Source organism: Vombatus ursinus, unplaced genomic scaffold (genome assembly GCF_900497805.2).
Source record: "Vombatus ursinus unplaced genomic scaffold, bare-nosed wombat genome assembly UNPS02010304.1, whole genome shotgun sequence".
NCBI lineage: Eukaryota > Metazoa > Chordata > Mammalia > Diprotodontia > Vombatidae > Vombatus > Vombatus ursinus.
The window spans coordinates 5,721,007-5,793,095 of record NW_020950082.1 but is presented as its reverse complement, the minus strand read 5'-3'; the positions used below and the strand labels follow the sequence as shown (position 1 = coordinate 5,793,095).

General features: G+C 37.6%; 1 protein-coding gene and 1 pseudogene across 3 annotated transcripts; both read left to right on the top strand.

The window, feature by feature from the left end:
- The first annotated feature begins 19,451 nt into the window (after positions 1–19,451).
- On the top strand, positions 19,452–20,269 carry LOC114037277 (annotated as a pseudogene).
- Positions 20,270–28,427: 8,158 nt separating this feature from the next.
- On the top strand, positions 28,428–55,016 carry LOC114037295 (single-stranded DNA cytosine deaminase-like). 3 transcript variants are annotated; one of them, XM_027854122.1, is made up of 5 exons: positions 28,428–28,513; positions 38,298–38,968; positions 40,852–40,903; positions 51,586–51,774; positions 54,978–55,016. In XM_027854122.1, exons 2-4 carry the CDS (start codon positions 38,306–38,308, stop codon positions 51,765–51,767), a joined length of 897 nt encoding a protein of 298 aa, XP_027709923.1. In that variant the 5' UTR covers positions 28,428–28,513; positions 38,298–38,305; the 3' UTR covers positions 51,768–51,774; positions 54,978–55,016. The 3 variants fall into 3 exon arrangements, with proteins under 3 accessions (XP_027709923.1, XP_027709924.1, XP_027709922.1); XM_027854123.1 differs by lacking the exon at positions 54,978–55,016 and having other exon boundaries at positions 38,298–38,854; positions 51,586–52,667; XM_027854121.1 differs by lacking the exon at positions 54,978–55,016 and having other exon boundaries at positions 51,586–52,667.
- Positions 55,017–72,089: the final 17,073 nt, after the last annotated feature.

Sequence of the window (72,089 nt, the reverse complement as noted above, 5' to 3'; positions counted from 1 at the left end):
CAAAGTATGTGCTGCTAGATATCTGTGATTCTATCATACCATACTAAATGACAGTATGTTCCAGTGGCACTCAATTGTAAGAGGCAAATGATGAGGATCTGGGAAAAGCTTTCAGGGTTAGATGTGACAACATAAGAAGTAAATTGGAAAAAAATAAGAAAAGGGGAAAAGGCAAATAGTTATCAAATATTAGAGTATCTTTCTTGACCTTGCAACTAACCATATGAGGTCAACTCCTATTATTTTTTTGGCTGCTGCAGCTATTGTTGCTGCTTCCCAGTCTTCTGATAATAACAAATTATTAGGGTCAGTATTTGCCTTTATTCTCACATTCCCTACTCAAACCAAGGACACCCACATAACCTACAGGTAGAAACTTGTAGACTGTAACATGTCAAAGGCATGGTATGGTTCCTGCCTCCAGAAAAAGATAGCAGTATGTACAAAGTACCGATGGTATATGTAATACAACAATTATTTATATGTAGTTTAGTAATTTATGAAGTGTTTTCCTCATAACAATTCTGTGAGGTAGGTAGTCAAAGTAATATTGTTTCCATTTTGCAAAATAGAAACTGGAACAAAGATAAGTTGCATGAATGAATGAATGAATGAATGAATGAATGAATGAAAAAGGATTTATTAAACCCTTACTATGTTCAAAGTACTATTACATGATACACCACCTATTACATGATTTGTCTATGGTCGCATGGTAAGTAAGGGGCAGAGCCAGGACATGAAGACATGTCTTGTGCTGAGTCTGCTGCTATTCTCTGCACCAATCTCTATTCTCCTTACCTTGCTATAAAGAAAGAATGTTGAACATTTTGGAGACTACTATAACAATTTTGGGTTTTTTTTGTTTTTGCCAGCTCAGTGACTCAATGGATAGAGTGTGGAGACTCATCTTCTTGAGTTCAAAAGTAACCTCAGATACTGTGTGACCCTAGACAAGCCTGCTTGCTTCAGTTTCCTCATTTGTAAAATGAGCTGGAGAAGGAAATGGCAAATCACTCTAGTATCTTTGCCAAGAAAATCCCAAAATGGAGTCATGAAGAGTTAGACATGACTGAACAATAATAAAATAATAATTTTGATATAAAACAAAAAGGGTCTGAACTAAGAGGGAATAAGATGTATATTATGAAATAAGAATCAACTGATAGAATTTGGAAAAATATCGGATTAGAACAAAAAATGAGTCAAGAGTTTTTAAGTCTCTGTGAGTAGGAGAATCAGTTCCATTTTTAGTCTGTCTGCAAGGAGAACTGATTTTGGGGGGAAAAATAATAAATCTGATTTTTAATATGGTTAGTTTGAATCATCAGCAAAACATCCAAACAGAAGTGACCAGCTAGCACTCAGATATGGAATTGGGGTTCAAGATGAAAATTCAGTCTGCAGATGTAGATTTAAGAATACTCTGTACCAAGAGACCAGATAAAGATGTAGAATAGGACGTCTAAAAGCGAGGCTCAACCTTGAAGTGTGCCCACTTTTAGCTAAATATACCCACCGTTAGCCAAGGGCATCCACTTACCAACTTACTTACTACTGCCTATAAATTCTAGGCTGATTAAGCCTGAAATTAGTTCTTGTCTCAACAGCTACCTGGCTGAAAAAGAAGGCTCTCTCAAAATCAAGGTCTGCTCTACCTGTTGATTAGGCTCTGTCAGAACTCTTGATCTCAGGCTGCCGGACCTCTTCCTGATTTTTGACCACTTGCCCAGTTTAAGTTTGACAGCATGGCTCAGATGTGTATGAATCTTGACTCCGGGAAGCTCGCCCCCAACTCCATCTTACCTGCCTGCCTATTTACTGAAGTACAAACTATTCTCATTCCTCACTTTCTTCCTTACTCTCCAGAGACTGCTATCCAGGGGTAGGGAATCTATAGCCTTGAGGCCACATGTGGTCTTCTAGGCCCTTGGGTCCTTTTAACTGAGTCCAAGTTTTACAGAACAAATCATTTTATTAAGCTGATTTGTTCTGTGAAGTTTGGATTCAATCAAAGGGATGCACTTGAGGACCTAGAGGGCCACATGTGGTCTTGAGGCTGCAGGTTCCCCACCCTTGCACACTCTGCCCCACTTAGGCCTAGAGATAACTAGTTTATACTAGGACGGGAATGGATCAAGAGATGGCAGCATAGTTCATACGTTCAAAGCTACAAGGGACCTTAGAAGTCATCCAGTTCAATTTCCTTATTTTCCAGATAAGGAAATTGAGGCTCCAAGAATTTACATGATTTCTCCAAGTTCACATAGATAGTAAGTGACAGCACCAAAGCTTGAAACCTCATCTTCTGGCTACAGATCCAATACTTTTTTTTTTTTCCAAGAAACCATGCTGTCTTTCCAACCAAAGTCCCACTTTTCTTCTATTGCAGAGTTAGATACTGCTGAAAAAAAAGAAATCATTCCCTAAAGTATGGTTGTTGTGTGGTTTGTCTTGCCTTCTCAAAGAGGACCATGACATCAGGAATATGATGTCACAACTTGCAATTGAATTGGATTTGAGTAAGGGAAGGCTGTGGAAAGTTACTAGCCTTACTTTGTCCTCCAGAGCCATCTGGGTCCAGTGGCCAGATACAGATCAGGATGGTGATGGATCTGGAGGAGCACCTTCCAAAGCTTTCCCACTTTTCTCCCTTCCCCCATGGCACCCCTTGCAAAGGGTTTACCCCAGTAATCGTAGGATTACAGACTGAAAGCTGGAAAAGGCCTTCAAAGTAGCTGTCATGACCACTTAATACAGACATGTGAGTTTGACATTTATAGCTGAAATCTTCCTGAGTGTGAAGTTTTTTTGTGTGTGGTTTTTTTTTTTTTTACCTGCCTCATTTGAATCAATTTTATAAGTGCTGCTCAGTTGGCTAGGAAAAGGCAATGCTTTTAGGGACTATTATGGAGAAACCTGAACAGCTTTCTTCTTCTCTGAAAGCTCATTCTTCTTCATCTAACTCATCACTGGAGACAATTTCCTTTATTGGCTTATTGAATCAATATATATTAAGGTTAGAAGTCAATCATCTTGATAATGTCAAAACCCCATGGAGTTCACAGATTTATTACATGCATTTCTTTTCCTAAGGTGTTTTTAGAAATTATCTGTATTAATGAAAGACATTTTTCTCACACATTTACTATGACACACTATAAGGATCACTTTACCTCAGTAATTCATATCATCAAAAACAATACTGTCCTTTCATGGAGAGAACTCTGTATCTTCTAATCTGTGGCATGTCTGATCCTGGGCACGCAAGCAAAAATCTGAGAAACGGTCCTAGTCTCTTTCCATTGCAAACTAAACCTACTCTCCCTCCCACATGCATGCCACTGTCGAGTCACTAACCTCTCTGTGCCTCAGTTTCCTTTTCTGTAATAAGGAGGTTGGACTAAATGACTTCTGAGGTCTCTTCCAGCTCTGGACTCCTGACCCCACGATTCTTCCACAAGATACCTTGAATTATCCATGAGATCGTAAACTTAAAGCTGAAAGAAACCTTAAAGGTGATCTAACCCAATCATGATACTTTACTGATGAAGAAACTGAGGCCCAGAAAAGTAAGATATTTTTCTCAGTGTCACAGAGTTAGTAAGTATCAGAGCTCAGATTTAAACCCAGGTTTATGATTCTAAGTCTGGTACTCTTTCCGCTACACCAGGTGGCAACTTAGTGGTGCAGCTGGACCTGAAGTCCAGAGGACCTAAGTTCAAATCCGACCTCAGATACTTACTAGCTGTGTAACCCTGGTTAAATCACTTAATATCTGTCTCAGTTTCCTTAACTACAAAATGGATCTAATTGTAGCAACTACCTCCCAGGGTTCTTGTGAGGATCAAATGAGAACATACGTAAAATGCCTCACACAGTGCTCAAGACATAGTAGACAATAAATATTTATTTCCTTCTCTCCTTCCTTCCTTTCCTCCCCATGCTGCCTCCTGTTACTGAAGCCACTGAAGCAGAATGTATCCTTTACCTCAAATCCCTAATCATAGAGTAAAGTCAATATTATTGACAATTACAAGACATGAAAGAAAAAAGAATCTGTTCCTGTATAAAGAATTTGCAACTTAGGTTAAGTCAAAAAGATAATTTTACTTTTAGTAGACCAATTGCAAGTGACCCTTAGTTGTAGGGTTGTTGATTTTTTTTTAAACTTTCTTTGCTTGGAGTTTAAATGTTTTGATTTTATTCGTTGAAAGTCTCCATGGAAAATACATTGTGCCAGCCAAGATCCTCTGCCAGGACTGCCTTAGTCATTCTAGTTTCACTATCCAGAAGAACAGCCCTGTATCAAGTGACTGAATGTCATGTGGAAGGGCACAAAAAATTAGGTGCTGTCAACTCTCAGATAGCAACAAGAGCGGCAATCATTGAAAGATGAAATTCTGGCTAAACAAGTTGTGGTATATGATTGTGATGGGATACTACAGTGCTGTAAGAAATGACGAGCAGCTTGGTTTTAGGAAAACATGGAAAGACTTGCATGAAATAATGAAGAGTGAAATGAGCAGAACCAAGAGAATGTTGTACACAGTAACAGCAATATTGTTCAGAGAATAACTGTGAATAATTAAGTTATTCTGAATATTATAAATTCTCAACTACAAAGGACCTGTGCTGGAAGCTGCTATCCACCTCCAGAGCAAGAACTAATAAATAAAAGTATGCAAAGTATGGTTTTACATGTGTTTGTGTGAAATGGTGGCCTTCTTTACCATGGAGTGGGGTGGGGAGGGAGGAAGACAGTTCAGAACTTAAAATGTAAATTTTTTTTAAGGCAACTGGGGTTAAGTGACTTGCCCAGGGTCACACAGCTAGTAAGTATCAAGTGTTTGGTCTGAGGCCAAATTTGAATTCGGGTCCTCCTGACTTCAGGGCCGGTGCTCTAGCCACTGTGCCACCTACCTGCCCCAGAACTTAAAATGAAACAAAATTTAATTTAAAAAATTAAAAATACAGCAAAAAAATAAAAATAAAAACTTGCACCAAAAAATGGAAAGATGAAATTCTTATTCAACTAACATAGGTTCCAATCAGGAGATGGAGTTATGTGATATATACCACAGAATTATTAGATGGATTTGGAGTTAGTTGAGTGACTAGACCCAAAGAGTTGTCATTAATGGTTAGAGGTCAGTTTGGAAGTATAATATGGAGATCCCTAGAGATCTCTGCTTGGCCCTGTGCTGTTTACCATTTTATCAATGATGCTCATCAAATTTGCTCATGACACAAAGCTGAAGAAGATGGATTAATGCCCTGGATGGCAGTCAGGATCCAAAAAGATCTTGACAATCTCGAACAACAAAATGAAATTTAATAATGATAAAAGTCTTACACTTGAGTTCAAAAATGAATTCAATAAGTACAAAATGCGGAAGGCATTGCTAGTGAGTAGTTTACATGAAAAAAAAACTGGATGTTTTCATGAACCATACGCTCAATATGAATCAACATTATGATAGAGCATCTAGGAAAGCTGACACAATCTTAGAGGGTCATAGCTTCCAAGAATAAGGAGATGGTAGTCTCTCTCTCCTCTTCCCTGGTCAGACTATATCTAGAAGAATGGGGTTAGTTCTGGGTGTCACATTTTAGGAAGGACAGCTTTGGGCTAGAGAAAGCCTAGAGAAGGGCAACAAGGTGGGTGAAGAGCCTTCAATTTATGCCATATAAGTTCTGGTCAAAGGAACTGGAAATGTTTTGCTGGAGAAGAGAAGATATGGGAATGAGAGCTATTTTCCGGAATTTGAAGGGCTTTTTTACGGAAGAAATAAAGAAACTTCCTTAATAAAGAAGTAAAATTAAGAAATAAAATAATAATATAAGATATTATATGAATAATACAAATATAATATTAAATTATGCAAAATCAAATAATAAAGAAATAAAGAAAACACTTCTCTTGCTTGGCCACTGGAAGGTATAAACAGGAGCAATGAGGTGGCAGCTTGGTATAGCAGAACAAGTACTAGATTTGGAGTCAAAAAATCTGCATTTGAATCCTGACTTCTACTTACTGTTTGTGTTCTCTAAGTAATAGCTCTGGAAAATGATTTGGTAATAGAGGAAGGTTACAACCATTAGATGAATAATGATTTCACTTTTCACATTCTTTACTATCACCCCATGCATATACTTCCCATGGGAATTGATTGCGCCTAACTTTTTGCGCATTTCCATATGACCTTCAGTCACCTGACAGCAAGTGTTTAGTTCTCTGGATAGCAAAGCAATCTAAGGCAAAAGTAGCCCTGGTGGAGGATCTTGGCTGGTACCATGTATTTTCTGTGGCGATTTAAGATGAGTAAAATCAAAATCCCACATATCTACACAAGAATTGTAGCCTTTCCCATTTGCCAAAATGTTTCAAATAAAACTGTATTGTGGCAATGTTTTTACTGGTTATTAATAATGGATAGCTTCATGTTTTGTATTTACTTAAAAAGGACACTTAACTTCATTGGTGTGGGTATTCCTTTGACCAGTATAATCTTTCATTTCTCCACTGGGTTAAAATACCACCTCTGTCAATGTGTATGGCCTTAGGAAATAATGGCATTTGAACTAGATGACCCCTGAGGTCGCATATAGCTCTACAAATTTTATCCTATGATCCTAAAAAAGATATTATCAAATGTTTTGCTAAAATCTAGATAAATTTTATCTATAGCCTCCCCTGACCTACCAGTCTACTAATCCTGTCAAAGAAGGGAAATAAGGTGAGTCTTTATGAAGGTCTGCTCTCTCCTTTTGATCACCATTCCCTTATCTAAATGTCTACTAATTGTTGTGGTTCATTTCTGGGACTAAGGAGCCCTTCACATCAGAATTAAGCACTCTAAGCCAAAAGCAGTAAGTTCTCTTTATTTATTTATTTATTTGTTTGTTTGTTTATTTGGGGCGGGTGGAGATGTATAAGGGAAGACCACAGGTCTTACGTGAAGATGTCCAAGAAAGCACCAAGGGTGAGGCAGGGGCAAAAATGTGTTATTTTGTCACCATTCAACTCTCAAACTGGGGCCATACCTGATACCTCTAAACTACAGTAGGGCAGCCTACTAACCAGAGGTGTGTAGGTAAATGTTTAACAACCAGCTCTTTGCATTATTAACATTTTCTCCATCACTTTGTTAAGTCTAGACAGTCAACAAAACAATAAATCAAGTCTGGATTTTTAACATCTGTCAATTTTCAAGGTAATGATAATTACACTGGAAATTTAGCAGTGGTTCTCAGGAGTCACAGCACATTCCTGCCACTAACCTCCCAAGAGGGCCAGTACTGATACTACCAGAGTAGTATAGGGAAAGTTGGGGAAGGAACACAACCAGAGATGTTGCCAAAGAACTTCAAGCAAAATGGTCTTAAGGCCACTACAGGATCTTGCAAAAGGATTTGGTACATGGCTACACCATGTTCTTACTGGACCCCCTGGGGCCAACCTCACCAATGCATCAGGGCTGTTCATGGTCTTCAGGGAAGAGTAAGAAGTCCAGGTATCTTACAGGGAGGGGCAGTTCCAATTACACATTCTAAGACATGTCATTGTTTTGCTGCCTCTGTTATCTGAGGCAGGGTGATGCCAGTTAGTTGGGTAACTAAATGTTTCTAGCCTAGAAGTTTCCAAGAATAGAAGATTCCAGATATGGAAGGTTCCAGAAAAGGTACAGAGAATTTCCAGTAAAAATGTCAGGGTGGATGTCACAGCCAAGCCTACCTCCCTTTAGAAAATGCCAGCATTAATTTTAAAAGGACTCTAGATCAATAAAACTAAGAAGAAACAAAGTAAGCTCCTCTATCCAGTTCAGTACTATAGAAGAAAATGGATAGAAGCCATTGAGTAAGCTAGTTGGGGTCTGCCAAGGAAGCCTTTAGGCAGCACAGTATCTGCTAAATAGGACCTGAAGCCAGCAGGATTTCAGCTCTGATTTGTCTGAGCAAGAGCAAGGGACAAAAACAGCTTCTGAAAAAGGGAGAGGCCCTCTATTAGGACTGAAGTCATCACAATCACCTATATCCAGTCAAGCTCTTCAATGTCTACAGCTGAGGACAAAATTGACTCCCATTAAGTGACTGCACAAGGAAAACTAGAGAGGGATCAGTACCCACATTTGGTCATCAGAATACTGAGGCAAATGTTATGGTGTAAGGCAGAGAATAGAACCTCTAAGTCCAACCCCCTTCTCTAGATCATAGATGCAAAATGGGGGGGTGGAGGGAAGCCTAGCTACCCCATCCAAAACTGCAGCAGTAGCATCCATACCAAGCAAGAGTTGCCCACTCTTTTCAAGAGTGTGGTAGGGGTGTAGGCTGCACTTAAAAGAAAGTTCAATCTAAAAACTGAGATTGGAAGTATGAGTAAACAGAAGAAATATCTGAATATAATAAAGAAACAGTATGAATAATGGAAAGCCCAACAGATTTTACCCAGAAGAAGAGAGTAAATTCAACAATAAGTATAAGTGGACCCTCAGATAAAAAAGAATGGCTTAGCCACAGAACTCTAGGAGTAAATGAAAGAAATGAAGCAAGAAATTTAAAAAAAAAAAAGAGTTCTGAACAAAAAAAGAAGAAACAATTTACAACAGAAGATAGAAAACACAAACCAAGTAGTGGACTCTCTGGAAAGAAAAATACAGCAAAGAGAACTCAATACTTCCATGAAATGCAAAACATCAGAACAAAGTCAAAAGATTGAAAATTTTGAACATCAGTCAGTAAGTATTTATTAAGCATCTATCATGTGCTAGTCACTATGCTAGGAGCTGGGAACACACATACAAAAAAAAAATCAAATACTCCCTATTCTTAAGGAATGTATATTCTTTTGGGGGTGAGGGTAGGGGTAGAACAATATGTACATTTATAAGTACATACTGAATAAATACAAGGTCATTAGGAAGGGAGGGAACTAACAGTTGGGGAGATGCTGAAAGACTTCACATGGAATGCAGTGCTTGAGTTGGATAGGGAAAAAAGAAAAGAATATTGAGGGAGAGGAAAGTAGGGAGTATAATCCAGGCATGTGGGAAGATCAGTGCAGAACCATGGAGATGGAAAGAGAAGTAATGTATTTAGTAGATAGTCTTCAACAGCTGCTGTAGAACTGTAGTATGTGAATATAATATTACTGTGAGGTAAGGATGGCCTAATATAAAGAATTGAAAGAAACATAGGAAAATATGTATGAAGTATTACAAAGCAAAGAAAGTAGAGCCCCCCCTCCCCGAATCCAATACACAGAATTACTACAAGAATTTAAGTAAAAACTGTATGGAAAGATAACAAAACTTAGGTGAAATACACTAGATCAAATTAAAATACCCATCTGTCCTGTATATTAACAATCAGTAATCTACAAAAGTGGAAAATGATATATCACAAGTCTTAAGGTCTATCCAGTTTTGTTTAACAGTTCTGGTAAAATCTTTGGTAAAAATTGTTGGGAAAACTGGAAAGCAGTGGGGCAGAAACTGGGCATGGACCAATATCTCACACCATTTACCAAGATGAGGTCAAAATGGATACATAACCTCCATGTAAAGAAAGATATTTTGAGACAATTAGAAGAACATGGAACATTTTACTTATCATACTTCAGAATAGGTGAACGATTTATGAATAAGTAAGAAATAGAAAGCAAAATTAGGTTTAAAATGGATAGTTTCAATTACATTAAATTAAAAAGGTTTTGCACAAATGAAACAAATATAGACAAGATTAGAAGGAAAGCAGAAAATTGGAAGAAAAAATTTATAGACAGTTTATCAGAAAAAGGTCTCATATCTAAATATATATAAAGAACTTTGTCCAATCTATAAGAATATGAGTCATTCCCCAATTGATAAATGGTCAAAGGATATGAATAGATAGTTTTCCAGTGAGGAAATCAAAACAATTTATAGTCATATAAAGATGCTCTAAATCATTATTGATTAGAGAAATGCAGATTAAAACAAACTTGAGATTATTTTATAACTACAAGATTGGCTAAAATGATAGAAGGGGAAAGTGACAAATGTTGGAGAGGCTGTGGAAAAACTGGGACATTAATTTACTGTTGATGGAATTGTAAAATGATTCAAGGATTTTGGGAGAGCAAGCTGGAAGTATGCCCAAAGAGTTATTAAACTATTTATACCCTTTGACCCAACAATAACACTACTTGGTCTATTTCCAAAGATGATTAGGGGAAAAGAACCTATATGTTCTAAAATGTTTGTAGCAGCTCTCTTTGTGGTGGTAAAGAACAGGAAATTGCAGGTATGCCCACCAATTGAGGAATAGCTGAACAAGTTGTAATATATGATTGTGATGGAATATTATTGTGCTATAAGAAATGATGACCTCAATGATCTTAGAAAAACACGGAAAGACTTGCACAAAATGAGCAAATGAGCAGAATGAGCAAAACGAGCAGAACCAAGAGAACACTGTACACAATAACAGCAATATTGTTTTAAAAACAATTTTGAGCAAGTAAGTCATTTTAACTATTATAAATACCCAAATTAACTATACAGGACATATGAAGAAAGACACTATCTGCATCCAGAGAAAAAACTGATAAATAGAAGTATGTACAGAATAATTTTACATTTATTACCTATTTGTATCTAATGGTAGCCTTCTTTAGAGTGGGGGAAAGGGAGAGAGAAAAAAAATTTACAGGATAATTTTGTTGTATATTTGAAAGGAATAGCAAGTTGTGCATAGCAGATATGCAATTTCATGTACAATCATCTTTTTTTATTGTACTATGTTATGGAAATGCTTGCTTTATTCCATAAATTATAAGTAAAATTTAAAAAAAACAGTTCTGGTGAAATATACTTTGTGAGGGACATGGGTGGTTGGGGATGTTTGTTGTGAAACAAAATCTGTTGTGTCAAAACAAAATTCAAGAAACAATACAACAAAATGTAGCCATTATTCTGCTCCTAATGCCTTATTCTATCTTAAATATCCATGTAAAAAATTGTTCAGGTCAAACATTTAATCACCCAGTAGCCAGCCTAGAAGTGAATCTCCATGAAACTAAGTAGGCTGATCCTTACAGTTCTTCACTGAGCCCATACTGAAATCTTTGTAAGTTGGTAGGCCCTACCAGAACGTACACTCTGTTGATGGTGATATAATCACAGAACTAATCACTACTACCTCTGAGTAGTAGTGATCAGCCAGTATAGCTCCCTTATTTTGCAGATACAAAAAACAAAAGCCAGAAGAATCCAAAAATCTGACCAAACAAGCATGTAAACACCTTCTATGTGCAACACACTGTGTTAAATGCTAGGAACACAAAAATAAAAGTTTTAAATAGTTCCTGTCCTCAATGAGCTTACATTCTACTGTGGAGATAAAATACGTAAACAATAAGATAACTATATAAACGTGTCACTTGATAAGGAGGAAATGCACGCTAACAACCAAGAATCAAGAGAGTTTTCCTATAGGAGATGTCATGGGAACTGAGCCTTGAACCTAGAGATTTTAGGAGATAGAAGTAAAGAAAAAGTGCATTCTAGACATGGGGTGGAGGGCAGGATATGGAGCACTGAGTTTAGGGAGAAGTAAGCAGGCCAGTGCAGCCGACAGATGTAGACTGGATACAGGTGCCTCAGATAGAGTCAGTCCTCCTAGAAGGCTTCTCCCTTTTGTATCCCAATTTTCTCCTCCTAATTTATTCTGCCTTTAATTCTGAACCCAATTCTTTGGCATTTATATTGTCTCAGAAAGACACACTGATGGACAAGCTCTTTATCTCCCAAATGAATGTTCTTATGTGGGAAATGGATATTTTTCATCTATGTAATCCTGGATTGATGATCAAACTAAACTCTTTACGGAACTTACTTATCTCTTCCAGAAGGCTCTGCAATATTCTGAGGCTTGATACAACCAATAAAAGGCCATCTACAAACAGGAGAACTTGGAAGACCTTACTATCCAGAGAGAATATCCCTCTTCAGCTTGGACTCTGGGCTGGATCCCCTCTACCACATTGGTAAACACCTTTAGGGAGAGCACATCTTCCTCTTTTATGCCATACCTAATGTTTATGATCAAAGGGTCACTGAACACAGTTATTTCTGTCCTTATTTTTCAAGGAATTCTGAAAAAAATCTTGATAATTGTATAGGAGTCACCTGGCTGAAAGACAGCCTTGAAAGTAGAGTTTTGCTATACTGAATCAAGTACTTTTTTCAAAATAAACAAACAATAAGCACAGTAGGATCTCATATCCTGTACATCTTTCAATCAATGGAGTGATTCAATTATAGAATATCAAATGTGAAAGTCTGCCTGTTCTTGTATTAATATATTCGGTTGAACTAATCTCAATGCTTCTAGAGATGAGTCTCAAAGATCTTTTACACAGGGGAAAGTAGGCATATAGGTCAATGGTTGCAGCTGGACTTTTAATTTTTTTTTTTAAGGATTCATTCTTCAAGCTGGTTGCAACTTCTTTCTTCTAATTTCCCTTATAACAAAAATTTCAAGATTGGTATGACTCAATAGCATGGTCCATTTTTTGGCCATTGAACCAAGCTCTCACATTTAGAGCAACATCTTATGAAATATTTAGAGTAACTTTGAGAGAAACATGAAATATTTCATAGAAAGTCTAAAAACTATGTGATTCTTAACACCCTCTGCCCCTCTTCTGATACTCTCCTAATATCTCCTAATACTCTCCTATAGATATGGAAGGGAGCCTGCAGTCCCAAGAGCCACTTTGTTTAATGGATTTACATATGCTTATATGTGTACATGTCTCCTCCAACAGAATGTTAGCTCCTTGCATTTCCAGTACCTATCACAATGACTAGCATATAGTGGCACTTAAATCCCTGCTGATTGATTCTTGAAAAATACAAATGCAAATTTGACTGAGTCCAGAAGGATTCTAAGACACTATAGCATTCCCCTTATATGTTAGAAATCACTAAGGTGTTATAGATAAAATTCCTTTAGACTGTTGTATTAATGATCTCTTTTTGCAATATAAAAAGTGAAATAAGGTCATTACATTAGTATTAGTCATTAAGCCAAGATTTATTATAAAAACTTGAACTACAAAAATGTCTTCCAGTTGAACAAAGGAACATTTTGCTTTGTCCAAAATAAAATGAAATTTCTTCATACATTTCCATTTTCCAATTAGGTTAATTAATGCTTTCTGTTTTAATACAGTGACTCATCACAAGAACTTAAATAACTCCCCCAGTATCCCTCAAAGTAGGGAAGAGATTGTTATGAGTTGCAGGGTTGTATAGTAGAAAGAATGGTGCTGTGGAATCAAGAGATCTAGGTTCAAATCCTGTCTCTACTACTTAGTAATCAGTGTGGTGTTGGGTAAATCATTTAACCTCTCTAGGCCTCTTGGGTTCAGAAGGGACCTTAAAGGTCATGTAGTCAAAACCAATCACTTTTCAGTTAAGGTAAACGAGGTTCCAAGAGGCTGAATGTCTTAAGTGCACAGAATAATATAGTCAATAAGTTTCAGGAATAAGATTTAAACTCTTATCCTACCGATTCCAAGCCCAGCACCCTATACACTGGCACACCTAAATTTCCTCATTTGTAAAATAAGGGGATTGAGCTAGATGATCTCTATGGTCCATTCCAACTGTAAATCTGTAATCTCCTAATATATCTATTTTTGAAAAAGAGAAATAGAGATACTGAGAAAATTTAACTTGTGTCACTCAGTGGTGATACAGATAGTGATCCTTTTAATAGCTACAAATTTAGTAGCCTCCCCCAAAGTGAACCACATGTCATTTGGAACAAAACAAGTCATGAAGTAAACCAGTCCAACTGGTCCCAGACTAAATTCAAGTGGATAAACATGCCCATTAGGATTCTCTAATTCTGTGGGCTAAAAATGAAAAAAGTCTACAAGGGCAAAATTGTATATTTTTTGCCCAACTCATTTCTTTGTATTAATGGTATAATCAGAATGTGTTTCTTCATAAGAACAAATAGTCACTTATTTCATTTTTAAAAAATAATTCAGTCTCTTCTGCTAGCATGCTAATTGGCCATATTAGCCCTTACAAAGAATAAAGATAACAAAAGTATTCATCCTTGAAAGTGTTAAATTCAGAGTGTGCTTTATTTTTAATTCCTTCTTCAGCAAGGACCCATATGGATACATCAATTGCTTAAAAAATGATTGTCATCTTTCTCAGCAGTTCTGATAAGAGCCCTATTTTTAACTCCAATCTAAAATATGTTAAGGGCTGCCATCTAGTGTTTCAGAGTTAACATTTAAAAGTTGCATGGAACACTCCTCCTCCCCAAATGTGCTTACCATCTATGTACCTATTTGGAATTCTAAAACAGACTTGAAATCAAGAAGCATATATTTCATTCAGAAGAAAGCCAAGATTAAAAAGACCTTTCCTTGGTATTTGACACCTGACTCATTGCTACCTAGACCAGCTAATTTAATTCCTTAGTTATTACCTGTTCTTCTTTTGGGAATTAGCATAGCAAAGTAAATTACAACTCTTGATCCATTGCAATAAATGTTCTATAGGTTAGGAAGCCTGGGTAACAGCAAAGGTTTGGTTTTTTCCAACAGATTAGATAGACAGGGAGATAGATAGGGAGATGGAGAGATGATAGCAGGATAGAAAGATGGATAGGTAAATTACAAGCAAACGGGGAAAGAGAGAGAGAGAGAGACATAGAAAGAGACAGAAAGACAGAGAAACAGAGAGACAAAAAGAGACAGAGAGAGAGAAAGAGACAGAGAGAGAAAAACATAAATGGAGAGACAGACACACAGAAAGATACATAAGGAAATGGAGAAATGATGGAGAGATAGATGAGTGGAGAGATAGAGAGGCAAATAGATAAATAGGTAAATAGACCAATAGGCAAACAAATAGGAGAGAGAGACAGACCAAAGAAGAGAGATGGAGAGAGAGAGAGATGGATGGAGAAATAGAAAGAAAGATAAATAGGTAAATAGATAAAGAGATAGAGAGATGATAGATAGAAAGTGAATGATACAGGGGTATGCTGGAGTCAATTATTACTGGCTCACCAGGGTTAATTGTTAAATGTTCACTGTGAGCATTTATACCTCAGAAATCAGCAAATGCTACACATCAGGGCTTGATTTATCATTTTATTGGTTGTATAGAATTAAGAAAATGATGGAGAGACTGTTAATAATGCAGATAAACATAACAGTGTGTCATAAATTTATTTTTCAGAGATCTTGTTACTATACATTTACCAACTAGGGGCCTTCATTATGTGCTTACTATGTGCCAGGCACTGTGCTAAAATAAAACATAGGAAGTAGTGGAGGGAGAGAGAAGAAGGGAAGAAAGTTCTTGAAGTATCATGGAGATGGCTAGAAATTGCATGAAGCTCTGGTTCCAGGCAAGATAAAGTAAAAGCTCACCTGTCAGAGGTGCCAGTTTCCCCAAAATAGGACCAATATTACTAACAATCAAGCTAAATGGCCACCTAATAATTCATATTTGCATCATACTACAAAGTTTAAACAGCATTTTCCTCATTATAACGGGGATAATGCAGATGAAGATAATGCAGATTTACAGATGAAGTTCAGAAAGATTAAGTAATTTGCCCAAGATTACACAGAGGTAGAATTTAAATACAATCTCAAGAGGTTCTTTGAGTCCCAAATCCAATCCACATTGAGTTATTCCATGTTGCCTCATATTTATAAGTTGTAATTTTAGGGGCACTGGGAGAAGGATTCCCCAAACTCTCCCCCTTTAATATTGCACTTCCACCCATCACATCATGTAGATCCATGTACATGTCTTGTATTAGCTATCAACCAGATGAAGTACACCCCTCACATATAGAGGAGTTCAAATTGGACTGAATGCAGAAAAGTTTTATTAAAACCAGACTCTAATGCTGAGGCACTCTGGTACAAAGCATAAGGGAACCCACAGCCTAGAAGAGGCAGGAACAATTTATGCTTGAAAACCACAAAGGGGAGGTGTGGGGAGAGGTTAAGGTAAAGAATGGACAGTCTTTCCCAGGAACAGGTAGGACACAGAAGCAGGATGTTTTGCAGGAACAGTTGACCACAAGACTAGTTTAAGCCAGTTTGAGGTACACAATTCAGCAAGGTCATCCAGCAAACATCGAAAAGAATCTGGGAGTGAACAAGACTGCTTTACTGTGGGCTCCTGATTAACTCCTTTAGGCAAACAGGCTTACTCAGTGTCCAGTTCACTTACTTGCTAAGTTAACTCATAGAAAACAGACATTAATGTAGGGGGTACTCTCATATAGCTCATAGACCAAATCACATTTATCACAAAAACTTCCACAAAATGAAATAAAGAGTAGAACACAAAACAAAGTCCTATGATCAGTCCAGCCCTGTCTACAAAACTAGAAATAAATACCCTTCAAAGGGAACTGCCATAAGACAGAGTAAACAAGTGAAAGACGTATGCCTCACCCATCGTAATTCCTTCTTCCACACCAATTCTTACATCTTCCAGGATCCACAAATATAAATCAGGATACACACACACACACACACACACACACACACACACACACACACGGCCTTAGGGAATCAACAAGCGGGAAACAATTCCAGAGGTCAAGGTCATGGCTTAAGGTTACCTATATTTCTAATACTCTGTGAGTCCAAAATACTCTTGGAATTGTGGAGGAAGTGAATTAGAAAGTCTACGGGGATTTTTGCCCTATGAAGTAGATTGTAGGTCAAAGAGATTGAGCTGCTGTAGCACAGATGAGCTCAGCTCTTCAAGGACCCTAATACATTTTCTATTCTACTTCTATTTTATTCACTGAGAGCTTGATTCTCTCTCTTGAATACCTGTCTGCTGAAATGTAGCCATCAATTGTGTTACCCTCTTTGAAGTCCTTGCTGGTCCTGTATAAGAAATTAAGGTAAGAAATTCTCTTTCTTTCCTCTAACCTCTTCTTGCACTGTGTTTTCTCCTCTATTTTGTTTCATAGGTTTGTTGTTGTTGTTGTTTTTACACATATCTTATCTCCCTTATAGGTTATATAGTCCTTTAGAACAGGAACCAATCTTACATATGTTGGTTTCTCCCTCAGTGTTTTGCACTTAATAAGTGCTTAGATAAAAATGCTATTGAATTGAATTTTACAGTGGGGAAATTATGCTTATTGGATATAGATTTGGACTCTCTCTTCTATTATTCTTCTCACTCAAAATGTACTTAAGTAAAAGAAATGACTGGGGAATCACTCATCAATTTGAGGAATTCCCCAGTCATCTTGGAAGAATTTCAGGGACTGGTGGAATTTATTGTTCAAAGGCAGAGGATGGACACCTCTTCATTGAATGTGAGCCAACTGGTGCTTTACCTAGAACTTCTAGATGATTGTTCGGTTGAGAATCAGCCACCCTTATCCCCATGGTCTATAAAATAAAGCTGCTCAACACAAAAGGATATCCTCAGGGACAGTGTGGTGGCATAGTGAATAGCCTGCCAGACTCAGTGCAGGAAGATTCTGGTTCAAATCCTGTTTCAGATCTTTACTAACTTTTTGAGCCTGGAAAAGTCACTTAATCCCTCTGTGACTCAGTTTCCTCATATCAAAAAACAAGTAGGTTTGAACTGTTGGCCTCTGTTCCAGCTCTAAATCTATAATCTTTGGATTCTATGAGAAAATGACATCAAGGGCCTTGTATTAGTTGTATTGGCCACACATTCTCCCAAGGTACTCTGAGTTTATGTGCATTCTTCCCACTAATTCTGTGTGTATTTGTGAGACAATGTGCACCAAGTTTATTGGGGAGAATGTTTTATAATGTTTTCTTATTGTGTCATCTTATCAATATTTGCCCTGAGGAAACTGTGTCTACTGAATGACTGATAAAAATAAACACTGTGGTGGCAGCTCATGAGCTATAATTTAAAGATTGTTGATCGGGGCAGCTAGGTGGTGCAGTGGATGGAGCACTGGCCCTGGATTCTGGAGGACTGAGTTCAAATCCGGCCTCAGATACATAACACTTACTAGCTGTGTGACCCTGGGCAAGTCACTTAACCTCATTGCCTAGCCAAAAAAAAAAAAAAGATTGTTGATCAAAAGTATCCTGAAGCTAGGGTAATTGCTACTCCATAGGGACTCAACCTGAGACCTTCAAGTACAAATGCAAAGTTGGGACGGTAGCCCCAAAGGGGTACTATACAATAAAGGCTTGATTTACAATATATTTGGATACCTTATACATTTGTATGGATCCAGCAGAGAAATTCTCCATCTAAAGACCTTCCTTCTTGGATGCTCTTAAGCATCTTAAGGGACCCTCTAGAAGAAAAACTAATAATTATTTCCCTTTTACTTTCAGACTATAATTAGACCATTTTCTGGTATGTGCCTTTGTAAGTCAGACACATCAGACACAAGAGATAAGTGTGTCTATTGGCTGAAGGTGCTGGCTACTTACTGAAGGTAAGGGCTAACAAACTATCATTTTTTGGAGTGAAGATCCACAAAATACCATGAACACTGAGATTGGTCATCCCCTGGAGATCCAGCCTGAAAACTTTTGAGAGCTAACTTGGGGAATTGGAGATGCTAGATTAATTCTTTGCATCTTCTGCATTTTTGTGGAGTGCAGTAAAGGACATCCTATGCCTAGTTTGCATTTGGTACCTTGAGTGGTTGTATAGGAATTTAATCCATAATGGAAAAAATAAGGAAAAAAATTATACCTGGAGAATAATGGGAAATTATCCTGTAGCAACTTCAGATGAGAACAATGAGCCAAAGAAAACTGACTTTTTTGGTATCACCCTCCATAATTGAATCCAGAGTCCCTAGGTCATGGGTTACATGAGAGTGTTATAACTGGTAATTTTAGACTTCCCCTTCTTCATTCACATTCATATAAAGCCCACAGCCCACTTTTCTTCCTTCATCTCTCAGCTCCCTTCTTTCTCCCTCCTTATTCTCTCCTATAGCTTCTCTACTATATCACCCCTGATGCATCTATCTCCCTTCTGCTACTCCATTTCTGAAATTCCTCCCCATAACCATTCTTGTCAAGATGAGTGTATACCATGTGCAGAGTAGGCCTGGACTTCAGTCCCACTGCCTTTGGAACTCAATTTCCCTTTGTCTCTCAGCAATAATTATATCATCCTTTTCCCAAGGTTCCTTTCTTTTTCATTGCAGAGGTCTTGGGAGCTGTGACTCTTGTCTGACATCTTAGATGTGACCAGCTTATGTGCCTTTAGTGACACAAAAAAACCTGATTCAACCAGAAAGCCTGGAGTTTCTTCATCAGATCATCCTGCTGCAATTCTGCCTTCTAGGACCACTTCTCTGAAGACAGGATTTTCTTCCTGTTAAAACTGCTGCCATGGCTGATCGGTGCAGCACCCCCAATGCTACCACCCTCCACGACCATGTTCAAGTCTCTGAAGAAGCTGGTGGAGGAGAGCCGGAAGAAGAACCAGCCCGAGGTGGACATGTGTGGCATCTCCAACATGCTGGATGTCCACAGCTTGTCTACTTTATCCCATGTTACACAACTGGTTCTCAGACACAACAAGCTAACAACAGTGCCTCCAAATATGGCAGAACTGAAGAATCTGGAAGTGCTGAACTTTTTCAATAACCAAACTGAAGACCTGCTCACGCAGATCAGCAGCCTCCAGAAACTCAAATACTTGAACCTTGGTATGAACAGGCTAAATACTTAGCCCCGAGGATTTGGCTGTTTACCAGCCCTGGAGGTCCTTGACTCGACTTATAACAACTTGAATGAGAATTCTCTTCCTGGAAACTTCTTCTACCTTACCACCCTTGTGGTGCACTTTATCTAAGTGACGATTTTGAAATCCTGGCACCAGATATTGGGAAGATACTCAGCCTTAGGGATAATGACCTGATCTCACTGCCAAAAGAAATTGAGGAAGTTACACAGCTAAAGGAACTACACGTCCAGGGGAACCACCTGACCTCTTCCCCCCCCCCCCCGCCTAAGCTTGGAAACTTGGATTTAACTGGTCAGAAGCAGGTCTTCAAAGCAGAGAATAATCTCTGGGTTACCCCAATTGCTGACCAGTTCCAGCTTGGAGTGTCCCATGTCTTTGAACACATCCATTCTGAAACATAATATAAGTACCTCTATGGCAGACACGTGCATGCAAACCCAGAGCCTCCGAAGAATAATGACAAATCAGAGATCAGCCGCAAAGCCCTGACAGTCAAGAACAAATAAAGATTTAGCGTGGACTGATGCTTTTTACTCTCTCTCTCTCTCTCTCTTCCTCACACACACACACACACACACACACACACACACACACACACGTTCTTCATGCTTTCTGTTTCTAGTTCTCTAACTTCTACCCCCATTCTCTTGGCATTTTAGTCCTTTGGAAAGATGCTGAATTTTTGCAGGTACCTATTTCTATATTGTCTTATTAGAGGTGCCAAATAAAGGAAACCAAGATCTAGTTTGACTGCAAATTCCAAAGGCTTTGCTTTTAAATCCTTGAATAAGAATCATGAAGTTCCATATTATCGAGAAAAATTAAAGTCATGTAACCATTTACTATAGCTTTTCACTGCTTGTTCTTCTATTTATGTGTACATTAATATGTGTATAATGGCTTTTATTCTATTAAGTCATACATATATATCCCCCTTGTGCTTTCATCTATGTCCTTGTACCACCAAGATTTTAAGTTCATTTTACTTATAAATGATTTTAATAAAATCTTTTATTCGTTAAAAAAAAAACTGCTGGCAGATTACATTCCTGATGATGGTTTGCTCCCATGGCCACTTATGGACTAATTACCTGCTTGGTCAAAAAAATAAAACAAAATAAAATAATTTTAAAAAGGCTAGAACTAGGGAAGAAAGAAGAGCAGCTAGGAGCGGGAAAAAGGACCTAGAGGAAGGGATGTGCTATGGTGATCAGGCTGCCCAACCCTTCAATGCCTCAGTCCTTCTTTCCTCTAATAAAGCAGACCGTGGTGACTTTAAAAGAAGAAGAAGAAGAAGCCAGGAAAATATTTAAAACCAGCAAGTGTCTGAGGAAAGAGGCATGGTGTTAAGGGAGGGAAAAAAATTGTTTTCTTCTGGGTACAGAAGGAAAATGTTTCCCAGCCTTTCCATAGGGACAGCTATGCTCACAGGCAACCTCCCCTATTCCCAGATAACCAGCAACCTTAAGTTGCCAAGGATACTATTACCTCCTTGGAACACAACAGGACTACCCCAGCCTCACCCCAGTCCTCTAGGCTTCCTTGGGAGACTGCTAGTACGAGCCACCTCCAGATTAAATGAGTCCCTAAAAAAAGTCTCATCACACTCTTCTGAAGAATGAAAGAAATAGAACAGAGCCACCATCAACTGGTCTACAAACTGTATTTCCAGAAAACTAAATTGGCTCTGCCATTAACTAGGTGACCTTAGGTATGTTGGTCTTGGTAATTCGTTTCAGTCATGTCTGATTCCTCATGACCCCATTTGGGGTTTTCTTGGTAGAGATATTGGAGTGGTTTGCCATTTCCTTCTCCAGCTCATTTTACAGATGAGGAAACTAAGGCAAACGTGGTTAAGTGACTTGCCCAGGTTCACACAGCTAGGAAGTATCTGAGACTAGATTTGAACTCAGGTAGATGCCATCTTCCTGACTCCAGGCCCAGCACTTTATCCACTTTGTCACCTAGCCTCCCTCTAGATGTGTTTTTTTTTTACCTGAATTTCCTCTAAAATAAAATAAGAAAACTGAATGAGATGACCTCTCACTGATGACATTCAGAACTACAGTGTTTGCTGACCTGTGATAGGTAAAATGTCTCAGGATGGTCTCTAATTCACATCTGACTTGGACATGCTGCTCTTCCAACTTTGTACCCTAATGTTACTAGATGGCAATGTTCTACCTAGTAATAAATATTCTTTCATATGTGGGAGAGAATATTCATCGCTTGGGGGGAATTATTTCCTCTTGATGGGTACAACACCATACATCAGCACAAGCACCTGTTCCCATCTGTTCAATCTATAGTCTGAATATTTAAAATGCATTTTAAAAAGAAAAGCAGAAATACAGCCTGATATATCCAAACTTTGCCTAAAAGCATTTGGCAGAGAAGTAAGGAAGAGGACCAAAATTTTAAAGTATTGCAATGAGAATGGGCCAAATGTATTTTTCCCCCTTTTTTTGATGGGAAGCCTAGTGGATTCAAGTAACACACTATTTTTCTATTCACCTTGCTATGAACATTACTTTTTTAACAGTCTTTCTCCTGCTTTTTTCCTCTTTGTTGTCATTGTTTACATTAATTGATAAGCAGTGGGTTGTGTTCATATCCTGCGGTAAATTCCATCAAAGCTACTATACCAAGCCACGTCCTCCAGTGCTTCGTGGTGGTGAACCAGGGTAAAGGAGAACTGGTAAGCATTGGCACAATGTTGGGTTGGTTTCATGCTCCTAACTTTTATGGAAGTGATATCCTAGTAGTGACCCCTCCTCACAGTACTAGGCCTCAATGTTGCCCAAGTTCCAAATAGCATCCATCCTCCTGCTTGCCTTAGTAGATGATATCATAAGGTAATGAGCTAAAAACAAAATGATTACCAAATTTCTGGGGACATCTCTCTCCTATGCTTTCTTAAGATAATCCTTGGACAACAGTTCATCATTGAATCTATGCTCAAAGCCAGTCCAAACAGTGAGAACCTGCTGGAGACTGTCATCCACTAGCATAACTTTCAAAAACCTGCAGTGACCTCCAAACCACAGAGAAAAGACTATAATAGAGATTATTAGATATTAGAGATATCAGAGATATAGAGATATAATAGAGATATTAGAAATATAATACCATTGCTGTGGATTTTAGTGAGCTGATAAATATGGGGAACCTGGGGTGTTTATGAATGTTGGCTCAATGCTATTTTGACCTCCTAGTAAATTAATTTCCTTAAAATTCATATTGGAACTAATTTGCTATTTACTTTAATGTTATTATAATCCTAATTGTTTTATGAATTTAGGAAGCATGATCTTTTCAAGGACCCAACTTAATCCTCATATGAAATAATGATTTCTGAAATGTTGGTCAGAATTGACAGCCTGCTTGAGGCTAGAGAAACAAGCTAGGGACTTTGATTGGATTAGGAGGCCCAGGAGAAATTCTTATTTAGTGTTATTGATAGACTTTCCAATCTGTTTTCAGATCAGGCAGACAAGTTTCAAATTTATTCATAGAACACATTTCACACTTCCTCTGTGTCATAAGTTGAAAAGTCTTCCTACAACATATTATATCAAAAGGCAAAACTGAAATTGATTCTGTTACATATTGTTTCAAAATAAGATTTTGAGAGATACATAATGTGGGGTTATGTCCGTGTGCTCATAGCCATTGATTGATACAGACTGTTGAAATTACTTTGCTCTATGCTATATTTTGGGTCCCATTCAGTTTAGGTCCTTGAAAACCAAGCCTGTGTTTAAGGCATACTTTGGCTTAATATCTACTAAAAAACAACAGCTTTGAAACCCCCACTCTGTGCTCTTTTTATTTTTTAATATAACATATGAGAAATAATTAAACAAAATAGTAAAGTTTAAAAAAAGGAGAAGGGAATCCTCCCCCACACAAACAGCAGTAAACTCTCCTACAGATTCCACCCTATTTTTTATTTTTGTAAATCTAGTAGGGCTCATGATGACCAGAAAGTTCAAAGAAGTTAGAGATTAAATGCAAAAAATTCAAACAATGGAGAGTGGAGAGAGAGCCCAGGGAAGGATAAGAGGAAGAGAAAGAATCAACACAGAGCCAGCCTGCAGCTGCTTCTGACGTCCACCATTACTAAAGAGAGGCTTCTCTTTGATCATGCCACTGCTAACCTTTTGGTTATTGACTCTATTGGGCCCATCCAACTCTCAGGTTTCTGTGTTCATCTGATGAGCGAGTCATTACATTCTTTCTGCTCACTACCTTCCATCACTGTGCATCAACTCAGAAAGTGGAGATAAATGAACTCCAACTCTGACAAGAACTAGATCACAAGGGGATTTTAGTTTGGGGAAACAAAGAACGGAATGCCTGCTGCTTACCACAATTTCTCATTATTTACCTTGTATTCTAGTTTAAGCAGATATCCTTTCTCCTTTCTCTAACGTCATGTGTATAATTTTGGTTGGTTGGTAGAGAATCAGAGGAAAATGAGGGCTTGAAAGCAGTGGTTTCAAATATATGATGTAACTGAATGGGTTCTAAGAACTTGAATGTTGCAGTAGGGCACCACGTAACCAAAGAAATTTCTTATTTGACTGTTTCCCTTCTCTAAGCCTTTACTCACACCATTCTCCCAATCCCATAATGCCTTTCCTATTCTTTGCAGTCCATCTCCAGCCATTGAAATTCTTCCTGGCCGTTAATACCAAATTCAAGAATCACATCCTCTTTGGAAGAATTTGCCTGACCCCAACCCCAACAGAAATGATCTCTCCCACCTCTAATTTCTCATAGTCCTTTCTCTGCACTTTTCACATTCTACTTTGTTTTATATTTATATGTGGAACTACCATATGTTCCTATATTATAAATTGTAAATTCTTTGTAGACAGGGATTGTGTTGTTTAATTTGTATAGCTTTAGCATAGTGTTTAATATCTAGTAGACATTTAATAAATATTTGTTGATTTGTATTTAATTGAATTCATTTAAAAAAATGCAATATCTGCCTGTACTCTCTTCTTCCTGCCCCTATTGTATTAACCTGACAGATTAGCCTGATTAGTGACCTGGTTTTAATTACAAGGTTCTGGAAATGATTTCATAAGAAATTTACAAGGCTAGAACTGTTTACCGAAGTATACACAGAATCAGGTAGAAATGAGCAGTGCCATGGTCCATTCCTAATACCCCTAAAATGTAAACCCCATTCAGCTTAACTGGACCCAAGCCTCACCTTCCTGTACTCTGAGACATGCTATAGGTCTCACTAATTATCAAAAGTACATGATAACAAAAAATACTGCCCCATTACCAAGCTACCCCAAGATCCTCTAAGATTGAATTTTGTATTCCTCAAGAGGTAGATATAAAAATGTTGACATCAGTGGGAAAATGTTTATTGGATTAAATTTCATTAAATTTGTCCCTGGGATTCATTTCTAAAGGGGCAGAGGAAAAGAGCTGAGCCTGTTTTCAGATGGAGGCCTCCATAGCTGGCTTTGTATAAGGCATTTACAAAAGGCAGGTGAAGGCAGTACCTGGGGAAAGCTAAGTCCTGGGAAGTGGAAACCTAAGCAGAAAAGTAAAATTCAAGACATAAACACGTGATCATACAAGCAGTCATAAAGTCAATACAGAATTTTGGACTTCCGGACAATTTATAGCTCAGCAATTCAACTAGTGTCCTTCACAACTATTTTGGTTTGGCAAGAGGCTGATTTATAGCAACTGGATGACAAGCAAACTCTAGATCAAGTTTCTCCAAGGTAAGTATGGTAAGCAAACATACTCAGCACCTCTAACCTTCAAGGTCTCTAATATGGTAAGATGCTGCCTTTGTACATAAGCATACCTTTGTTTCTATTTGTATTCAGTGAGACTCACAAGGAAACATAACCAACTCATCATAGTCAGGTTGAGGCATGGTTTCCTCTGTGTACTTTCTACGTGCCAGTTCTGCCTCAGACAAACTGAGACCTGGGAAAGACCTTAGCTTAAAAAGGCCAGGGTCTCCCACTTCATCCAGGCCCATTGCCAGTTGTCCTGATCTATGCCTTGCCACTGGACTCCAATGGCTCTGGAAGAGAGAGTGAGGCTAGTAACTTTGCACAGCCCTGCCTCACTTACATTCAATTCACTTGCAAGTCAAGACGTCACCATCCTGACGTCATTGGTCCTCTTCAAGAATGAAGGACAATGGACAACAACGTGCCAGTTCAATTCCATCCCTGGAGATACACCTCCCAGGTCTGTCGGTCACACTGTTATCATGAACAGAATGAAAGTACAGAAATCTACTTGGTCTCTGTGAGGCTATGCCTGAAGGGTCTCCACTTCTGAGATATTACCTTCATTGCCCTGCTTTGAGAGCTATATCTTGGGGCTTTGGGACATCTCCATTGGTTGAAGAAGTTGGCCTGACCAGTAGTTAATGTTGCAGGTTATCTCATACTACACAAATACAGGTCCCATATCTGTAAGGGATTTAGGAGCTCCCTCTTTTATCTTACATGTACATAGAGAGTAGGAGTTCTTAACCTAAAATCTACAGGCCTCCAAGGAGTCACTGGATAGATTTCAGCAAGTTCATAAACTAGGATGGGAAAAAAGTTACATCTTTATTTCCACTAATCTTTAATTGAAATTTAGCATTTCCTTCAATTATTTAAAACCAATATTCTGAATTGGGGTTCTTAGACTTTATTAGATGTCCAAAAGGGTCTATGACATATACCATAAAAAATTTAAGAATGTATATTCAATGCTATGTGCCACTTCATATTGAGGTCTTTTACAAAGTTCAGGAATGTAGCAAACAAAATTCTCATACTATATTGTATTTGGTCATGTATAAACATTCCTTTATTTACCTCAAGTCTCCTATAAAGCAGTATACTTTTTGCTGCTCTCATACACAAGGCTGGCTTAACAATTATTTAAAACCTCTGTTCATGTCTATGAAGTAAATCTATGCAATAGGTCCAGGATTTGTAACAATTTTGCACTTTTGAAATGCCTAGTGCTTATGCCCTCAGTTAAAAAACAGATGTCTTTAACAATGGGCTGGGGTTTTAGCTTCCCCTGTACTAAAAAAAAAAAAAAAAAAGTTCCTCTCTCTTAAGCAGCTCCCATTGCACTCCAATGCCCTCCTGTCCCAAATAAAGGACACCAGACAACTTAAGGACAAGATCAATCACAAGTTTCTAATAAAATTAATATTAAATATTCAGCAAATATAGTCTTCTAACAATATTTTGAAACACCCAAATCAGCAGAAGTAGGGCAGGGGCTGGGTAGGGTTTTCTCTCTGCACTCTTGTTTGGGGAATGAGTTGCACATCATAGACACACAATTTTTGACTTGTTCATACAGAGGTCACTTCTCAGGATTCTGGGGGGAGGGAAATAGAATAAAAAAGAACTGCAGGTGTCCTGGTTTCTCTTCACATCCCACCACCTTCTGAAGAACTCTGCTCCCCTCCCTTTCCTCTTTGAAAACGAATCTCTTGTTAGTTTCCCAAACTGGAAAGAACTACAAATCTCAGAGGGTTTTGCAATCCACTGGGAAGGCTTAGGTGGTTATATTTGTTCAGGCTTTGTTTTTCTTCCAGTGCAATCTTCTCTGTCTGTCTGTCTCTCTCTCTGTCTCTTTCTCTCTTTCTTTTTTTTTTTTAAAGAACCCTGAATCAGTTCTGAGTTTACAGATTCCATCACAAAAGGTAGGCTGCACTGTACACACTTAAGTCTCAAAAGAAAGTCCTATTGGAATTTTAAATACTTTTGGTGTTTGGTTAAAAAAAAAAAACAAACTTCATTCCTGGAGTTAGACAAGGATAGGCACCTTCCCAATTTCAACAGATTTTTAGATTTCATACAATGATGCTAAAGCATTTTGGAATTGTGATAATTTGTTGTTTTATTTTGTAACATTTTTCTGTTCTCCTATTTACCTTCTCCACCCCACCTTATCTTCCAAAAAGCTCTAGGTTTTTTTTTTCAAATTAAAATGAATTATAATTAACAATATTTTAAGAATTTAGCAACAATAAGATATGTATGTCATGTGAAATAGGTATTTCCAAATAGATTGGCTTAAAGGTGAAATAGATGTCTCTGGAATCTAGCCCATACCCCTCTAAGGGATTTTGATTTCCTCCTTGAGAGGAACAGAAGACGGGCAATGACAGGGCGCTCGGTCTTTTTCTGACCTCTTTGCAAGAGGAATATTGGGCTAGAATTCTGCTCTCTCAAATATTACTGATCTAGGAGCATGATGGATTCCAAACAAATGTCACTTCCCCTGTTACTATAAGGGGGAGGATAGTCCTTAACTTACACTAACCCTCCTCAACCCTTCTTGGAAAGATGAAAGAACTTGTTCAAGTTCAGACAGATAGAGACTGAATCAGAGTTTGAACTCGGGTCTTCTAACTCCCAATCCATTGTTCCTCCCACTGAATCCAGCTTCCTCGCTAAGAGATGTAGATTGGGAGTCAGAGTGCTTAGGTTCAAATTCCACCTCTGGTCTTTAACATTCCCTTCTTTTTCCTAAAACTCCCTTCCAGCTATAAACCCTGTGTACATATTATTTGCCACTAGATGGGGATATAGTGAAACTTTCCATTTGCTGTCAAAAGAAATCGAAAGCAAAAATTGGTCGTTTTCCTTTCATTTCTGAAGTAAAACTGAACAAAACTGAACAGATCCAGCTGTTTTAAGGAAGCTACAGGTCGGAGAAGAATCACCATGGTCTAAAAGGTCAGTTTTGTAAAATAATGGTTCATTGATTCTATACCAAGACAAACTGACATACAAGAAGAAACTGGGGATTCTTAGCTAAGAGAGAAGATGAAGTGGGATATGATAGCTGGTTTTGGATTTGAGTAACTACTAAATGGAAGAAGAATTAAATTGCTTATCTTTACTTCAGATAACAGAATAGGGAGTAATGGATAGAAATTACAACAATTTAGGCTTGATGTAAAGAAAAACTTCCTAACAATTAGAATTTCCAAAAGTGAATTGCTTTGCCTTGGGGGTTGAGTTCTTTATCATGGAAGATTCTCAGGGAAGGTTGGATGACCACTTGGGGTTTTATGTAGAGGGGAATCCCGTCCCAGTGGCAGGTGAGAGTTTAACAGTAACAGTTAGGCCAAGGCATATGCCAAAAGAAGGAGAAGCCAGTTATGGAAACGGAACCAAAAGATAAGATGCCTTCAGGAGAAATATAGTTTTCAATAAAGACCAGAAGGTAAAAAGAATGAGATCTGGGATGAGGGAGAATCTTTTTTTTTTCTTTTTTTCTTTCTTGGATAATTTACTTATTTTTAGTTTTCAATATTCACTTCCATAAGAGTTTGAGTTTTAAATTTTCTCCCCCTCCCCCTTTTCCCCCCCCCCCAAGATGGCATACAATCTGATATAGGCTCTACATATACATTCATGTTAGACATATTTTTCCATTAGAACTACTGGGAGGAGCCACGAGAATGAAGCAATAAAACAAAACAACAAAGGAAAAGGAGAGCAAATAGTATGCTTCTATCTTCATTCAGACGCCATATTTTTTTCTCTGTGTGGATAGCATTTTCCATCTTGAGTCTTTTGGAGTTGTCTTATATTCTTGCATTGCATTGCATTACAAAGTCAGTCATCCCATAACGTGGCTGTTACTGTGTACAATGTTCTCCTGATTCTGCTCACTTCATTTTGCATCAGTTCATGTAAGTCTTTCCAAGTTTTTTTAAAGTCTGCCTGCTCATCATTTCTTATAGCACAATAGTATTTTTTAATTTATTTATTTTGATTTATCAATAATCACTTCCATATGCTTTTGAGTTTAAAATTTTTCTCCCCCTTCCTCCCCATCAGTCTCCCCAAGACAGTGCTCAATCTGATATAGGCTATACATATACATTCCTATTAAACATATTTTTGCATTAATGATGTTGTAAGTAAAAATTAGAACCAATAGGAGGAACCACCAGAAAGAGGAACCAAAACTCAACAGAAAAGAAAAAAAATAGCAATTCAAATTCCCTAGTTCTTTCTTTGGATGTGGCTAGCATTTTCCATCACGAGGCCTATGGAGATGTCTTAGATCCCTGTATTGCTGGGAAAGGTTAAGTTAATCAATATTAGTCATCACACAATGTGGCTGTTATTGTGTACAATGTTCTCTTGGTTCTGCTCACTTCACTCAGCATCAGACCATACGAGTCTTTCCAGGTTTTTCTGAAGTCAGCCTGTTTATCATCTCTTATAGCACAATAGTATTACATTACATTCATCTACCACAACTTGCTCAGCCATTCCCCAATTGATGGGCATCCTCTCAATTTCCAATTCTTTGCCACCACAAAAAGGGCTGCTATGAATATTTTTGTACATGTAGGTCCTTTACCCATTTGTGTGATCTCTTTAGGATATGGCCCTAGAAGTGCTATTGCTGGGTCAAAGGGTATGCACATATTTATAGCCCTTTGGGCATAGTTCCAAATTGCTCTCCAAAATGGTTGGATCATTTCACAACTCCACTAACAATGTATTAGTGTTCCAATTTTCCCACATCTTCTCCAACATTTATCATTGTCCCGTTTTGTCATGTTAGCCAATCTGATAGGTGTGATGTGGTATCTCAGAGTCATTTTGATTTGCATTTCTCTAATCAATAGTGATTTAGAACATTTTTTCGTATGACTATAGATAGCTTTAGTTTCTTCCTCTGAAAACTGCCTGTTCATATCCTTTGACTATCAATTGGGGAATGACTTGTATTCTTATAAATTTGACTCAGTTCTCTATATATTTTAGAAATGAGGACTTTATCAGAGATACTGGTTGTAAAAATCCTTTCCCAGTTTTCTGCTTCCCTCTTAATCTTAGATGTATTGACTTTATTTGTGCAGAAATTTTTCAATTTAATGTAATCAGAATTGTCCATTTTGCATGTCATAATGTTCTCTATCTCTTGTTTGGTCACAAATTCTTCCCTTCTCCATAGATCTGACAGGTAAACTATTCCTTGCTCTTCTAGTTTGCTTACAGGATCAGTCTTTATATTTAAATCATGTACCCATTTTGACTTTATCTTGGTATAGGGTGTAAGATATTGGTTATGCCCAGTTTCTGCCATGCATTTTTCCAGTTTTCCCAGCAGTTTTTGCTAAATAGTGATTTTTTTTTATCCCAGAAGCTGGGGTCTTTGGATTTATTAAACAGTAGATTAGTATAGTCATTGACTGTTGTGTCTTGCATACCACCTATTCCACTGATCCACCACTCTATTTCTTAGCCAGTACCAAGTAGTTTTGATAATTGCTGTTTTATAATACAATTTAAGCTCTGGTATAGCTAGGCCACCTTCCCTTGCATTTCTTTTCATTAGTTCCCTTGATATTTTGGACTTTTTGTTCTTCCAGGTGAACTTTGTTATTTTATTTTTTCTAGCTCTATAAAGTAATTTTTTGGTAGTTTGATTGGTATGGCACTGAATAAGTAAATTAATTTAGGTAGAATTGTCATTTTTATTATATTAGCTTGGCCTACCCATGAGCAACTGATGTTTTTCCAATTATTTAGATCTGGCTTTATTTGTATGAAAAGTGTTGTATTGATATTGTTCCTACTTTTGTTTTGGCAGGTAGATTCTCAAATATTTTATAGTGTCTACAATAATTTTAAATGGAATTTCTCTTTCTATTTCTTGCTGCTGGGCTTTGTTGGCAATATATATAAATGCCAATGATTTATGTGGGTTTATTTTATATCCTGCAACTTTGCTAAATTTTTTTATTATTTCAAATAATTTTTTACTTGATTCTTTAGGATTCTCTAAATATACCATCATATCATCTGCAAAGAGTGATAGCTTTGTTTCTTCTTTGCCTATTCTAATTCCTTCAAATTCTTTTCCTTCTCTAATTGCTACAGTTAACATTTCTAGCACAATATTGAATAACAGTGGTGAAAATAGACATCCTTATCTCATCCTTGATATTACTGGAAATGCTTCTAGCTTATCCCCATTGCATATAATAGATGCTATCTATTATTTTAAGGAAGACTCCATTTATTCCTATACTCTCTAGTGTTTTCAATAGGAATGGGTGTTGTATTTTGTCAAATACTTTTTCTGCATCTGTTGAGATGATCATATGATCTCTGTTAGTTTTGTTGTTGATATGGTCAATTATGCTTATAGTTTTCCTAATATTGAACCAGCCCTGCATTCCTGGTATAAATCCTACCTGATCATAGTGTATTATCCTCAAGATAAGTTGTTACAATCTCTTTGCTAATATTTTATTTAAAATTTTTGATTCTATATTCATTAGAGAAATTGTTCTATAGTTTTCTTTCTCTGTTTTGGCTCTTCCCAGTTTAGGTATCAGCACCATATTTGTATCATAAAAAAAATTTGGTAGGACTCCACCCATTTTCCCAAATAGTTTATGTAGTATTGGAATCAATTATTCTTCAAATGTTTGATAGAATTCACTTGGAAATTCATCTGATGATTTTTTCCTAGGGAGTTCACTGATGGCTTGTTCAATTTCTTTTTCTGAAATGGGGTTAAGTATTTTATTTCCTCTTATGTTAATCTAGGTAATTTATATTTTTGTAAATATTCATCCATTTCACTAAGACTGTAAAATTTATTGGCATACAGTTGGGCAAAATAGCTCCTAATTATTGTTTTGATTTCCTCTTCATTGGTGGTGAATTCACCCTTTTCATTTTTGATGCTCATAATTTGGTTTTCTTCTTTCTTTCTTTTAAATCAAATTAACCAAATGTTTATCTATTTTATTGGTTTTCCTAAATAGTGATTTTTTCATAATGGTTGTTTTTTTCATAAAACCAGCTCTTAGTTTTATTTATTAATTCAATAGTTTTCTTAATTTCAATTTTATTAATCTCTCCCTTGGTTTTTAGTATTTTAGCTAATTCAGTATTTAATTGAAGATTTTCAATTTGTTCTTTTTCTAGTTTTTTTAGTTCCATGCCCAATTTATTGATCTCTTCTTTCTCTATTTTATTCCTGTGAGCATTTAAAGATATAAAACTTCCCCTAATGACCACTTTCGCTACATCCCATAAGTTTTGGTATGTTGTCTAATTATTGTAATTCTCTTGCATGAAGTTATTGATTGTTTCTATGATTTGTTGTTTGACCCATTCATTCTTTAGGATTAGATTATTTAGTTTCCAATTACTTTTTAGTGTATCTTTCCATGGCCCTTTATTACATGTAATTTTTATTGCATCATGATCTGAAAAGGATGCATTTAATATATCTGCCTTTCTGCATTGGACTGTGAGGTTTTTATGCCCTAGTACATGGTCAATTTTTGTGTAGGTGCCATGTACTCCCAATAAAAAGATATATTGCTTTCTGTCCTCATTCAGTTTTCTCCAGAGGTCAACCATATTTAACTTTTCTAAGATTCTATTGATCTCCTTAACTTCTTTCTTGTTTATTTTGTGGTTAGATTTATCTATTTCAGAGAGGGGGAGGTTGAGGTCCCCTACTAGTATAGTTTTGCTGTCTATCTCTTCCTGTACCTCCCTTAACTTCTTTAAGAATTTGGCTGCTTTACCACTTTGGTGCATTTATATTTAGTAATGATATTACTTCATAATCTATGGTACCTTTTAGCAGGATGTAGTTTCTTTCCTTATCTCTTTTATTTAGATCTGTTTTTGCTTTTGCTTTATCTGAGACCAGGATTGCTACCCCTGTTTTTTTTTTACTTCAGCTGAAGCATAATATATTCTGCTCCAGCATTTTACCTTTACTCTGTGTGTATCCCTCTGCTTCAAATGTGTTTCTTGTAAACAACATATTATATGATTATTGTTCTTAATCCACTCTGCTATCTGGTTCCATTTTATGGGAGAGTTCATCCCACTCACATTCTCAGTTATGATTATTATCTGTGTCTTCCTCTCTTTCCTATTCCCCCCCATCCGTTTATGCTTTTTCTCTCCTTTCTCCCTTTCCCTCCTCTGTAGAGTTTTGCTTTTGACCACCTCCTCCCTCAGTCTGCCCTCCCTTCTATTAGTCCCCTCCCTTTTGTTTTCTCTTTACCCTTTCTACTTCCTATAGGGTAAGTTAGATTTCTGTACTTAACTGGTTATGTTATTCCCTCTTTGAACCAAATGTGATGAGCGTAAGGTTCAGACAATGCTCATCTCCCTCCCTTGTTTCCCTCTACTGTATTTGGTTTTTGTGCCTTTTCATGTGATATAATTTATCCTTCTCTGCTTCTTCCTTTCTTCTTCCCCCAGTACAATCCTTTTTCACCACTTTTTTTTACCATCACACTTTTTACCATCACATCAAAGTCAAATTAAACCTGCTCTCTCTGTCTAAGTATACCCCCTTTTAAATGTCATAATGACATTACAATTCTTAAGAGTTACAAGTGTTAGGGGCAGCTAGGTGGTGCAGTGGATAGAGCACTGGCCCTGAAGTCAGGATGATTTGAGTTCAAATCCGGCCTCAGACCAAACAATTGACACTTACTAGCTGTGTGACCCTGGGCAAGTCACTTAACCCCAATCGCCAAAAGACAAAAAAAAGAGTTACAAGTGTCATCTTCCCTTGTAGGGATATAAATAGTTTGCCCTTATTAACAATACGTTGTTGTTAATTTTTCTTCCTGTTTACCTTTTTATGCCTCTCTTGAGTCTTGTATTTGAGGATCAAATTTTCTCTTGAGCTCTGGTCTTTTCATCTGGAAGGTTTGGAAGTCTTCTATTTCACTGAATATCTAGCTCCTCCCCTGAAAGATTATGATCAGTTTTGCTGGGTAGTTGATCCTTGGTTGTAATCCAATCTCCTTTGCCTTATGGAATGCTGTACTCCATGCCCTCCAATCTTTTAATGTAGAAACTGCAAGGTCCTGCATAATCCTGACTGTGGTTCCATGATATTTAAATTGTTTTTTTTCTGGTTGCCTGAAGTATTTTCCATTTGATCTGGTCATTTTGGAATTTGGCTACAATATTTTTTGGCATTTTCAGTTTGGGATTTCTTTCAGGAGGTGATTGGTGGATTCTTTCAATGAGTAATTTAACCCCTAGTTCTAGGACTTCAGGACAGTTTTCTTTGATGATTTCCTGAAGGATGTTGTCCACTCTTTTTTCCATCATGGTTTTCAGGTAGACCAGTAATTTTTAAATTGTCTCTCCTGGATCTATTTTCCAGGTCAGTTGTTTTACCAATGAGGTATTTTATGTTTTCTTGTATTGTTTCACTCTTTTGTTTCTGTTTGACTGATTCTTGCTCTCTCATAGAGTCATTCGCTTCCACTTGCTCCATTCTAACTTTTAATGAGTTAGATTAGATTTCGTATTAGATTTTGTAATTTTTTAAATTTCATTTTATTAAGTTCACCCATTTTATCTCTTGAATAGAGAGGGACATGAAACTCAAGTAGGCCTGCCTTTCTTCTGTCTCTTAAATTTTGGCAATCATCCTATCCAAAATTAATAATATTCTCATTGTGATTAGATAATAATTTTCAATATATGCATTCATGTTTTAGTTTTAATTTATTATAGCCTAGTGTTCCAAAGTCTTTGCTACTTACTAGTAGATGTTCACACCAGCTTTTATATACATGCTATAAATTCTGACTATAATAACTGATTTTGCCAATGACAAGCAGAATCACCCATACCTGTCTGTGAGATTATGAGTATCGTATCTCTTCCATATTCCTTTCTTTTCCATAACAATCCAGCTTTGGCAACCATTGGGCATTCTTTTCACTCCTTCCTTTGCATTCTTATGAAGCTGCTTCCCTATGATGAAATTAAAATAACTCATATTTGTATAGTACTTTATGATCAACAAAGCACTTTCCCCACAAAAAATCTTGTGAAGTAAGTAGTCCCCCCCATTTTATATATGAGCAAAGTGAGGCTCAGAGAGTTTAGGTGACTTGCTCAAGATCATACAACTAGCAACCATCAAGCTTGGACTCAAACATATATCTTTCGACTGCAGGTCCAGTACTATTTCCATTACAAAACATATACAACAACCCCTATACTATGCTGGAAGTTAATACCTCCACCCTCACCCATCTCATGTCAACACATGGGCTTGGGAATGAGCCTGGATCAAACACATTTGAAATATCTATATTCACTTCTTTACCACACTAGGGCCATAGTGGAGTCCATCATATTATTGTTCTACAGTTAGAACCCATTATTGATTAAATGAGCTTTTGTGGCCAAGCCTTGTAACCTAACCACCATTTATAACACTAGTTCTACAAGAAAATGTCTTCTTAATTCCAAAAGATTTGCGATGAAAAATGCTAACCACATCCAGAGAAAGAATTATGGCGTCTGATGTAGATTGAAGCATACTATTTCCACTTTTTTGTTTGTTTGTTTTTTCTTTCTCATGGTTTTTCCCTTTTGTTCTGATTCTTCTTTCACAACATGATTAATGTGGAAATATGTTTAATATAACTGTACATGTATAACCTATATCAGATTGTTTGCTGTCTTGAGGAGGAGGAAGGGAAGGGAGAAAGGGAGAAAAATTTGGAACTCAAAATTTTACAAAAATGAATCTTAATGAATTAAATGAAATTAATGAAATTAAATGAAATGAAATGAAAATAAATCTTAATGAATCAAAAATGAAAATTATCTTTACATGCAATTGGGGAAAAAAAGAAAATACCATACGAAAAAAAAAAAAAGAAAATATCTTCCAAGTTCCAAACAGAAATTTTAGAAGTGAATGTTTAGATCCTAATATGTTCATAAAATGAGAGCAGTCTATAGAGGTAAATGACAAATACTAGTAATGAGAGTATAGAGGGGGAAGGGTTAGGATCTATGATTTTTATCAGTATAGGGAGTTCCCAATAGACACTTGCTTCACTGAAAAAAATCCATAATTCTATGTAACAGGCTTGAAGAGTTAAGGTTCCGTTTCCTATCCAAGTTAAGCATCCTCAGTTCCTTCAAATGATCCTCATGTGACATGGGCTCAACACTCTTCACTACACTGGGTTACCCTCCTCTGGAGGGCCTCATTTCTCAATTGTGATTCCCAAACCTGAACATAATACTCCAGATAAAGTCTTATGAGAGTGCAATAGGACTTCTTGTTCAGTCATTTTCAGTTGTGTCCAATTCTTTGTGACCCCATTTGGGGTTTTCTTGACAAAGATACTGGAGTGGTTTGCTGTTTCCTTCTCCAGCTCATTTTAGAAATGAGGAACTGAGGTAATCAGAGTTAGTGACTTACCCAGGGTCCCACAGCTCATAAGTGTCTGAGGCCAGATTTGAACTCAGGAAGATGAATCTTCCTGACTCTAGCCCTACCACTCTGTGTCATCTGGCTGAGATCTGCAGTGGGACTATCAACTCCTTATTCCTGAAAGCTAATGTAGCCCAAAATTATATTAGTTTTGGACTGTCATCATACTCATTTTTCATATTGAGCTTTTAGTCGATCAAAATCTGCTGTTTTCAAACAAGCTGCCTTCCCTATTTTGTACTTGTGATATTGATTTCTTGTAACAAAGTAAATTCCATCTTATTAGATTCAGCCCCCTCAGTCTAGACACTAAGCCTTTCATTAATTATTCTCATTTTATTTTCAACCACTCTTATTATATACATTTATTATACATATAAATATGTATTATGTTATATAATGTACATCATATAATATATATTTATGTTTCTTAAAGAATTTAAAAATAAACTTAAGAAATTTCAATGGCAAAGACATTAGTATTTTTGATAACTTTTCGCTTTGGAACTTTTCATGAATCAAAAATAGCTGAATAGACAGATTAAAAAGCTTTATACTTTAAAATTAAACCTGCTGTTTAAAAAAAAACTATTTTAAAAAAGCATTGGTTTTAGAATTTAAAGGAATCTTACAGACCAACTAGTTTAACCTCCTCATTTTATAGGTGAGAAAATAAAGCCCTAGACAAGTATGGGACCACCTAGGTGGTACAGTAGATAGAGAACAGGGCCTGGAACCAGGAAAACTCATCTAGCCTCAGACACTTACTAGCTGTGTGACCCTAGTCAAGTCACTTAACCCTCCTTGTCTCAGTTTTCTCATCTGTAAAATAAGCTGGAGAAAGAAAAGAAATGGCAAATCACTCTAGTATCTTTACCAAGAAAACCTCAAATCGGGTTACGAAGAGTCAGTCCCGAGGAGTCAGACACAGAATTGAACATGACTGAAATAATTAAACAACAACAACAAAAGAGAAGTAAAGGGACATGCTCAAAGTCACACAGTTATTAAGAAGTATCAATATTTAGAAATCTTTCTTTTGGCTAAAAATTCAAACTAGAAAGATTCACTTGCATTCATATGATTTCTCAGCCTCATAAAATGTCTCTTATAGTAAAAATTGTAATGCCAGGGAAAACAACTTTAAAATATTGCTAAAAGAAAAGGATATATTCAGTGAGAGATAATGCATTTGACACTCAATATCTTGTTTTTGCCTTCTAATATTTTTTCTCAACTTTTTAGGTTAAAAGATGCCTCTGAGGTTAAAGAAAGAAATATCTGAAGAGGAATTCTATGGATATTTTTCCAATATAAAAGTATCCCACCAAACTTTGCTCTGCTTTAGTCTGAAAGAAGACGATAAAACACTTCGGAAATTATGGGGCCATGCTTACAATAATCCAGGCCAATGTCACACTGAAATCCTAGTTTTAAGGGAAATAGAAGAATATTTAGCGGCAAATATTCCCAACACTACAAAGTACAGCATTACCTGGTTTCTTTCCTATAGCCCCTGCCGCTGGTGCTGTGATGAAATAACCAATTTTTTAATGAAGTCCCAAACCAAAATTGAATTTAACATCAAAGCAGCAAGGCCACATTATTTTGATAATGATGACAATCAAAAAGGTTTAAGAATGCTCAAAAGACTGGGAGTTCTGATCAAGATGATGGAATACAGTGACTATGAAGAATGTCTCTACTTATTTGTGGATCCTTGCACCAAGTTCATTTCATGGCCAGATTTAGAAATGCAAAGTATAGCAAATAAAACGATATTTCATCATTTATTGGCCCAGGTATATTTTATATTAATCATAAGTGAGATAAGGGTTATCAGAGAAAACAGCCTCCAACAAATAAGCACCTACTATGTGAAGAGATCTATGCTAGATACTGGAGGAGAGACTAAGGTAAAATAAAAAAACAAAAATAAACTCTGATCTCCTGGGGCTCACAATCTAGTAAAAAAGATTTGGTATATACACACTTTTCCAAACCTGTGACTTCATCAGAATGAGGAACTCCAAGTATGGAAACTCACTCTATCAGTATAGATCATCAACTCATCAGTAATTCACAATCTTGAGCTGTCTGGAGCACTGAGGTTGAGTGGCTTGGCCATCATCACTCTTCTAGAATGTGTCAGAGAGAGGGTTGATCTCAGTTTTTTTGGTTTTTTGGTTTTTTATTCCAAGGCCAGACTTCTATCCATTATGCCACACTGCCTTTCATGTATAGATTACTCTGATACAGAAGAATATATGAGTAGCATTTAGAAAGATGCAAGGCAAATGCTGAAAAGGGTTGAGGGATGGGAGGGAATTGTTATTGACTGGGGCAGTAGGAGGTATAGGATCAGGGAAGTCAGCATGGAGATGACATTCGGATACTGAAAGTCCTTGCTTGGATCTCCCAACTTCTGAATGTGAAGTAAACCCAAAAACAATACTCCACCTCAATTTTCTCCTTCTGGGTTGTCCATAGACACCAAGATCATAGAGAATTGTGTCGGCCTAAAAGGATATGAGATGGTATTCTGCATGTCCTGGATATGAAGTTTCTTTCACATATCCATCCATGCCCCAAATCATGTCATCAAAAAATAATGCTTTCAACTTTTGTAAATGACAACAAACTGGCTAATATCAATTGCCAAGGCCCTTGGGAAATGAGATTGGAATTCAAAATGACAGCAAAAACTTTTATGTGGTCAAAGTCAAATGACTGACTCTAGATAAGGGTGGGAAAAAGGCTTATGGAGATATAAGACATGCCAGATTATTTGGGACACAATAGCAATAAAGAGGAGAACAGCATGTAGAAAGTAAAAAGCAGGCTTTGCATAAAAATAGTGAAGGAATCCTAAGCATTGGCCAAACTCATACAATGTCAGTATCTTCAGAATGAAATAGAAAACTTGAAAAAGATCACAGGGAACAACAATATGGAAAGACATATATAAACCGATGCAGAGTGAAGTAATCAGAATCATAAGAATAACTCATATAAGAACATCAATATTATGAAAATGAACAATTTTGAGGATTTTCACAAACTGACAAAGAATGAAATGAGATCCAAGAAAACCATTTGCATAATAACAATTCAATTAAAAAAAACTTGGAAAGCTGTAAGGACTATGATCAATTCAATGACCATGACCATTGATGACTCCAGAAAACCAAAGATGATATTATCTATTACAAAAATTGATGGATTTAGGATGCAGAATAAGATATGTACATATATATACATATATATATCTACATACATACATACATATATATAACAGAGCCATTAAGGGAATATGTTTTGCTTGGCCATGCATAAGTATTACAAGAAATTCGTTATACTTTTTTTTCCCCACTGAGTAGGGGATGGGGTGGGAGGAAGAGAAAATAGATTTCTGTTCATTTTTGTTAACGGAGAAATGAGGGAGGTACTCCAGATGTGGAATGTTGTGTGCATTTTTAGATAAGGTCACAGTGTTATTAGTTTTCCTTAACTCTTACTTTGTTATGAGAACTCCCATGAAGTAGAAGTAATCTGTAAATGTATATAATACAAAAACAAAACATATCAATAAACTTTTTTTGAAGAAAAGGAAATTAAAACTTACAGAGAAATATTAAAGGGCTTAGAATCATTTAGATCATAAAAGAGAAGGCTTAAAGTTAATAACAGGATTTATATAAAGAGGATGGTGATTAGTTATTCTCTCCTCTTTTCATTTCATTGGTATGTTTTAAAATCATGCATGTTTTCTTAATAATTTTTAATTTGTTCTTTCCAGGAGGACAACAGATTAGACAACCATTTGTTTTCAGCTGATGATTCTTCTCCAGGTAAGGTCAACAAATTAACAATCCATAATGTGTACAGGAGTGAATTTAAAAAAGGAAATGTGCCCTAACCATAACAGGAAGTCACCATTCACTCAAGCTTAAGTGGAATTTTCCCCAGATATATATCTGACATATATATTGTTATATATCTCCTAAGATATATATCCTATGTTCCTGAAGCTATATATGGAGCGATGTAAATTCCTAGAGAATGATAACTTAACTAATGAAATTGGCATTATGTATGAGGTTGATAGAGTTTTAAATACATGTTGTTTAGTAAATATTTCTGATGATAACCATATGGGCAGTGACATCTCTTGACTATAGCATCACTTATAGATTTGTAATTAATATAAGCGCATCCATCCTTGAAGAGTTTCAAAAGCACTACAAGCCAAAGGCTAGAATTATTCATGCAAAATTTCTTCTATAATTTAGAAAAGATGAGAGAGGGAGCATATGTATTACAGTGACAAGGACTTATGATATAATGAGGTGATTCTTTCTTTACTTAACGATCATACCAAAAGAAAGTGATAACACTTGCTTAGATACTTAAATGAAACAGTGATTTTATCTAAGTGGCCATTCCCTCCAACGGTAAATCTACAACTTTTCCATGTCTTCTTCTTTTATGTAATACTAGTCAATATTCTAATACGTGTGTGTGTGTGTGTGTGTGTGTGTGTTTGTGTGTGTGATGGACCCTTTTGGCAGTCTATGGAATCCTCAAAACAATGTTTTTAAATGTATTAACAAAAATATGAAGGATTACAAAGGAAATCAATTATATTGAAATAGTAAAACCAAGATCATGGACCCCAGGTAATGAGACTCTGCCCTAAAGAATCCACCTCGTATACTAGATGACTTTCTCTTAATCTTTTCACATTTTAACCATGTCAATGTAGTAGCTGTCTACTACCTTTCATTCTCACTATGCATTATTTCCTTTCCAAGTGATATCTTTTAAGCCACTTAACAGTATTACCCATTTTATAGTTCTTTGATCTTCACAAAACACTTTACATACAATATTTCTTGATCTCATTTACACTTCTTCTACTCAACTCACTGTTAGTAATTGGCTATAGCCTACTTACACAATTCCCATCTTTCAATTTCCCTTGGATACACAGACAATTTTGATGTTTTCAAGATCAAAGTACTCCCTGATTCACAAACGTATTGCCTCACTAGAGGACTTTAAAGTGTAGAGGTAACAGAAGTACTAAGTGGTCCATTAATGTATGAAATAATAAGATTCAAATTAAATACTGATTTTAAGTCTAAACTAAAATCTTAACGCTGTTTGCTAAAATCATCAGGGAAGAAGCAGAATATTACTTAGAGTCTTTTAAGACTTGCATTATTAATACAAACCATTTGTTTTAAATAGGTTATAACTATTAAAGTCATTAGAACCACAAACAAAAGATAAAGTGTTTGAATTCCCACAAGCATATTGAAATACATACATTTTGCAATTCAAAGAAGGAACCCAAATCCAGTCAATACATTCCTGTAGTAAGACATGTAACCAAGGCATAGGACCTCATTTAAGCTAACATGATTATTATCCTTCAAAATAGTGGTATAAATGGAATCACAAGCCATAAATTTTCTAATCGTTCTCCCTGCTATGGGCATTAGCCAATATTAAGGAAGAAAAGAAGGAAGAGAGGGAAGGAGGATGGGAGAGAAGGATGGAGAGGGAGGGAGAGAGAAGAAAGAAGAAAAGGAAAGAAGGAAGAGAAGGAGGGAAGATAGAAAGGAGGAGGGAGAGGGAGGAAGGAAGGAAAGGAAGGAAGGAAAAAGAGGAGGGACGGAGGGAGGAACCAAGCATTTATGTAAGTACTATGTGCCAGGCACTATACTAAGTACTTTCCAAATAATATCTCATTAGATCATCCATCCCAATAACCCTCCAAGGTAGATGCTCTTCCTATCCTCATTTAATTGGTTTGCAGTTGAATTCAAAGATGGATAAGCTGTCTAAACATCACACTTGTAATACTGCTATCTTTGGAAATTCATGCCATGGGATTGAGTGATAAATGATACTACAGCATTAAACAGTCCTTTTGGTATTTGGGTGACAGAGCTCCCTTAGACTGAGTCCAAAACAGGTCTGATTTACGAAGCATGCATTTTCCTTCTAAATAGAAAAGGGTTATATGACCATTCCAGTATGTACATTATAAATATTTTAGTTGTTTTGCTCAAAGAGTATGGTATTAAGATAGAGTCACACATGTTTGGTTTTTCTAATTTTAAACAGGGAGGCTAGGTGGTAGAGTGGATAGAGTGTTGGACCTGGAGTCAGGAAGACCTAAGTTCAAATCCTGCCTCAGACACTAGCCAGTTGTGTGACTGAGAAAGTCATCTAATCTCTGTCTGCTTCAAGTTTCCCCATCTGTAAAATGGGGGTGATGATAAAAGTACCTACCTCTCAGGATTAAATGAGATATTTGTAAAGCACTTTGGAAACCTTGAAGCACTACATAAATACTAGCCAACAAAAATAATAAACATCAAAATTTTCAGGGTACCAGAGAATTGGAAAGACAAGTGAAGGCTATAAATAGGCTACAGTCAATTACTAACAGTGACTTGAGTAGAAGTGTAAATGCTACCAAGAGATATTGTATGGGGGCAGCTAGATGGTGCAGTAGATAGAATACCGGCTCTGGATTCAGGAAGACCTGAGTTCAAATCTGGCCTCAGGCACTTGACACTTACTGGCTGTGTAACCCTGGTCAAGTCACTTCACTTCATTGCCTAGCAAAAAAAAAAAAGAGAGAGAGAGAGATTATATGTATAGTGTTTTGTGAAGATAAGCTAATAATAATGATAAGAATAATAATATTGGAGTAGTGATGTGCACAGCTAAAGAAGGCCTGAATCTGTATAAATAGAGATGCAAAGTTACCAATTAATGTTGTCTAATTGAGTTTTTTTTTAAAAGACCTAAAAATCTAGCTTGTTCCCTATAAAGAAAGGAAAAGAAAACAAAGCATGGTGACTTTTCTTAGGCCTAAACCACCAACTAATTATGCAGGTGTGCCCTAATACTAAATGAATAAGACACAGAAGAAACATTTATCTGAAAAAAAATGATAGCAATTCTTTTGGTCCTGACCTATGATTCATTGGTATAGGAAACTATCAGTGAAAAAACTCCCTCTATCAAAGCAGATCTGCAACCAGGCTTCAATTTATAGTCTTAGGGAGTTATCTGGGGGTACCCAGAGGAAATGACTTCCCCAGGTCACATAGTTAGTGTGTGTCAAAGATAAAACTTGTCGCCAGTTCTATAGGCTCTGAAGCTAGCCCTCTCTATGCTTCACCACACTGCCTAATCATGGAGGAAGAGAAGAAGTAGGAGGAATCAGCCACGAAGGAGCTAATTCCAAATTTTAAAAATGGCAGAACATCAATAAGGTGATAGTGTATAATGGAAAGTATGGTGGATTTAGAGTCAGAAGACATGGATATGAATCCCAAATCTGATGAAAACTGCATATGTGACCTTGGAAAAGTCACTTAGCATCTCTGGTCTTCAGCTCCTCATTTATAAAAATGCCTGGGTAGGACTAAATAACCTGTAAGTTTCTTCCCAGCTCTAAGTCTATGATCCTATGAGAAGCAACAAATGATAGGCAGAAGAGTGAAACATAACCTTGAAACATAAAGATGGACAATGATGAGCTAAATCAATGTTTTGGGAAAGCCATATAGAACTGGGTAACTGGGAGGTTACTGTGGAAAGTTTCAGCTTGTGTGAGTTCTGCTTGTCATCTATCTGCCTTTGACTGTCTTGCCATAAAGCCATAGCCACCAAGAAAGGAGCCTGTTTTCCTTCAGCCATAATAAGATCATTTTCTTCATTTTTTTCAGCAAACAGCAGAAATTCATTTCAGTCTAACAAGCATTTATTAAGTAACCTCTATGTGCAAGACACTGTTAGGCACCTGCAGAGTTTAAAATTGTCTAATCTACAATAAAAGAAACTGAGTCAGAGCTCTGAGCCAATGGCACTTTATAAAAGGGTCCATGGGCCCCTCTAATGAAGTGGACCTCAGATCTTCTTCACAATCTGAGATGCCTCTGGTCCCCAGGACCTTGTTTTCATAGGGTTTGATACCCAACTATGCAAAAGAGGCATGGTAAAATATAGAATCTCACTGGTTGATAGACCTTAATCTTGAGGGCCAAAAATTAAGATGCGTATGTCAAGAGTAACTGAAGATCACCCATGTTGGGTTTGGACATGGAATTTGAGTAACAGAGGATAGAGATATCTTTATCAGCATTCTTACGGTTGTACAAGTGAGCTTCATAACTGGTAAACAAGTAGTGAGCATTACATTAAGCTTTGATGCCTACTATGAGAACCTATCTTATGTAATTATCCCTATATGATTTATGTAAAATATCAGACTGATTACTACTAATTTGAAGAGTAGAGGTCCAAATGAATCATACCTTACACACCAAAGATCCTGAGACAAAATGAAAAGCTGCCCCTGCCTTCCTAGAGCTTACAAGTAAGCTCTATAGCACCCTTACAGAAATCATATATTATTTAAACTGAAAAGTACTTTGCATTAATGGGACCTTAAGCATCAATTCCCAAAGGTGTGCCCTTCTGGGAAGTATTAGAGAAGGTTACTCCACCAGCTACAAGAAATTTGAAGCGCATGTCTGTACAAACATAGGTTGGTTGTTAAATACAGTCTCCATCCTTTCCCCTCCGTTATCATGGCAAAGTAGACAGAACTCCCAGCCTCTGCCCTCTTCCAAGCACTACTCCCATCCCTTATGTGTTGTGGCCTCATTTCCCCCTTAAAGTTTCTCTTTTGTTGTTCATTTTCATTTGATTTCAACTGCATAAAAATATTGAGAAAGAATGAAACTCACATAATGATTCTCCCTAAGCTCCCTATACCCCTATGATGAGAAATGACCTCATCTACATTTGCTATTTTTAAGGTTTTTTTATTGTGTCCCTAAAATCTAGCACATTGCCTGGAAAACAGTAGGTGTTTAATAAATGCTTGTTGATTAGTTGGTTGCTTAGGTGGTTGTTGAAAAAATTAAACAATTATTGTTGTTAAGTCATTTTCAGTTGTGTCCAATTCTTCATGACTCCATTTGGGGTTTTCTTAACAAAGATACTAGAGTGGCTTTGCCATTTCCTTCTGCAGTTCATTTTACAGATGAGGAAACTGAGGCAAACAGGGTTAAGTGACTTCCTCAGGGTCACACAGCCACTAAGTGTCTGAGGCCAGATTTGAACTCAGGAAGAAGAGTCTTCCTGACTCCAGGCCTAGCACTCTATCTACTATGCCACCTAACTGCACTAAGCAATTATTCCCAGGTTTAAATTATGAGATAATCTTTAATCCTTGGAGTAAATCTTGTTATATTGTTTTAAAATAAATTTTCTAGTAGCAGAAGGTCAGTGCTTCTAATTAGAGTAAGTAGGGAATCATCTGTGAGTTATTGACACAATTCTAATGCAATGCCCTAAAATCTCCTACTGCAGAGTAAATTTCAGTGATGATTCAGTTTTCAAAATCAAGCATTATTCTATTATTCTAATATCTCACTTTTGAGATGACATTAATTCAAAATTTATAACTTTTCTGGGCTGAGATTAAGGTCACCTTTATACTTTGGGGAAAGATAGGGCTTGGTAAAGTACTCAAGAGCATAAATTGAAGTGGGATATTTAACCTATTATAGGAAAGGGGAACTCTGTTCTCAAAACACATTGTGTGCAAATGGCTATAACTATAATGAATGAATTAATAAATACTTCAAGAGGACTCAGCAGGACCCTAGGACAAATTGCTAGTCCACAGTCTTAATTATTACATATACTTGAAAGTAAAACTTCATTGTTTATTGGTGTCTTATTTTTAATTTTTAATTTATTTCATTTTTAAATTATGGAACAAAACAAGCATTTCTATAACATAGTTTAATTCTGTAAAGATGATTGTACATGAAACTGCAAATCTATCTACAAAAGACATATTAAGGAAGACACTATCTGAATCTGGAGAAAGAACTGATAAATAAACCTTCATTTCAAAAATCTATAATTCAGATTCTCCATAGATCCAAAGTGAATAAGCAAGGTTTTACAATGTGATGTGATATAGCAATCAGTAGTACTGGGAAATTTCAGTGATAAGCCATCTCTGAGCAGTCATCAGATGAAATCTAGCTGTTGTCATGATTTCTTTTAACATGATCATACCTATATCTGGAAACAATTTGATAGAAGAAGAAAAAAATGACTGAGTCTGCTCTTGGAGAGGCTCAGAGGTTAAAGTTAAATGCTGCCATTGGAGAAGGAGGGACAGAGAGAGAAAATTATTTTAGTTGCTTTTGAAAGCCCAGGGAAGATCTGACCTGACCTACCTTTCCTTCTGGATGCCATGAGCTATCTTTGAAATTAGGCCTGTAGTGGGACCGCTGTGTCCTCAAAAACCCAGAGCTAACCAAGCAGTCACCAAAATAGGTAACTATTTGGTCTTCTCCCTCCTGCAATCCCAACGTACAGACAGGGCATTTTGACACATTTGAAAATGTAATGTGTTGTACTTGCCAAAAGTAGGACACAGGGTCCTTGACAGGATGATTTATTTAAACGTACTATACCAGAGCCAGCCTTACACAAGTTAAGTAAGGGAGCAGCTATGTCCGTGCCCCTCCTCCCAGAGTCACAGCATAGAGGAAATCTGAAACAGTCTCAACCTTTCTGTCTGGATAACTCTACTGCAACAGGGTAGGCCTATACCACTGTACCAAGGGAGATTATCCATGGATGTCCACTAGGGCAGATTATTACATGCATTGTCAGAAGGGGTCACTGACTGTTTCGGGTGTTTTTCTACATAAATATTTTTCTTTGTCACAAGAGAAATTTCAAAGGAAAGGGGAAAGGATGGATGGGTGTTGGTGAGAAGACTTTGAAGCAGATAGAAAAGGCATCCATAAATGCATTTTTAAAAAAATAGAGTACAGCTCCAATGAGTGTCCTGTCCTTACGGGAATAGGTCCTACTCCCTTAGTCACAGTAAGAGGTCAAATCACAGACTGGAAGCAACCTTAAAGATCATGTAATCTAACCTACTCATTTTATACATGAAAAACTGAAGCCCTAAAAAGTCAAATGATTTGCCTGAGGTCACGCTACTAATTAATGACGGAGCTAAGAATAATACAAGTCTTCGGATTCCCAGAGGTCCCATCCAGTTTAGTGTCCTTGGGTCATCAGGTCCCATAGTATATGATGCCATCTGTCTGTCCCTCTCCATCTGTCTGGCTAGCTGGCTGGCTGTTTTTCTTTTTGAAACATAGACTTTCCCAAGGGAAAGGGGAAAAAAAGGAAAGGGAAAAAAAAGAACTGGTTTCACTTTCTATCGCCTTTTAAATGTGCTCTTCCCAATGCAATGGCTATGGTTTTGTTTTAACTTTATAACTGAAGGGGTAGAGTTGGATAATAGTCATAGTTGTATTCATCATAATTCATGTTCAAATTGTTATAAAGAGTTATGTTATCATTAAGAATAACTCACAGCACCTATAAGTTACAAAATGCCTTGTCTCACAGAAGCCTAATGAATCTTGACCATCTTGACACAGTCAGAGCCAGGATTCAATCAATCAGTAATAATTTGTTAAGTACCTACTATGTGCTAGCCACGCAATAGGTATTGAAAAAACAAAAACCAAAGTAAACCAGTCCCTACCCTCAGGGTGCTTATACTCTAATGAGAGTGGAATCCAAATCTCCCGATTCCCAAGTCCATTTTTTTCCTTTTATGTTACTATACCAAGGCAGTTCTAGAGCCTTTCTTAGAGAATATATCATACATTAAGTATGCCTACTATATGCCAGCCAGGTAGGGATACAGAGACTAAAATGAAACGGTCCCTTCCCACAGGGAGTTTACATCCTCCTCTACCCACTTTACCATCTAGCCATACCATCCTCAGACAGTATGCCCTACATCTGACTCTGTACTTTTGCACTAAATATGTCTGGCGTGTTCTCCCTCATCCCATAGCCTCAGAGAACATTTAGCTTCTTTCAAGACCATGATAAAATGCTTTGCTTTCAATCATTTCAGTCACATTCTACTCTTCATGATCTCGTTTGGGGTTTTCTTGGCAAAGATACTAGAGTGGTTTGCCATTTCCTTCTCCAGCTCATTTTACAGATGAGGAAACTGAGGTAAACAGGGTTAAGTGACTTGCCCAGGGTATGAGGCCAGATTTGAACTCAGGAGGATGAGTCTTCCTGACTCTAGGGCCTGCACTCTATCCACTGCATGATAAAATGCTACTTTCTTGTTTATTTATTTATTAATTTTTAGTTTTCAACATTCACTTCCATAACATTTTGAGTTCCAAATCTTCTCCCCATCTCTCCCCTCCCTCCATCTCAAGAAGGTGTGCAATCTGATATAGGCTCTACATATACATTCATATTGAACCTATTTTCACATCATTCACATTGTAAAAAAGAATTAGAACCAATGGGAGAAACCAAGAGAAAGACGAAATGAAAACAACAACAAAAAAGACAAATGTGCTTCGATCCTTTCCGTATTCAGACTCCATAGTTAAAATGCTACTTTCTACAGGTCTTTCCTGCCCACCTCCCTCCAGCTCCCAACCCCTTTCCTACTAGGGTTATCTTTCACCTCCTCTGTGTATATATTGTATATACCTATTTTAAAGTACATGTCATCTCCCCCAATTAATCCTTGAGGGCAAGGGCTTTTATTTTTTATTTTTTGCATTTTCTTTGTATACACAGTGCTTGACACAAGGTCTGCCATATAGCAACACTTAATAAATGTTTATTGATTGATTACCAAAGAAGACCATATATAAATTTATACAAAATAAATTGCAGGAATGAGGGCAAAACTATAGTTGGGAGCACGAGGAAAGATCTCTAGTGGTAAGAAGTGGCATTTGAGCTAAACTTTGAAGGAAACCAAGGATTCTAAGAGGCAGGAAGGAGTTCGATCTGAGAGGCAGGAAGGAGTGCATTCTAGACTGTGGGGACAGCCTGTGCCAAAACACAGGGAAAAGGAAATAAAATGTTTTGTATAAGGAACAGGAAAAAGCAAGTTAAGCTGGATTATAAAGTTGCATGAAGGAAAGTTAATATATAAGCCCAGAAATCCCAGAAAGATTTTGTTATAGCACAAGGTCACTTGTAAGGCCATCCTGTGTCATGGACAATAAACATGGCATTAGAGTGAAGCTTCCGTGAGACTTCTGAAGAGCAAAGGGAATAGTTGCTTTAATTTTGGCATTTAAATAATTAAAGATGTTATTGATACCTGCTCCTTGGAAAAACATTTTAAATCAACAATGTATGTATATTCTCTTCCACAGAAAAGAGCATGCTAAAGGAAGAAAAAATATTTTGCATTCAAATTCTTCTAATAGCAGGCTGTTGTTAGGGTGTGGCTCAGAGGACATGAGCTTCCCCAAGAAAACATAAGCCTTATCCTGCAATGACAATTGCTCCTTCCAGCTGTTCATAACCAACCAACCCACTGGCTTCACTGTATCTTCCAAGAAATCCAGCTACAGAAGGCAAACATTAGGGTTATCCATTTGAGCTAAAGAGATGTAACCCCTCTAGTCCTGACTGTCTGTCTCTACTTAATGATGCTTGAGCTGCAAAAAAAAAAATGCCTTTTAGAAAGATGAAAGGGCAAATATATATTTTCAACCATTCTTACTTTTTGATGGTATGAGTAGTAATCTTATTTTGCCAGATTTTATCATCTCTTTTTAAAAAACTTAATTATGTATACTCATAGAATCACAACGTGCTTCAAATACAAGTCTCTAAAACAGGTAATTAGCTGGCACTTAGAAGCAGCCTAACTAGATTGGAATTAGGATTATATTTTATTTAAGCCTGCACGGTAGATACTGGGCAATGTTAGAATATGCAAAAAAAAAAGTTCCAAGTTCAAGTTAGATCTCAATACTTTAATGAATATGTGATCTCATCAATGTGGTCGCTCCCTTCAATGATATGTATCATAGCCCATCCAAGCCCATACTTTCAGATATTTTATGTTACTTGTAAATGTCTTTCTATAAATCCTCCACAAAGGAAACACCTGATACTCATAAAGTTTTCCTCCAGTTCTTTGAATGTTTCATGGGTACCTCTAGGCAGTGGAGAATTATTAAATTATTAAAAATACTAAAATACTTTGTATGAGGAGGGGCGTAAAAGATCCCATTAAGGACTTATGTAACCAAAAAAAGAATCAAGTTTGTCACACAGTGAAAGTGAGAGACATGATGAATAGTTTGCACTAATCCAAGTTATTAAGTCAGTATCAACTAACTTATTTAATTTTTTAAAATTAAATTCTTCTAATCACCTTATTTAATTTTTTTTTTTAAAGCAGATGAACCTTTACACACTAGCCTGGTTAAGTCCAGTGCCAAATGACTTTGGATCCAATGACTGTCACTATCTAATGGTGTGCTTGGAGCACTTTGTTCAGGGAAAGAAGTTCTGTTTGAAAAAAGCAAAATTTGATTTTGAATATGCAAAATTTTCACTTGAGAATATGGTCAAGATTATACTAATCATTTTTTAAAATTCATTCCAGTTCACACTGGATCAGCATCTGATTTTGAAAGCCATGTCTTGATCAAGAAGGTTCCACCAGAAGATCCTAACAAAACACCAGACAAGAAATATGAGTTTTCAGATATAAGAACTCCACAGAAAACACGTTTTCCCCAGAGAACAAGAGAACTTGGGAAAGAAGTCAAAAGAAAACTCTTTTAAACAAGCGGTACCACAATTTATTTTTTCATTTTCCCCCCAAGAACTACAAATATGTCATTCCATGTTTTTAATCAGTTTTACACTTTATTTGTAACTTCATTGTTTCCTCACTTGGTTAATTATGTTTAATGATTTAGTTTGAAAATGTGGACAATCAAGGGGATCTGAACATTATGGAATTCTGTAACCTTTGATATACACTTTGCTCGTGCTTTCTCTTTCAGCTTACCAACTTATATTCCAACTCCTGGGCACCCATCCTGCCTATTCTTGAAATTGCTCTTTTCTTCTTCTTGCATTTCCTATATGGTCCAGATAAGAGTCCCAGGACAGTGGTTGCCAGATACAGTTCCCCTTCCCTGCACTTGCTTTAGCCTCTGACTGAATTACTTGTAACATTGTTAAAAAGCAAGGCATTATTTGAGAGACCCTATTGGTGAGTTTAGTAATGATTGCCTGAGATTAGAAAGATCTGCAGTGCCTTGCTTAGGACTGGATAACTTTTAATACTAGAAGTTGACTGGTTCTGGGCTGTGACTTTTGCCAACTCATGGTACTAAAAGCTATATTAATACCTTCACTTTCGGCCATCCTCTTGCATCAGTCATCTTACCTTGGACAGCAGCTCCAGGTCTATGTCAGGGATAGGAAGGAATCTTGTAGCAGCAGACTCCAAATTCAACTGTAGCATTCCTAAAATTTGTAACAAGCACCTTCCTGATATTTTCCCCTCCTGATATTTTTCCACTACATGGAACCCTGTTAGCTACCACCCAAAGTAAACTATGCAGACACAATCCAGTGTTTGGGAATTCTGAGGGCTAGACATGGTTATGTTGATGTAAAACATATATGTTTCTGTTGAGTCACCTTTCCAATGAATATCTCTGATCAAACAAATAAATGGCGTGTTGACTCTTTTTTTTTTTGTCTCAAACCCAAACTTTGAGACAAAGTCCTATTGGACTAGTATAGCAGAAATAGTTAGCACCTTGTTAGTTTTGTTAGGAAGATGGAGAAATTGTGTTGAGGGTATCATTTTAAAAATTTTCATGGATGATCATTTATATTTTTAATTGAAAATTGTTGGATTAGAACTCAAATTCTGAGTTAACGCTATGTTTCCAGTCAAAAAGTGACCTTTTCTATTATTTCTGGAGTATAAAATTCTATATTATTATAATCTGGTTTAGAGGTAGTTAATCTTTTTTGTGTCATGGTCTCATTTCAAAGTCTGGAAAGCCTATGGATTTTTTTCTCAGAAAAATGTTTTCAAAGGGATAAAATACATAGTATTGCAAAGGAAATCAACTATATTTAAATACAGTTAACAAAATATTTTAAAAACTAGCTCACAAATCACATGTTAACAACCTTTCTGATCACCACTGATTTTGAAGAGTTCTTTCACATCACTGGTACTTATGTATAGAAACTAGTAGAAAAATTAAATAGTCACAGATTGACGTCCAAGGTATTATGGAGATAAAAGCCATCTTCCACCTTAGAAAAGGATTTTCTTCTATCTACAGAAACATCTTTGAGAAAGCTAATTTTCTGATTTAATGTATCTTGGGACAAATCTTTTCAAAACTGTTTCCAAGACTTTAAGCCCTCCTCTTAAACATTTATTTGTGGTATTAAAATTGTCCAACCTACAATAAAAGAGACTGAGGCAGAGCTCTGAGCCAATGGCACTTTATTAAAGGGTTCATGGCCCCCTCTAATGAGGTAGACCTCAGGTCTTCCTCACAATCTGAGATACCCTTTTCTTACATGATCTTATTTTCATAGGGTTTGATACCCAAATATGCACAAGAGACATGGCAAAATACAGATTCTCATTGGTTGATAGATCTTGCTCTCAAGGACCAAAATGTCATATTAGCCTGGGTGGGAGGTGGGGGTGTCACAGGCTGAGTGAAGCATGTGGCATCTCCACTGATTAAGTGATCATAAGATGGTCACCTGCTCGTGTTGGACAAGAGAGAACGGTCCAGAGGTACAAAAATAAATTGAAGGACTTTCCAAGGCATCCCCACATGCTGGGTTTGGACATGGAATCTGAGTAAAGCAGGATGGAAACATCTTTATCAGCATTCTTGTGGGTGTCTAAGTGAGCCTCATAACTTGGTAGTGAACATTGCATCAAAGTTTGAGGCCCACTATAAGAACCTATCACTATATGATTTGTGTAGAATATTAAACTGATTGGAATAGAGTAGGGATCCAAATGAATTATTTCTCACATATTCATTCAAGTAACAAGAATTTATCAAACTCAGAGTTGTGTAATTAAGTTAAAGAGGCAATGCTAAAGTGTATAGAGACATAGATATATGCAATGCTATATATCATATACATATATGATATATCATAATATATCACATCCATAGACACATAAAATGCTGTATCAGAAAAATTAATTGGATTTAAAAAATAGGGTGGAGCCAACTCTAATCAGTTTGCCTAGTTACTGTTAAATTTTCAGGGTGAGCACTTATACTTCAGAAATCAGCAATCCTTTACAAATCAGGGCTTGATTTACTTTTTGTTGTTCAATCATTTCAGTCATATCTAACCCTTTATGACACCATTTGGGGTTTTGTTAGCAAAGATACTGGAGTGGTTTACCATTTCTTTCCCCAGCTCATTTTATAGTTGGGAAAATTGAGGCAAACAGGGTTAAGTGACTTGTCCAGGGTCACGCAGCTAGTAAGTATCTGAGGTCAGATTTTAACTAAGGTCCTCCTGACTCCAGGCCCTGAGCTCTATTGGCTCCACTTAGCTGACCTAGGGCTTGATTTATTGTTTTGCTAATTGTCTAAACTTTTAAAAGTCTTAATTAAGCAGATTAAATTTCAAAGTATATGTTCATACACTCTTCTCCCTCCAGCCCCAACACACACAAACACACCCTGGTTATTAAACATTTACCAGCACACCCTTGTATTATTTGACAAATATTGCTTGATCTAAGCAAGAGTATAGGATGAAATCTTCATTACACTGGAAGCCTGGCAACCATAGGCTAATGATAATAATAATAATAATAATAATAACAACTAGCATTTCTATAGCACTTTAAAGTTTGTTGTTCAGGTTGTGTCTTTGTGACCCCATTTGGGGTTAGTTTTTTGTTTCTTTGTTTTTGTTTTTGGCAAAGATACTGAAGTAGTTTGCCATTCCTTTCTTCTGCTCTTTTTACAGATGAGGAAACTGAGGCAAACAGGGCTAAGTGACTTACCCAGGGTCACACAGCTAGTAAGTGTCTGAGGCCAGATTTGGACATCATGAAGACGAGTCTTCCTGATTCCAGGCCCCTCACTCTATCCACTGCACCACCTAGCTGTTCCACTTTATTTCATTTCAGCCTCACCACACTCCTGGTTGAAGTTTCTTTACAGAATCTGTGAGTAGTAATAGCTGCCCCACTGAGGACCCAACTGGCCAGTTCCAGTTGGGCAATACTAGCTCCTTCCATCGCACAGCCCTGCCTCGCTTAAATCCGATTCATTTGCAAGTCATGGCATCATCTTCCTGTTTTCATGGTCCTCTTCAAGAAGTGGGACAAAAAACAACCTGTGAGAAGTCCCAAACCGTGAGTAGTCTGAGCTGCCACACTGGAGACCCAACTGGCCAGTTCCAGTTAGGCAACACTCACCCTTTCCTTCACACAGCCCTGCCTTGCTTAAATCCAATTCACTTGGAAGTCAAGACATCACCTTCCTGATGTTATTGGTCCTCTTCAAGACTGAAGGACAAACAACAACAACAATTCTGACTCCTCATTGTATAGATGAGGAAATTGAAGATGTCTCCTGACTTATTTAAAGTCAGGTAGCTCGTAAGTGTCAAAGCTGGAATTCAAAACCTGTGTTCTCCATTTCCAAGGCTATTTATTTATTTTTATGAATATAAATATATATATATGAATTTATTTATAGAGAAGTAGCCATTTTTATAGATTTGAAGCTGGAAGGGACTTTACATTTTTCTCTAGTCCAGCCTCCACATTTCATAGATGAGGAAATAAGTCCAAGAGAAGTTAAATGACTTGCCCAAGGTCATACAGGTAATATGGAAGAAATAATTGCAAGTGACATTTACCTAGTGTTTTAATTTTCATAAAGCATGTTGCTCTTAAACCTCACAACAACTGTATGAAGACCACCACCACCATCTCTTTTTCAGAGGAACACAGCTAAAGAACTACAAGGGACCTCAAGGCCAGTGAGTCCAACACTCTCAAACTGAGACTAAGAGAACATAAGTGATTTAAAAATGCCCAGGTTCATGTGGCTAAGATGTCACGTAGTTAATGAGTGGTGGGACTGTTTCAAATCTGCTTGTTTCTTTCCTAACTAATAAGTATCTGAGGCAGAATTCAAACTCGGATCTTTCTGCCTCCAAGTCCAGTACTCTATCCACTATACAAAAAGGCTGTAGTTATCACTTATAGTTTATATCTGGACAAGGCTCTCACAGGCACTTTTCCTGGAAATGGACTGATGAGAACAGAATATTCTTATCCTTTACCGGCTTCTAGCCCTGAGATGATTTCATATTTTTCTCCAGTCCAGAATCCCAGACCTATGGTCACTGGCCTGTGTACCAACCATCCATCAACTTTCTGCAGAGTCATGACTGTGGCAAGGTGACTCCTGGGTGCTGACATGAGGGTAAGGGAGGGGTAATGCATTCTCCCTGTAGCCATCCATCAGCCCAATCCCTCAGCAGCTTGCTCCCTGTGGTGCAACAGTTCCTGCTTCTAAATTCTTTCACTTGAGGAAGATTCAGTTCAATGTGTGCTGGAGGTGGACTTGTGTTCACAAGATAGGATGACCTGATAATATATGCATATTTTACAGTTGCTATATAGACTTCCCACTACCGAGAAATTTTATATGTATCTTCCTTAGTGCCAGTAATCTTTTTTTTTTCATTGTTTAATTGGGGAATTAACAACTTTCTCTTTAAATTCACAGTGTGACATTTTTCAGGAGCATGGACCCAGCTGGTCTTCCATTTGTAAATTCCTTACCTCAACCCTTCCATTGATTTTGTTCCAGGTATAAAATAACCTCCATGAGGTTTTTCTATGTTTCCTGATAAGAAAACTACAAAGATGACATAGAGAGGATGTAATGATCATTCTTCTGTGACCCTACAATCATGATTCTGGAAATGTTGAACAGTTGCCTATAAGATCCAGAGAAAGAGAGGGCTTAACAGTCATATTACTGACTTGGAAGAGGAGAATTCTCCCTTTCAAGGAAAAAAAAACCAACAAACCTTAGAGACAGTCATTCTGTCTACAGCAACACACTCACCAGCACAGCTACTGGAGAATCGAGTAGGTTCATTTAGCAATTAATTAACATTTATTTCTCTAAACAGAACATTTATCAAATGCTTGCTACGTGCTAGACACTATATTAAGCAATGGGGACATACAAACACAAAAATGTAGTAGTCTTTGCCCTCAGAAAGCTTACATTTTACATATAAAGTATATAAGATGATATAGCATGTAATGAACATGTCTCCCTTTCCTACCAAACTTAGATGACAGTCAAAAATCATAAAGCTAAGGTTTCTTTTTTTTTTTTTCAGGAGGCAGGGGCACAAGAGGTAGGAAAATGGTGTGACAGCTTCCTCTACCAATGAATATCAGCAACTCATTCGTAATTTAAGACTTTAGAGAGTTGCCAGAGGCTTTGAGAAGTTAAATAACTCATCCATGGTGACACATTAAGGATGTCAGAAGCATAATTTGAACTCTGGAATTCCTAACTCCAAGACTGACCCATTCTCCATTATGCAACAGTGGCCTAGAAGAAAGACACAAGTCTCCTAATACCTTCTACTAGGGGTATGAGGAAGACAAAGATCTTTCTATAAGTACAAATACTCTGACTAAACACAATCAAAGAAATCATACAAACTAATCTCACCCATAAGAAAAACAAACCAATTGTTATTTATTTCAAGATTCAGTCAATGAGTCCTTATTAAATACCTCTGATATGTAAGGTGTATTAATAATAATTGTTGCTAAAGAGCATTTTTAATATTTTCAGAAATTTTATTACAAACTTAATACCCAAATAATGGATTTGTGAGGAGAGATTATATCTATTCTGCTTGACCCCAGAGGGTAGAAACAGGAGCAATGGATAGATATTGCCAAGAGATACATTTATGCTTTATATAGGAAAAAATATTCCTAACAAATTAAAGCTGTCAAAAAATGGAATTGATTGTCTCAAAGAGGTGATGGGTTCCCCCTCCATGAAGGCTACTCAAATCTTCCAACTCTCAAATTCTGTGATTCTATGATCTCGTACACTTGAGTCTTCCTTCCAATGATCTAGGCTACGATTCATCTACAACAGCTGATCCTGTACAACTGTTGTCTACACCCTCTGGCTGTCCCATTGGATTGTGAGAACTGGCCTGTTACTAAGCCCTAGTTGACAGAAGTGATTCCACATTTGACCACTGATTGACCTGCCTATATGCTGGGAAAATCCTGTATACCTAACAACTGGTGTGGTCAGCTACATTTAGGGTTATGAATGCAAGGTTATCAAATAATCAGCTTAGCAAATTTTATTTAATCCATGTATGCAATGTTATCAAACTTTCCTAATCACAATGCCCTTATGGTTGATAAAAGGGATGTTGCAGTGTAAATCACCTGCTGACTGAGTGCCCTGAAAGTCCCCCTCCTATTCATTCCCTGTGGATCTGCCCAGCAACAACAATCAGCTCTAAGGGCAGAGACCCAGGAGATCTGGCCCCCAGTCAGAGTACACGTGCATCATATGCCTGAGCCATCATTGTGTGCCCATGGGACTGTAGGGTAAAGGAGCTCCACACTTGGATGCCTCACATTTGCATGCTATGAATAAAAATCTGCCTGATTCATGATTCTTAGAGTTCTTATGTTCCTTCTCAATACCTCCTCACCAACAATCTCTTCACAAGGATCCACCCAATGTCATAGGATGACTGAATGCCTTTCTTTCTACCTCTTGAAATTCTGGAGATATCAGTGAAATGCTGGGATGTCTGTTATCCTTTGTCCTCGTTATGTGATGACTTTCTTTTTTGCTCTTACTGAGCACTCATGATTTCCTTTCCTTCATTTTTTCATTTCCCTTTATTTGTTATATATTGCAGCATTCTCCCATCCATCATGCCCCTCTCCATTGGCCTCTATGTCATATTAGCATTTTAATTTTTCAAAGGTTGCAGTGTTCATTGACTCATAGCCATATGATACCAGTAGACTATTGGCATTAAAAAGTTAAGTCTTTGTTTCTAAGAGAAATTTGGGGTTACTAAAGGATTTTTGCAATTTCTTGAAGGCAACATATCTTACTCTTCACTTCCTGTTTAATTTTAAGCTCAGCTTGCTGTTCATTTGTACTATGTCCCAGATATCATACTGATGGACAAGTTTTATAACTTGTCTACCTAATTACATATCATGGTGGGTACAGTAGACACTCCTCGTAGATTTCTTTTTTCCTATGTAGGTAGTTAAGTTGACTTCTTTTGAGTGGCATGGGATATCTTTTGAAAGGCTCTATCCCCAAGGGGGTCTCTAGGCCATATGTAGCCTCCTAGGTCCTTGGGTATGGCCTTTTGACTGAGTCTAAGTTTTATAAAACAAATCCTGTTATTAAGGGACTCGTTCTGTGAAGGGTGGATTCAGTCAAAAGGCCGCACTTGAGGACTTAGAGAGCCACATGTAGCCTCATGGCCACCGGTTCCCACCCCTGCACAGTGTTCCAGGGCTATCACAATACACCTAGAAGGATGCAAACAGAAACATCTGGAGGATCTCAACAGCTGTAGGGAATCCCTCTTCAACTTGGATACTGTCTTCTCTATCATAGTGGCTAACACTTTCAGCAAGCATACATCTTTGTTTTAGGGTTTCCTGGTATTTATGTTCAAAGGGTCATCAGACAAGGTTTACATCTTTTGAAGAATTATGACATAGTTTTGACATAGGAATGGGAAACACCTTACTGAAAGAAAACCTTTAACTCAAAGGGGTGGGGCCTCAGCTCCCCGGGCAGGCAGGCACATGCATCCTAGGCTAGGGATGGGAGGCCTGAGCAAAGGCTCTTGGTGTTGCAGTCTGGTGGGGCTGGAGAATTGATTGAAAGAGAAGGGTGGTGCCCAGGCCTCTACCCCACCCCTTCTAGGCATCTCCTGGGTCTAGACCCAGAACCTGAGCCCCTAGGCCAGGAAGAACCCTGTGGATCCGGGCCTCATTTTTGGCCTCATTTTTGTTGTTATTGTTCAGTGGTGTCCGAATGTTGGTGACCCCATTGGGGGTTTTCTTGGCAGAGATACTGGAATGGTTTGCCGTGTCCTTCTGCAGCTCATTTTGCAGAGGAGGAAACCAAGGCAAACAGGGTGAAGTTGATGCGGTCTAGAGGTTTAGGGGTGCTGGGACCCCAAAATCAGAACACGCAGATCCTGCCTGAAAGAATTCGACCCAAGCCTTCTTTCAGTCAAAGACAAGGTTTATTAAAGATCCACCATATTGGCCAGACTCTTAAGAATCTGAACATTACAGAACTATCGGCTAGATTGTAAAAATCTGAGCCGTGGCTACCTTATAAGAATCTGAGCACCTTAATAGAGACAAGATGGATCTCATATACAGAAAGACTGTGGGAGGGATCTAGGAGTGGCCAGTAAGCTGGGGTGAACAGAAGGCCTGGGACCTGGACCTCGTGGCCAAGAGAGAATGGAGCCTAGCTAGGATTAAGGGTGGGAAATGGCTGGGGGCCATAGGGAGGTAAGACAATGGAGGGCTACGCTAGGTTAAAAATATATATATATATATATATATATGTGTGTGTGTGTGTGTGTATATATATATATATATATATATAAAGAACACCTTTAAGGTGACATTTTGTTCAACAAAAAAAATACTTTTTAAATAACCAACAAACAGTAAGAACAGTATAATTTTATATTCTCTAGATATTCAGCAATAGTGTGATAGTAATGATGTGCTGTACTATGGAATATTGAGTGAGAAAGTCTACCTATGCTCTACTTAATGGTCTCACTGAGGATGACCTTGATGCACAGAGATAATTTTTCATAAATATTTTATATATAGAGTAGGAATGTAGGTTGATAACTGATGTCATCAGTTACCTTTTTTCCAATACTAATAAGGTCCAATATTTTTTCCACACTTTGGCATTTTCCAATTCCTTAAGTACCTTAAGAATTAGCTCCTTAGTCCTCTCACAATTATGTAACTTTCAACATTGATCTTCTCTATTTATGTATACTTAATCTAGCTACTCCCATCTTTGTTCTCTTTAGTGCCATTTCTCTCTCCTCTATAAATACATGTGGAATGGTGATGTTAGAATATGAGTTCTTGATGTTTAAATGAGTTAGTTATAAAAAATCTTGGCATACTTTTTCCAGTTTTCTTCAGTTTGTTATGCTCAATCCATTTTAATCCTTAAATGCCTCTTTGTTTAGTTGGGTATTTTGCCAAGCTTTATTTAAACTGGCTTTATGGCATCTCACTCTTTGTTTTTTAAGATTATACTGCTCATAATCTTTTATCATTCTTCTCTGTAGGATTTTTAAAATAAGTTTATATTCAAAATCAATATTGTCTTTAGCTTCCATCTGCCTCCACTTGGCAAATAAGTTAAATGTTTGCAAACTAAGGTGTTTTTGAGGCATTTTTAGTTCTCTTAAGTCCATTAATTTATATCATTTAAGTTTCCTATGAAATTATTATAGTCTGTCTTTTTTTCCATCCGTTACCCATTTTTAATTAACCTTATTTAAATAGGTCAGGATTGAATCATATCAATTGCATATAATTTTTTTCTCACTTTATTCTTACTTCTAGCTTTGTATTCATTTTTATCTTTGTTCTGACAAGTTTGTGGTCTGACTAGAAAGACAAAGCTGATTCAAATGACACCCACATTGGTCATGAATCATTTCCTATCTGTTAAAATACAATTAACATTAAAATATGGCAATTTCATGGTACTGATGAACAGGCATTTCCCCTTCACTTGGTCACTGCACCATCTGAACTATACTTTCAAGGCCTATATCTCCTGGCAAGCCAAGGCATGACTTGGGCTCATCCTCTCAGAAGTCGCCTTCCCCTCCAAGCTGGCACTGACTAAGGAACCCAGGTCTCCCAAATACCGGAGGCATCCATCAGGCTCAAAACATCCACCTCTCAGAATCACTGATCACCTGTGCTCAGGAAAAAAACAAACAAACACAAAACAGATATGCGGCTAGGGCTTTTGAGATCCAACTTCAGGCTTACCTAGACAAGTACATATTTTCATGCTTTCAGCACGCCAGGAGGGTTGTAGTGGAGGCAGAGGGAAAGATGTCTAAATGCCAAGTCACATGTTCAGAAAACAGAAAGATGAGCCTAAGTACAGAAAATGTCTCTCCCTTTTAAGTCTATCAGGTGGGCAACTCCGGCTGCTCAGGTGCCAATCCCCTCTGACTTAGTCCCCCAGATCCTATCAAAGAGTGGAAGAAAAGGTGACAAACAGAAAACAATCAGAGGCTTCTGGTTGCACATGTCCTTTAATTATAGAGGGAAGGTGAGAGGGATAGAAGGAAGAGAGAGAGAGGGGAGGTGGAGAGAAGAAGAAAGAGAGAGGAAGGGGGAGGGAGAGAGGAGAGGGAGAAAAGGGGAGGGGTAGGGAGGAATGAGGAGAGAGGAAGGAGGAAGGAGGAAGGGGGAGGGAGGAAGGGGACGGAGGAGGAGGGAGGGAAGAAAAGAGGAGGGAAACACGCATTTATTAAACATCTGCTACGTGAAGAGGCACTGAACTAAACTCTTCACAAGCTTGATATAGCTCGGTCCTCACAACAACTCTGGGACCTCGGTGCTGTTATCATACCGGTTTTACAACTGAGGAAACCGAAGCAGAGACTGAGTGCCTTGACCGAAGTCACACAGCTGGACAGTGTTTGAGGCCAGACGTGAGCTCAGGACTTCCTGCCTCCAAGCCCAGGCTTTATCCGCTATGTTGCTAGCGCAATTATGTCGCCAGAAGGGGCTTAATCCCAGGCATACTCCCCAGAAAGGACGGCCGCAATTACAACAATATATAGGCACAAAACTTCTATGCTATCTTTGGCCTCTCCCATTTCTTATTCCTCGTGTCTAGTCTATATTTCCTAATATATTTCTCAAGATCCTCTCCTATTTTCACCTTGGCATTGAAGTCCAAAGTATGTAGTGGTTTAATCTGAAAGGTCTTCTGAATTTTTAATAGAATTTCTCAACCTCTTCCTCCTCTGTAACATAAGCTGCAGTTATTTTTATGATGGTCTTTTGTACATCAGCACAAGGACTACGCTGACCAGTGGAGCTAACCACAGCCATCTTACATGGCTTCACAGATATGATCATTAGAGGACAGTTTATGCTAAAAGACTGAACAAGAAGAATAGTGCCTGCTGCCAGTATTTAGACTGAATGTCAAAGGGCTGCACTTGAGGACCTAGAATGCCACACGTGGCCTCAAGGCTACCCCTCATTTAGAGTGTCAACTCCATGGCAGATTCATTTGTTTTCACCGAGACAAACAGAAACACCGAGACAACGAGATACAGGCAGCTAAGCCTCTGGGCCTTCCGAAAGGTGTGGCTGCATTCTTTGGGCTCCCTGGGAGATGCCCTAGATTTAGGCACGTCTCTCCTGGCCGGGAGAACTGTTTGTTGTGTCTGCCTCTTCCCTCTTCCTATAATGCCTTCCGTGTTTCAGTTCTGCTTGAAACCTCTCCGGTGTCTGGAGTTCTGCCTTGTAGGGCTGACAGTGCAATGATGATATGGCCTGCCTGAGATAACCTGCATGACTTCTCTGACCCAACAATCATTCAGGACTCTGCTTCTAAAACTTGAGTCTTATTTGAGAACTCCTGGAATAACAGGAAGGGTGCCACCACCTCCTGCGGGCTGTGCTCTTGCCTATGTGAGGTGAGTGAAAATGAGATAAGGATGACAACGTATTTGCAAGACTGGGTGGCTGGAAGGATGGTGATGCACCCTTGAGAGAGAAATTTAGAAGAGAGGTGGGTTAGAAAGGAAAGGTAATATAATAAGATCTTCCATGGAGATGACGACCCGTCTAGGCCTGTCCATCCCATGAGACTCACCGGGCCATCCAAAATGAAAAGAAGGAGGATGGGTGGGGCTCTTGCTGGCCTGTCTCTGCTGAGCTCCAGAGGGCACCAGCCAAAGCCATGACACGATCCAAGCAGAGAAGGGGGGGAGGAAGGGCAAGGGGCAATAGCTAAATGACAACTATGCAACTGTTGTTATAGGTCATCTATTTGTGGTACAGGTTATGCCTGCCCTGAGGGTAGAAGATAGTTCCATATGAAATGCTCTTTCTTATGTGTTTTGATACCCTCAAGTCAGGCTAGCTTTGGGGGCTATCAAATATATGATATTTGGTATCAAATATATAATATATTAAAATCATATATATGGTATATATCAAATATATAAAAATCCTATATATTGTGTATATCAAATAGTATATATAAAATCTACAATATATAAAATCATATATGGTATGTATCAAACGGTATATATAAGATATATAATACAAATATAATATATACTTGATACACATATCAAATGTATAATATAAATATGAAATTTACATACATATCAAATATATAATATATACCAAAGTGTTATAAAAAACACAGGACAATTATCAAGTATGACAATTAAATGCAAATATAACACAGACTAGATTCATGAAGGCTTTTCAGATCTTACAATCACATCTTGCTATAATCTATCAACAAGCACTATGTGCCGGCCACTGAGTGCACTAAGTGCTGGGAATTTTAAAAAAAGAAAAATTTTTTTAAAAAGCAAAAACAATCCCTGTTCTTCAGGGAGCTTACTTTCCAATGACTGACGCAACATGTAAAACACTTAGCTATATAGAAGACACATACAAAGTAAGTGGAAGGCACCCTTAGATAAAAAGATTCTAGCATCTGGGGCAACCTGGAAAGTCCTCCTACAAAAGATGGCATTTGAGTCAAGTTGAGAAGAAAGCCAAGACTTCTAAGAGGCAGAGGTGAGGAGTGAGGGCATTTCAGGCATTTCAGATTCTGGGCATTTTCTCTGGGTGTCCCCCATTACTGGAATGTTCTTCCTCCTTATTTCTGCCTACTCACCTTTCTGGCTTCCTTTAAGTCTCAACTAAAAATCTCATCTTCTACAGGAAGCTTTTCTCAACTTCTCTCAATTCTAGTGCCTTCCCTTCTGTTATTTATTTTCTATTTATCCTGCATATGGCTTGTTAGTATATATCTGTGTGCATATTGTCTCTCCCATTAAATTGCGAATTCGTTGAGGGCAGGCATCTTTTGCCTCGTTTTGTAGCCCCAGAGCTTAGCACAGTGCCTGGTATGTAGCAGGTGCTTAACACATGTTTATTGATTGATTTCATTCCTATGGTACACAGGGACTACATTACACAATCTCACATGTGAATTTTATATTTCCTTGCATTGTCTTTTTATATGTACAGCTTCCTGTTCCCACAAGGCAAACTTAGGTGGGAGAAGAGTGGGAAAGGAGAGGAGGAGGCAGGGATATGTTCTCTACTTCTATAACCTTCACAGTCCCTGTAATGCAAGGCATGCAATAAGACTTGGACATTGAATGAGTACAAGAGAAGCCAATGAGCAGTGCTAGAAAAAATACGCAGGAATGCACACACTGTACCAGTATGGACACCATGCTTTAAGTGGGCTGCTGACTACCTGGACCCTATCCAGGGAAGAATGAACAAGATGGTGAAAGGAGCCTTAGTCATGTTAAATCAGAACCAGTTCAATAGAGGTTTGGGGGACTCATGACTCTGTCCTCCATTCAGAGGTATAGAGTATTTATAGCGCATTTTAAGCTTTGAAAATTATTTTGTACATATTATCTCACAACAACCCTGTAATGTAGATGATATTATTATCCCCTTTATACAGATGAGGAAACTGAGACTTAGAGAAATTAAGTGACTTGTCGAGGATCATACACAGCTATTAAATATCTGAAGGAGAAATTGAACTCAGGTACTCCAGATACTTGGTCCAGTGCTCAACTCATTATATCATGTACCTCCCCCTGTAAATATCTTTAGTCTTCAAATATTCAAAGGGTTGTCATGTGGAAAAGGGAGTAGACTTACTCTGTTTTGGACCTCAAAAGACAGATTGTTGTTCAGTCATGTCTGACTCATGAGTTTGTAAACCCATTTGGGGTTTTCTTGGCAAAGATACTGGAGTGGTTTGCCATTTCCTTCTCCAGTTCATTTTACAGATGAGGAAACTGAGGCAAACAGGGCTAAGTGACTTGCCCAGGGTCACATAGCTAGTAAATGTCAAAGGTCAGATTTGAACTCGGGAAGATGAGTCTTCCTGACTCCAGGCCTGGCACTCTGTGCACTATGGCGCCATCTAGCTGCCCTTAGAAGACAGACCTAAGAACAAATAAGTGGAAGTTATGGGGAAGCAGGCTTTAGTTCAATATAAGGCAGAGCTTCCTAATAATAATTATAACCATATAAAAATGAAATGGACTGTCTTGTGAAGTAAGGAGCACTCAATTCAAACAGAAATCAGATGATCACTTGCTGGGGAGGTTGCAGGGAAAATGCATCCCTCAAGAAGGACTAGATGACCTCTCAAATGCCTTCCAATTCCATGACTCCAAGTGAACCCAGAAGAATATTTATCTCTGATTCTCAAGGCTGTTTTGACAAGGTGTTTAATTCATTAAGTGCTAATTAAGTGCCTACTCCATGCCAGGCACTGTCCTAGGCACTGAAGTTGCAAAGACAAAATAAAAAGCTTCATTTGACTAGGACAGCTGTGGGGCCTCAAGGCCTATTCCATCTCCAACACTCATTCAACCAAGGAAAAGAATGAAACCCAGAGACAGAAAACTAGTTGCATCATGTCCTCATTTGTGGTTTCTTATCATGCCACATGGGGAGAATAGGCCACTGGCCCTACCTCCTCTCTCTACCCCAGGTGATTTATAGCAATCCTGGCTTAGATCACTATCAGGAAGAGAAAGATTTTGCCTGTTTTTCATGCCTTTTATGATCACACCCAGTTCCAGTTCACCAGGCATTTAAAAGGCTTTGCATTATCACTCAAGAAGCCCAATGGGAAACAGTTAGGAAATACTTAGGCATTCTCTGAAGGGGAGGGCAGGGCTCTCCATTCCACTGTTCCTGAAGCAGGTTCCCCAAGCATCCACATGGGTTGCCAGTAGGTAGAGATCCATGACATGCTCCTAGGACTAGGTTCTCATTTCCCTGTCCCACTCCGCATCTGTCCACCCTCCCCCACCCCCCCAACACACACTAATTATTATGGATAAGAGGCAGCTTGGCATACTAGAAAAAAGAGATTAAACATTAGAGAGAAGACCCCAGTTCAAGTCCAGCCCCTGACATACTCACTGTGTGACCCTAACCAAATCACTGACTCTGAGTGCTCTAATTCTAACTTCTATGGACTGTGCCCCCCTAAACTGTCTGGATAAGTAGGTACTAAAATAAATTATTCCTTTTCTGCACTTGGGCTTTACAAAGTCTGGTTACTGAGAAAGGTAGAGGGGAAATACTAACCCTTTCAGTCAACAAATGCTTCGGGGAAGGTGAAGACCACTCAGCCCACAAAAAAAAAGCCACTCAGTGCCACATTAGAGATGGCAAAGAACTTAGGGATCACCCATTTATTCCAACTCTCAAATTTTGCAAAGAAGTAAACTAAGACCCAGAAAATGGAATTGACTTGGGCAAGTTGACAAAATAAGGATTACTCAATTCTGTGGCATTTAAAAAGTTCAAGAGACACAATTTCTGGGTAATTTTATTAATAATGCCAGTATTTTAATGAACAGAGTACAGTGTCACCATCATGGCAGCAGGCTCATGGCTTATATGTCCTTGGAACAGGGGTATTCCTGAGGGTGGCAATCACTTCTGATTGGTTAACAAATAATGAGGGGCTGGACCTAGTCTAATGAACTTTGATTATGTCATTCATTTCTAAATTAAACCCTCCCCCCCCCAACTTGGGCAATCCATTCAAAGCATTTATCCCCACCCAAACCTGAGTAGAAGGTTGGGTAGGGTCTGACCAAGATTAAGAGAATTAATTTAATCTCATTATCAGTAATGTCCTCCTACAGACTGAACTTTGAAATGAGAAGAAAAAGGGGGAAACTTTCTTTAAACATGGCTATCCTAGTCCCCAGTCTAGGGGCAGATCAGGCTGAGAGGTGGAGAAAAACTACTAAGCCTCCTAAGCATTGTCCTAACCCCACCCCACCCCACCACGATTCTCTCAATATTCAGAGCAAATCACGGGGGAAAGACAAAGGTCTTTAGGATGAGTTAGGCAGAGGAAATTTCAAAAAGGTATTGCCTGTCTCAGGAAGACCTGAGTTCAAATCCGGCCTCAGACACTAGTTAAGTGATCACGGGCAAGTCACTTAATCTCTGTCTGTTTATTGTTCCTCAACTGTAAAATAGGAATAACAGCCTACATCACAAGATTCTTATGAGGATCACATATCTGTGAAGTATCTGATAGCACCTAGCACATAATAATTAACAAATCTTTGTTCACTTTCCCTTTCCCCCTAGCCAAAGGCACTTTTTCTCTTCCCCCACCTAGATCCCCAAGGAGATAGTGGAGAGAATAAGGAACTCTGTCCAGTTGAGGATGGTCTCTGAGCTAACGGCATACTGAGAAACCAGGCAGCTGCCATGGATGCAGTGGAGACGAGCTTGCTGGGTTGACCATCTCAGTGCTCACAGCCAAAGAAAGGGCCAGTTTGGTGAATACAGTAGTTGGTCCTCAAGAGGTCTTCTTCCCATGCCTGGAACTCTGAGTGAGTGAGGAGTAATAAAAAATCAGTCTAGAAAAAAAGGCTGCCTATCTTTTAATAAGTCCATTTTGCCACATTTGTATAACTATAGCCACCAAATGGAAAAAGGCAGGTTTAACAGTGATCTCACCTTGACTTAGTTGAGGAAGAAGGTCACCAACCGCATGATAGTGAACTAGTATTTTTTGACTCAAATGTTCTGCCACTTCTAGAATAAAGCACAACTATAAGACTATTTTGTTTGTATTAAGTTCTGATTCACTAGAGAGAAACTGAGTTTCACAAAACAAAATGCCCTTGTCTTAGAACACCCAGTTAGCACGCCCTGACTATTAGGATTCTTTCAAGTTTTTTAGATAATTAGATCAGAGTCAGCTGTTTATTCCCACCTTTTTGTCTACAATTATTATGATTCTTTAAACCAGAGTAAACTCACTCACAGTTGCCTGTGGCCTTCTATCTGTATCTTCCCATCAATACTAGGCACCATCTTTCCTGATCTTAATTGCCAGGGTCATTTTCCCCACTAGAGAAAAGTATACATTAGTATGCTATGTACTCATTCTTCAACTTGCTAATACATTTTTTCCCAAGGTACTATATTAAGAGAAATGCTGAAAATAGTGGTTGAAAAATGTTCATTTCAAGTGTGACACCTGATTGGCTACTCAGAAAATTTCAGAAACTGATAATATAAAAATAGACTACGCACATACGTGTGGAAAATGTGTTTCTTATTTACATACTCACATTATAATAGTACTTTAGTTCTTTGTACAGGCATACCTCATTTTCTTGTGCTTCACTTTGATATGCTTCACAGATATTGTGGGATTTTTGTTTATTTGTGTGCAAATTGAAGGTTTCTGGCAACCCTACCTCAAGCAAGTCTATTGGTGCCATTTTTCCAACATATGCTCACATCATATCTTTGTTTCACATTTTGGTAATTCTTGCAATATTCTGAGCTTTTTCATTACTATCATATCTATTATGATGATCTGTGATCTTTGCTGTTACTATGTAATTGTTTTGGGGCACCACCCCATATAAGACAGCAAACTTAATTGATAAATGTGTGTGTATTCCGACTGCCCCACCAACTGGCAGTTTCTTCACCCCTCTCCCCTCCTCTGCCTTCCTATTCCCAGAGACACAACAATATTAAAATTAGGCCAATGAATAACCTTACAATGGTCACTAACTGTTCAAGTGAAAGGAAGAGTCAATTATCACTGTTTTCTTATTTTAAGAAATTGCCATTCCACCCCAAACCTTCAGCAACCACTACCCTGATCAATCATTGGCCATTAACCTCCACCAGCAAAAAAATTACAACTTGCTGAAGGTTCAGATGATTAGCAATTTTTTAGCAATAGAGTATTTTTAAATTTAGACATGTATATTTTTAGACATAATACTATTGCACACTTAATAGACTACAGTATAATGTAAACATAACTTGTACATGCACTAGGAAACCCAAAAACTCATGTGACTCACTTTATTTTGGTAGTCTGGAACAGAATCCATAATATCTCCAAGGCAGGGCTGTAATAGAAAAATAAATAGAAAAGTTATATTTTTTTCTGAAAGATAAGCTGTTTGAAGGCCATTAGAATTTTTAACCCTAGTGAAATAAATAATTTAACATAATGCTGACTAAAAATGTCAATGGACTATTTCATATAATAAGGATAAATGTTTGTGAAATTTATAGTGAAAAGCAAACAGGCAAAAAAAATAGTCCACAATGAGTTTCTTCCTGATTTTAAAACATATAACTTCACAGTTATCAAAACTGCCTGATACTATGCAAAAGGCAGATCAACAGAACAGGATAGAAGTCCTGGATCTGATTACATTTAAACAGTTAACATATAATAAACTATTTTGTCATATAAGGGGAAAAAAAGGATCATTATTCAATAATCAGTGTTGGGAAAATGGTAGGAAATTTAAAGAAAAATGCACTTAGATCATATCCTATCAACGTTAACTGTTAGATAGCTGCATGACTATGAACACAACAGTCTTCAGAAGACTGAAAATTAATACCTATGGGTATTAATGGCAATGAAGAGATACATGGTGAATTGTTGTTATTTGTCCTTCGTTCTTGAAGAGGACCAATGATATTGCAAGGTGAATGTGAGCAGATTGCAACATGTAATAAATGTAATATATAATAAATATAGTAAATTGTAACATCTAACAAAAGGAATTTAGAAGAACAGGAGTAAAAAATACCAAGCAAAGAAAGAAACATAGGATTAAAAATAAATTGGCTGGTTATAACGAAAGGACATGAAATGAGAGGTAGGCAACTCTGGCATCAAAGAAAGTAAGGAAGGTCTGCAACGTATTGGGTAGACCCCCTGTGGCAAACTGATGGGAAGAGAGACAAGAGTAGCATAGGGTAGCCATGGATAAATTGTGATCTGCTTCAATGGAAAGAATATCCAGGTCAAAGAGATCATAGATCCATTTAAGTATTGCTTAACACCTTCTATCAATCAACATTTAAGTGTCTATATATTCCAAGAACTGTGCAAGGCAACTGTGCAAGGCCATGGAGATACAAAGACAAAAAGATAAACAGAAAGACAGACAGAAGCAATCTCTGCCCTCTACTGAAGGAGCAACATGTGAATATATGTGTTTGTAAGTTTGCAGAATGTATGCAGAATAAATACAAAATAAATTCAAGGTAACTAAATACAAGGCTGTTAGGAAAAGAGAGCACTAGGCCTTGGGGGAATCAGAGAAGGCTCTGAATATGTGGTACTTGAGCTTTGTCTAGTAGGAAGTGAAGAATTCTATGAAGAGGAGGCAAAGAGGTAGTAAATCCAGGCATGGTGGACGCCCAGTGCAAAGACACAGATATGGAGTATCATTTGTGAGAAAGAGTTCAATTTGAGTAGGCAGTAGAGGTGCAAAATGGTAGGGTCATGTGCGACCCTGGGCAAGTTATTTAACCCTGTTTGCCTCAGTTTCCTCATTTGTAAAATGAGGTGGAGAAGGGAATGGCAAACCACTCCAGTATCTTTGCCAAGAAAACCCCAAATGGGGTCAATGAAGAGTTGGACATAACTGAAAAATGACCAAACAACAAAACAGATGATGAGGCTAGAAAGAGAAGTAGGGGCAAGGTTTTGAAAAGCTTTATAAGCCAAATGGAAGAGTTTCTATTTTATCCTACAGGCAATGGGAGAGTGACAGTCAGATTTGTGCTTAAGGAAAATCACTTTGTCAGCTGTGTGGAGGATGCATTGAAGACAGGAAAAATTTCAAACAGGAAAACTAATCAGAAGGCTATTGCAGTAGTCCAAGTAAGAG

Bases quoted from the DNA above. Each gene is read 5' to 3' on its own strand.
- LOC114037295 (XM_027854122.1), top strand. From the start codon at position 38,306: ATGCCTCTGAGGTTAAAGAAAGAAATATCTGAAGAGGAATTCTATGGA. The intron at 38,969-40,851 runs GTAAAATAAAAA...TGTTCTTTCCAG, and splicing joins ATACTGGAGGAGAGACTAAG to GAGGACAACAGATTAGACAA. The intron at 40,904-51,585 runs GTAAGGTCAACA...AATTCATTCCAG, and splicing joins AGCTGATGATTCTTCTCCAG to TTCACACTGGATCAGCATCT.